The sequence below is a fragment of the Ochlerotatus camptorhynchus genome, unplaced genomic scaffold (assembly GCF_037179485.1).
Source record: "Ochlerotatus camptorhynchus isolate MF236.1 unplaced genomic scaffold, CSIRO-AGI_Acam_v1.1 ptg000084l, whole genome shotgun sequence".
NCBI lineage: Eukaryota > Metazoa > Arthropoda > Insecta > Diptera > Culicidae > Ochlerotatus > Ochlerotatus camptorhynchus.
The window spans coordinates 161,575-233,663 of NW_027040574.1; positions in this window are offsets into that span (position 1 = coordinate 161,575).

Genomic DNA, 72,089 nt, shown 5'->3' on the forward strand with positions numbered 1-72,089 from the left:
GTCGATAATTTAAATTATAAGACTGTGGTCTTAACAAGGCATTACATAAGAACGAAAAACAACAAATTACCTACAGCTGTTTGTAGTCCATTAATCTAACCATAGTTCACATATTAACTACCGCAGTTTCAAGCCATCCTTGTGATTCTTCATTAATGACTATAGATTCACATCATCTGCATCCTCCACCTACACCAGTGCTTATGAATTCCAATCATTTCCATCCTCCATTCCATCGTGAAGATTGGAATTTGCTCCACAATTTGTTCTCTCCTCATTTTACAGTTCCGCAAAGAACATGACGCCCACACCCATTGGGCAAACACGATAGACGCGCTAGGTGGGTAGGCCGGAAGGCACCGTGTATCGTCGCCAGTATTCTTTGACCGTATCTTTTTTTATGAGACACCCTCCACGACACGGAAGCGTCGTCGTCGTCGTCGCTTTGCTTCGTGAGCGGAATCCAAAAAGCGCGTCTTTGCCGATTTCGCGACGCCAGTGACACATGTACACACCGCAGCAGCATCAAACATTCACGCGATTTCACGACACTTTGCCTGTGCTCTGCCGCTGCCCGAAAGTGGAACGGAACGAAATAACGGAGAGGGAAAATCCACAGCAAAAAAACAAATTTACCACGTCCACCACCATCACCACCACTACCATCACACATCGGCACCGGTTTTCGGTTATCGGTTCCGGCTCAGCATCAACGGGCTTCAAACATTAAATATCTGCTCTTCAATTACACTCCCCAAACGCCCGCAACATTCGGAGCGTCACCGAAGACGTCGCACTTCATCAAAATGCAATTCCGGTCGCCCGCCCTCCGGGTTGCTTCTTCTCCCCGGGTTTCCGAATCCTTTCGCACATTTTCTGCCATTTCACTGCTCCCCCAAGCCACTGCTTTCTCTTCTTTTTTTTTCTGCACTGGGACTTTATCCTTCAAATTATGCTCTGCTGCGTGCGTTTTCGTCCCATTTCCACCGTTCACTGTCAACTCCCCATCGCTGGGGGAGGGGCACCTGTGCGATTTCAAGTCGCACACTCCCACTCAATCACTCAAACGCACTCACAGCAAAGCACCGGAAGCGGAAAATCCAATTTAAATCCTGACGAATCCCCCCGTGATCGACCCTCGCTGGGAGGAATCACCAGGCTCCAGCAGTAGTACCCTTTCTCTTCCACCGGCCGCTGTGGAATCCACCTTCACCAAAACCCAAAACCCAAAAAATAGTCTCCCAAATTACCGGAAAAGGAAACGCGTAGCAAACCGAACAACCGATAACGCGCGACCGCTCTTTACATTCCTTTCCCTTGAATGAGTGTTTTTTTTTTTTTGTATTCCAAACGGCTGCTATTACGCGGACTAACTTCAAGTAGGTACTACTAATTCCGCACTGCGCGCTCACCACGCTGACTGGGCCCGTAAAAAGTACGTGCACACGACAAGCCCCGAACCGTGACTGAATCGGCGCGGAGACCCCGGGATAAAACTCGCCTCGTCGTCCTGTGTTTTTCTCGAGCATCCTCTCCGCCGCGAACTCAGAGTCAGCAGCAGCTTGTCACCCACCCACTTCCCTGTCAACCGGACCGGACGAAGGCGAATCCCAACCGAAGCAGCAAGGATGATGCTCTTGCTCTCTCTGGAGTGAGAGAGAGATGAGAGATGGGAGAGGGAATTGGGTTTCGTCGGATGATGTCGAGCAGTTTTTCTCAAGAAGCATAAACATGTTTTGGGGTGGATTCGCTTGGGTGGTACATGAGCGCCCCTGGCGGTCGGTTGAAACAGTAGCGAAGCATGCGCAGGGTGCGGTTCGAGCAGTTTCGTTCTCTCCGGCCTCTCTGTCTCTGGGAATGATGATGTTCTCTTCTCTTCGGGGCGAGAGAATGCACACGTGTTTTTGTTTACAATCGGATCAATGCAATGCAGTTTGGGTTGTATCTTGCATCGCTTCAGAGAGAGCAAGTGTGGGAAAGTGAGACAAGTCGAAGGATAGTAGCGATTGATAGATGGTGAATTAGCTTTTCTTTTGAGGGTTCCGTTCAGATAATCGGAATACAGAATCGATTATACGCGCATTTTCAATTCTAAAATGTGCGTTTTTTTTTTAAATTATCAGACTAGTTGGGCCGCAGGGTCTCCGATTTCTATTCACCCATAGGTAGAGTGCATGGATATATAATTAATGTTTTTTTTGTTTTTTTTTTGTTTTTTTTTTTTTTTTGACGTAGAACTACGTCTTTGTCGACTACACTGGGGTGCAAACCAAAAAATATGTGTGGTGAAGGAGTGTTAGGTTTTGAACGCTTGTAACTTTGTCATTTATAGATGAAATTAAAATCCAAATACGCCAATTGATAAAATATTACATTACGAACCTGTTGAAATAAATAGTTTTCCAATTTTTTTGTAATCAAACTTTTGAAACTGTACAAATGATAATTTTATCACTGATTTCATTAAATAAGCCTTTTTCCCAAACCCAGTCATCATAAACGAATACCACTTGTGTTGCCACAGGAGTGAAAATCGCTCGTCGGAGTTTCGGACGTCTATATAGCAAACACCAGATTTGCTTTGGGTTAGCTTTTAGCTAGAAGAGTTTTATTTTTAGTTTATTTTAAGGTACAAACTCGTTATTTAACTTACAGATTTTAGTCCTTTTAACGTGTTCGATTCACTCTGTAGCCTGTATGTTTGTTGTTCGTTTAGGATCTATGTTTAGTTAATTTATAGTAATTAGTGCATAGGTAATTTCACTAGAATCTTAATTTACTTACAATCCAAATGCAATAGAAATAACAATTTTAATTATAACTTCTGGCATTAGGTATTTACTTTATATTTAGAATACTCCTGACTATATTTTGTAGCTATTTTTCACATTTAGCTTTATTGTTCATTGCGTAGATTGACAGGTCAACTTAACGTCACCTTCTGTTCCATTTCGCTACGTTCCGTTTTGAAGCGGCGCTGCAGCGCAAGATGTGTGTTGTCTAGGTGAACATTTTCGCGAACATTCCCCGACCTGTATTGCTTGGAACTTCCATCAGCTATACCTCCTTCTGTTACATCCAACACTGCCAGTTTGGTTACTGGCCGCCGGAACACACCACTGCCAGTCTGCACATCAACGCATCGAACTCTTCCATCCTTCCCTGGATGTGTCTTAAGAACCTTGTCCCGAACCCAGCTGTTCCGTATAGCTTCATCCATGATGATCACTAAATCTCCCGCTCGCACTGGTTTGACTTCGTTGAACCATTTCGTGCGGCGACTGAGGGTAGGGAGATATTCCCTAATCCACCTTGTCCAAAACCTATCCAAACAAGCCTGAACGTGTCCCCAGTTGGTTCGGAGTGTAGCTGCAACGTCCACAAGCTGTTTTGCACTGGAACTTAACATCAGAAAGTGGTTGGGAGTGAGAGCGTCCTCATGTTCTGCGCTTACCGGAACATACGTCAATGGCCTGGAGTTGACCATCGCTTCTACTTCGACCAATACAGTGCCAAAGGATTCCTCGTCCGGTTTTCTGGAGGTGGAGAGAGTGCCTAGACCAACCTTGACGGACCGAACTAAGCGTTCCCACGATCCTCCCATGTGTGTGGCTGACGGTGGATTGAACCGCCACGACGTATTCCGGTTGGTGAATGTGTTGGCCAATGAACTGTTGATTTGGGCTATCTCCCGCTTCAAATCGTTGCTTGCGCCCTGAAAGTTCGTGCCCTGATCGCTATAGATCTCTTGCGGAGCACCTCTTCTAGCGATAAACCGCCTCACCGCCATTTTGCAGGATTCTGTAGACAATGAGTTCGCTACTTCAAGGTAGATGGCACGTACCGTCTGGCAAACAAATAGAGCCACCCATCTCTTGGCACTTGCTCTGCCAATCCGGATAAGGAACGGTCCACAATAATCCATACCCACGAAGGTGAACGGTCGAATGTACGCTGCTAGCCTGCATTCTGGAAGCGATGCCATACGAGGAGGTTGAGGCGTGGCCTTTCGAACGACACACCACTTGCATGTCTTTGCTACTTTGCGGACAGCATTTCGCAAACTGGAGACATGGAACCTCTGTCTTACCTCGTTCACCACAGTCTCAGAGTTCCCATGACCGTATTGTCGATGATACAAGTTCAGGATAAGATCAGTGACGTAGTGGTTTTTTGGGCAGAATAACCGGAAATCTAGCGGCGTACGTTGCGTAATGAGCGGCACCAATACGTCCATCCATCCGCAGTATTCCTGTTTCGTCCAACATCGGTGACAATTTGCAGAGTGGACTGGTTCTCTCGAGTCTCGGCTTGGTCCGGAAATCGTTGATGTTGTTCTCGGATGTGTTGATGTTGTTAAACTCGGGACCCGTAAACCACCGAGAACCGTTTTTGAAGCATGGTCCTTCTCCCCGTTTTGTTGCCTCGTCAGCCACGTTCAGCCTTCCCGGAACTTTCCGCCATTCGTCTACACTGGTTTCGCTCAGGATTTCACCGACTCTCACTGCGACAAACTGTCGATATCTACGTTGATCCGACTGGATCCATGACAAGACCGTGCTTGAATCACTCCAGATCATTCGACGTCGAATAGGTAATGTGTGGCTCTCTTGAACAGACTTCATCAGGCGACTGCCAAGAACTGCCGCTTGCAATTCCAGTCGTGGAATAGACAGTGGTTTTCAACGGGGCTACCTTGGACTTTGCTGCCTTCAATGCGCAGCGTACTTGTCCTTGATCGATGATACGGAAGTATGCCACGCAAGAAAACGCTACTAGACTTGCATCCACAAATACATGTAGTTCTATGTTGTCCAAGCCGGCACTGCTGTATCCTGGAAAGTAGCATCGCGGGACCGTTTCTCGATCCAGTCTTTTAATTGCTTGCACCCACTGACGCCATCGACTGCAGATTTCCTCCAGAATTCGTTGATCCCATCCTATCTTGCTTCTCCATATGTCTTGCACTAAACATTTCCCGTGAACAACGTATGCTGCTACTAGTCCCAGTGGATCAAAGACGCTCATGACGACTCGAAGAACTTCTCGCTTGGTCGGAATCGTATCGCCATCCAACAACTGCGCAACGTCTTCCCGCAAGCAAAGTTTGAAGGTGAATTCGTCTTTGATGGGCTGCCATCGCATGCCGAGGACTCTTTCGATCCCTGTAGACTTGTCCGTCGCGAAGCTTTTGCATTCGCTTGCAGAGCTTTCCCCGACCCGTCGAACAACTTCTTCCGAATTCGACAACCAGTTACGGAGCTCGAACCCAGCCTTTGCATGAACTTGCTTAACCTCTGACGCTATTCGGATTGCCTCTTCTTCGGTGTCCCTACTGTCGAGGTAGTCATCGACGTAGTGGTTGTTGATTATTGCTTCGACGGCTTCTGGAAATTCTGTTCTGTACTCCTCTGCATTCCGGTTCTTTACGTACTGCGCCGAGCATGGTGAGCACGTTGAACCAAAAGTGGCAACATCGATCACGTAGACTTCGACTGGTAGTGATGGGTCATCATGCCATACGAAGCAATGTGATTGACGATCCCAGGCACGAATGAGAAGTTGGAAAAACATTTCCCTAACATCCCCTACCACAGCTATCTGTCGCTGTCGGAAACGGTGTAGAACTGACTTGAGGGATGTTAGAAGATCGGGTCCTTTCAGAAGCATGGAGTTGAATGACACGCCTTCCACCTTCGCTGCCGCATCCCACACGATACGGATCTTTCCTGGTTTGTTTGGGTTGATAACCAATCCCAACGGAAGAAACCAGGTTCTGTGCGGATCAAAGTCTTCCAGTTCCTCCTGTGTCGCCTTATGTATGTACCCTTTGGCCTCCAGGTCAGCGATGTGTAACTTCACTTTGTTAAAACAGCAAAAGGGTTTATCTTCCATTTAATTCCACTTAATTAATTTTGGTATCCATGACAGATACGTATTTCGACTACAATGTACAGTCTTCATCAGTGTCATTCCCACTAAAGAACTTATCAAAATCTAACCCCCTTAAGTACTCATCCCCTAGGTAAAAAAAGTCAAGATCATAGGTATAAAAATGAAACTACAATGTGTTGAATCGGAACCTACCTAACTAATAAAAACCAAAGATTTAAGTAAGCTAAAGGAGAAAAATCTATACAAATCTCTAATAAGGAAAATCCCCAAAGGCTTGGTAGCCATCATAATGAAGTAATGAAATTGGGTTGTTAGCGGAATGCTAAATAAAACAGCACAGGACAAGAGTTAGTGCTCAGGAACCAACCGCTAGAAGAAAATGGTAGCGAGCAAGGGCGCTATAACCTAGGCGAATACAGCATTCCCTCCGTATAGGTTACGTCCGCACACCGCTCTCTGTTGTCCTTCGACTGAGGTCGGCTGGATCGATTGAGGGATGGCAGTGGGTTGGCGGTGCCGTCCACGCTTGTACGGAGGGAGGACTGTACGCTCGAACACAAGGGGTAAATACCTGTGTTCCATCCCAGGAGATCGGACAACCAAGGAGTGTACATTAACTTTCTTAGCTCTGTCACTCCCAACGATTTATAAAGCCTATTTTCAAATCCTGCATACGGAGCGGTTGGTACGGTATGTCCCCGCTCTTTGATAACCTGTGGATTAAATGTTAACCACTGTCTATACTTATTAAGTAGACATGGTAAACATTCACTTCCACAAAAATTAACTAAACGCTACACAGTAGGCCTGGCCGCTTTATTGTTTGTTTCACATCCTTGATGTGCAGCAGGCATTAATAATGACAAGAAAAATGATAGATGTATCATTTTCAAGGATTCTTTCAAGTACTGGCTGTGTATGTGTAGACTAGACTAGACTTGACTAGACCTGTGTACGCTACAATCAGCATTAGTTTACCAAAGCGATCCATGCTGCAAACCTTTCCCCACATTAAATATCCCAGTAATTTCTCGTGGAAGCGCAGAGGACTTCTAGGTTTCCTTCACAGCGAGTGTCATGTCAACACATTCCTTCCCATTCCCTATTTGACCTGCATTCGGACACGACCAGGTATTAGATCTGCTGTTTTTACACATTGCGGATGAATGTTAGTCCCAAACATCATCTGTTGGTTCTTTGTGTAAATGCAGCTGCTCATGCAAGTAGTCGCTTACCCAGTGCTTCCAAATCAGGTTGGCTTGGATTAGAGATAATCGCCATTATTGCCACAGCACGGTGACGCCATTATCGTGGGTGCAGAGTGGATTGACACTATTGAATGACCCCAGGAAGAAGTGATTCTGACCCACGTGAAGAGCATATTCCGAATTGACTTAATAATAGTGACAAGAATCGGGTAGTGACCACCGCCGTTATGAAATTCTATATTGTATATTTCAAAATTCACATGATCCTTTCCCCTCTGTCCTTCTCCTTTCCTTTCCCTTTTCTCTTTTCAGAAAGCGAGTAATGGCGCTAAAGCCATCTAAGTCATGAAAGGCTAGGACAAAAGTTAGTGGTCATGCCCCAACCGTCAGAAGAAAATGGAGCATCACTTAACCTTTCTAGCTTTGATGCTTCCATCGACCAACCAATCATATAATTACCAAAATTGGAACGTACGGTACGAGATGTCCACGTTTCATCCATTTATTGGATTCTGAAGCATCGTGTTTAAATCTTCAATTTAAACAGGCTCGATGTTTTCTGAATCATGTTGCCCCTTAAACACGGCACAGTAGGCCTGGCCGTTTTGATATGTGTGACGCATCTTCGATGTGGAACGTATATCAAATAGACAAGAAAATGATGTAGGTATATATATCATTTTCCAGGATGCTTTCAAGAACTGGCTGTGTTGGTGTTAGATTAGATTAGATTAGATTAGATTAGATTAGATTAGATTAGATTAGATTAGATTAGATTAGATTAGATTAGATTAGATTAGATTAGATTAGATTAGATTGATAGTGACAGGACTCGGCTTTGTCCACCGAGGATGATCTTGAAACAAGGAAAAAATGAGTTAATTAGTCTTCAACTATGTGATTCCTTGTTCCCTAGGTTTAAGTGGTTAAGACTAGGGTTCTGATGCATGGTCCTTATCGGTGTCATTCCTTAATTTTGTTGCTAAGGAATCCCATTTTGACTGACAAAGGGGCGCGCCTTTGGAGGGTGTTTCAACACTCCGAAGGGTATAAATAGCGAAACTTTTCAAATAGAGTCGGATCCTTTTATAAATGGAAGAATGACAACTGTAAAAAATCGAATACTTCATCATTTCTCAATAGTGATGGAGTAATACGACATGCACTAAACTAAGGACCCGGGATAAACTACAATAGATCAAATTACTGGTCGCAGTGGTGTTGGGTCCCGAACAAAGGAAAAACAAAAAATCAAACTTACAAAGGCGTAGGTCACTCGTAGAATGAGTAAATTTTTATCATATATGAGTAAATGTCATTCATATAGTATTTGAGTAAAAAATTACTTATCCTATGAGTAAACAACGTTTTTGCTAATTTGGGTGAACGCGATTCAAATATGAATTAGATTAGCTTACCGTGTAAGCCCTTCCAAAAACTAAAGGGTGTCCACGATGAAATTGCCACACACAAAATTGATTCGCAAAATTCGAGTTTTCATCCGATTGCCATCAAATTTTCAGGGATTGAGAAATAACTATTAAACTTCATTTTACCATTTTACTCGTATTTTATTTACAGTCCATACGCAAATGCCCGCACCTTGGCCTTAATCCCGGCCATAAGATTCTGCACAACCTGTGAATCAACCGTTTTTTGCATGTAAACCCATACTTTCTTCAGTTCCTCGACTGTCTTCACTACCTTAGGTCGTTTAAGAATGTGCTGCTTCATAATCGCCCAGTACTTCTCGATGGGGCGGAGCTCCGGAGTGTTGGGAGGGTTGAACATTTTCGGCACGATATTGACCTTATTGTCGGCATACCACTTCAGCACGTCCTTGGAGTAGTGGCATGAGGCCAAATCCGGCCAGAAGATTGTTGGGACGTTGTGGGCCTTCAGGAGAGGAAGCAGCCGCTTCTGTTGGCACTCTTTTATGTACACCTGTCCGTTCATCGTGTCCTGGGTCACGAAAGGTGCACTCCGCTTCCCGCACGTGCAGATGGCTTGCCAAACCAGGAATTTCTTGGCAAATTTGGACATCTTCTGAGTGCGGACATGCTCCGGAACGCTGAACTTATCCTTGGCCGTGAAAAACAGGTTGCCGGGGATCTGTTTGAAGTCGGCCTTCACATATGTTTCGTCGTCCATGATGCAGCATTCAACTTTCGTCAGCATGTTGAGGTACAACTTCCTGGCACGGGTTTTGGCGGACTTGTTCTGCTTCTCGTCGCGATTAGGGGCCTTTTGTACCTTGAACGTTCGAAGCCCAGCCTTAGTTTTGGCCTTCTGGACAAAACTTCGGCTTAGGTGCAGCTTCTTAGCCACATCCCTAACGGAGGCGTTCGGATTTCGGTTGAAGGCCCCAACTACGCGGTTGTGATTTTTGGTGTTGTACGGAATACTTTTTCCTTCACTTCTGGGCTTCCGATCGGTGGTCAACCGTTCCTCGAACCGCTTAATCACTCGCTACACCGTGGAATTCGCGATTCCCAACGTTTTAGCGATGGAACGATGCGAGAGATCCTTGTTCTCGTGATGAATGCGCAAGATTTTATCACGCACGAGCTGTTCTTTCGACTCCATTTCCGCGAGTTTTGATCACAGGACTTTAAAACTTGCAGGATGTAAATAATGCACTATGAACTAAATCCACCCAAATTTTCATTAAATTCTACCCAACGGTTAAAAAGTTAGAGCAATTTCATAGTGTGGCAATTTCATCGTGGACACCCTTTATCAAGCTGAACAATGCAACATTGATCGATTCTCTTCGTCGACTTTCACTTTTGTTAATAACTTGGCTACAAAACCGTTTCTAGTCGTATTTGCCGTATTAGATGCTAGATAATTGCATCTTATATCGAACTTTGCGTTGAAAATAGCTGGAAGTGCCTATACATTAGACTGATGCAACATTTAAAACTTTCGCTCCACAGTGCTCAAACGGTTCCAAATTAGGCCCTGATTAGCCTCCCGAAATTTGAACTCATTTAGTGAGAAAATTGCTTGGCACAAACCATTTGAAGTTTATATGGGAATTACTATGGAAAAACCATAATTTCAGTTCATACCATCTCAAAATTCACCAGTGCACTCTGCTTTAAAAAATGATAACTGAACTTGTTGAAAATTTTCTCAGCTACAACTTTGTTAAAGACCACTTTTTGATCAAATGTAAGGAACAAAAATTATTAATGATTCAAGTCACTGATGTCTTATGATTATGCTCAATCAACAGTTCAGCAGGCAGCATTGGTGTTTCTGGCGTGAAGAATAGAGGACAAAAATCATGGCTACTATGTCATACTGCAGAATACAGTGTTGCCCACAATACAGTTGCTTAATCTTGCCATAAGATTATCAATCTCTTAAACAATTAATAACTATTTGATTTGACGTTTGGCTGAAAAACGATTTTCTGCAAAGTTGTAGCTGATAAAAAATCCCATAAGAATAGCAATAGAATTTGATAACAGTACAATATGTAAAAAGGCAAGAAGACAATGAACAAAAAGTTTTGTTTTCCCATAGTACTTTCCATATAAACTTCAAATGGTTTGTGCCAAGTCAGTTTCTCACTAAATGAGTTCAAGTTTTGGGAGGCTAATCAGGTTACAATTTGGAATCGTTTGAGCACTGTGGAGCGAAAATTTAAAATTTTTAATCAGTCTACTATACATGCAAAGAGAAAATCTACAAAGAGAATCGGTCAATGTTACTTAGGAGCTTGTACGCGATGAACGCTTCCAGTAGGAAAATGAACGACGTCATCGAATGGCGCATCCTGATTGGCAGAAAGAGTATAAAAGTAAACAACATTGCAATTCATGTTTCATGATTCTTTGCTCGACTGTCGAGCTGTTCAGTCCGTATTTTCGCTAGAGTTCTCGATTCGATTTTGTTTCGTTTTGTGCTGTCGCGTTGCGCCGTGGAAGTGTCGCCACCTTCTCGCGTTCTGGCAAGTTTAATTGAACTTGCAAACACGAAACAAATGGTGCGTAAATGTGCCAATGAGCCAGCAGCGGGCCCTTCAAAGAAGGTGCTAATCAAGTCCAACGCGTCGCAGGATGACGCCGAAAAACGAATACTGCAAGCCAACCAGTTTGCGGTGCTCCCCGAAGAAAATGGCGATGGTGACGCCGTTCCCATTGCAAGACGAGAGCGGATTCCCCCGCTTTTCACGCCGGAGAAGGATGTTGCCAAGCTGCGTGCCGAACTGGCAAAACACAAGCTGCTGCCTCGCTTCAAGCTTTGCAGCATCGGTACAAAAATCATGTGCTCCAGCTTGGAGGAGTACAAACAAATAGGTTGTTTCCTGAAGAACAACAACGTGGACTACTTCACGCATGATCTGCCATCGAGCAAGCCACTGAAGTTGGTTTTGCGTGGATTACCGTCGTTCGAGGCTGCAGCGGTGAAGTCCGAGCTGGAGCGGCTTGGGCTCCAACCTGAGGTCGTGTTCCAGATGAACCGGCGTCCCAACCAAAACACCAGCTTCCGTGATCAGTTGTTCCTGGTGCATTTCATGAAGGGATCCACCAGTCTTGCGGCTCTGAGATCCAAAATCCGGGACGTGTTTCAGGTCATCATCAGTTGGGAGCATTACAAATCCCAACATCGTGATGTAACGCAGTGTATGAACTGCCTCTCATATGGCCATGGCACCAAAAACTGCCACATGAAGACAAACTGCGGCAAGTGTGGTGAAACTCACTCAACTGCGTCCTGTGAGCAAGTCGATGACATCGAGCCAACGTGTGTCAACTGCGGTGGAAACCACCAAGCCTCCAATCGCGGATGTCCCAAGCGAGTGGAGTTCATTAATATCCGTCGGAAGGCCACAATCAACAACCAGCTCGGTCGCCTTCGTAATCATCGTTCGCCTCCTGTACTAACGGAAGTCCAGTACCCAGCTCTCCAGCCCCGTCGACATGTTCCGAACCTAGCCCCGCTTCCGCTCAACAACCAACAAGCCAATCCCGCGAGTATCCAAATGGTTCCCAACAGTCGGACAGTTCAGCATCGTCTCGCTGCTGCTGCGGCCCAGCCAATTCCAGGTTCATCCACCGCCCCTGGTTTATGGTGCTGTATAGATTTTTCTCCTTTAGCTTACTTAAATCTTTGGTTTTTATTAGTTAGGTAGGTTCCGATTCAACACATTGTAGTTTCATTTTTATACCTATGATCTTGACTTTTTTACCTAGGGGATGAGTACTTAAGGGGGTTAGATTTTGATAAGTTCTTTAGTGGGAATGACACTGATGAAGACTGCACATTGTAGTCGAAATACGTATCTGTCATGGATACCAAAATTAATTAAGTGGAATTAAATGGAAGATAAACCCTTTTGCTGTTTTATTTAGCATTCCGCTAACAACCCAATTTCATTACTTCATTCACTTTGTTGTAAAGTTTCGGATCCGCAGACAGTTTACGCTCGAGACACTTAAGCCGCCGCTCTGCCATCGGGCGGCTTTCGGGAAACTCGATACAGTCATAACGCCATAACAAACCCGTTTCAAATCTTCCAGATGGTGTACGAATCGTGGTTTTCTCCATCATTTCCCGTGCTCGACGATCATCATCTGCTTCGACTATCGGTGCGACCTTGACACCAGTACTCTCAACAGTGAAGAACTCCTCGACGAGATCATGTAGTTCACGATCGGTTGATCCCGAGCAAACGTGCAGAAGCCGATGTCAAGGCCTTCCACGTTTCCATAGACTGTCCATCCTAACTTCGTTTTCGTCGCAACTGGCTCCAGAGGCTTGCCGATCCGCTTCTTCAGAGTCACGATCAAGTCGGTATTGTCTAATCCAATTAGGATACGAGGTACCGCTCCGCTGTAGCTGTTCACTGGTTGCCCCCGAAGATAAGGAAATTGTTGTTCCATCTGTTCGAAACGAAGAGATTGTGGAGGTAACCCGAGACTTTCAACCGTTCTTACTCGCTCCAACATATATCGCTTGCCACCGGTAATGCCGGAGATTCCCAATTGTACTGCCTTGGATTCCGACTCCGTGCGCGTAACATTGTTTGTCCACTGAAGGCAAAGTGATTCAATCACACCGTCGATTCCAAGCTGATCGGCGACTCCTTGCTCCATTAAAGTAAACGACGACCCGTCATCCAGGAAAGCCAATATGTCGATTGATGAGTCCTTACCGTACAACCGCACTGGCACGATTCGGAAGAGAGTAGACCGTGAACCTTGACGGTGGACATTCACCTTCGCAGTTGATTGAGAAGAGTTTGCGTTGGTTGCTGGAGTATCGGTCTTTTCCGTATGCAACAGACTATGGTGCTTTAATTCGCATCCATTCTGTCCACATAACGGTGCCTTGCAGGGCCATTTTCCATGGGATGCCAAACAGCGTCGACACAGGTGTAGCTGTTGGACCAATTTCCAACGCTCATCGATGCTGCTCTTCTAGAACTTGTAGCACTCTTTCAGCTTATGGCCATTCTTCTGGCACACTGGACATGGTTTTCTGGACCCTTTTCCACAGTGTTGACGTTGCGCTTCCATTCACCTTGCACCTTTACTCTATCGCCATCATCCGCATGAGTATTGAGGAAACCCTTTTCTTTCCCTTTCGGTTTCTCCTGCTTCGTAGCAACTCCCCGAAAGCACGCAGATCTACAACAGGAATTCGATGTTGATGGAGAGCCCAATCCAGTTTAATTCCCGCCGGAAGCTTGTTCACCAGCTCTTGCAACAGAGCCGGGTTCGAAAGGTGGTTCTCTATACCCAACGAGCACAGATGACCACAAAGATTCTGTACTACGAGACCGAAGCTAATAATGCTTTCCAATTTGTCAGCCCTTGGTGCGGGAGTAGATCGAACCTTAGTGAGAAGACTGTTCACGATCAACTCAGGTCGACCGTACAACGTTCGCAAAGTTTCCAACACTTGCGGGACGGAAGATGGATGCAGATGTTGATAGCTCACCCTGTTTACATCATGCTAGTGAGCTTTTTTTGCTAGCAGCTAGCTCATTAACGCTAGTGAAATAGCATAAGTGTAAACACCCCATAAGTGTAGGATTGCAAATGGGAAACCCTGTGTTTTGCATAAAAAACTTTTCCGCGTTTCGTTGACAGTTTTTAGAGATCCTTGGCACCCCTCCTCCCCCACAATTGTCCATACATTTTATTTAAATTAGTACGGACCGTGGATAATTTCCAATCCCCCCCCCCCTCTAAACTGTCTACGTAGTTAAAGAACAGCCTCTTAGTTGAACGGGACCCAACGACCCAAGTTTTATATCTTTTCAGGTTCAAGCAGAACGATTTGCAACCAAGTGGTACTCGATAATGACGACTGGGTTTGGAAAAAACGTTTATTTCATGAAAACAGTGATAAAATTATCATTTGTACATTTCTAAAAAGTTTTTGAATAGTAAATTGGAAATAGATTTATTTCAACAGATCTGTAATGTAATATCCTATCGATTGGCGTATGTGGATTTTAATTTCATCTATAACTGACAAAGTTACAAACGTTCAAAACCTAACACTATTTCACAGCACATATTTTTTGATTTGCACCCCAGTATAGTCGACAAAGACGTAGTTCTACGTCAAAAAAGCCCAGTTCAAGTCACTTTCAATCTGGTGGTCAATTGACTAGAAAGCGATTAAAAAGTGGTAGACGACGAGTGAGTTGAATACCGAATCAACCGTCTAACCCGGGCTTCAGGGTTGAATGCTAACAGCTATGCCGACCAATTAAATGGGATTGTCGTTCCACCAGTTCATAACATCTAGAGGTGTAACTATTGCAATATTTCGCCACACATGCCTCGGTCGCGTCCGTTTAAAGAGTTCAGTACAAATTCCATCGACCTCGAGTTCATTCACCCCCCTCAGGTGAAACTCTTTTCTCCACTAACTCAATCAAAACCCCCGTTCCGCGAATTCGCGGTCCTGAATTCAAAGTGAAAATAATCCGAACGCAGATGAAGTGTCTAGGGTGGAGGCAACCGTTCCCGTCTCCCATCTGCCCAGGGTGAATGCACAAGAGAAACCCCATCCGTTTGTTCGATTTGCTCCCGCTGTTAGTCGCATTCGTTGGTTAGGATGATGGGGTTTACGGATCAATGACGTCCAGACGAGAAACATAATTGGAAGGGATTCGATCGCAAAAGCTGGAAACGTCAATTTCGCAACAGATGGACGGGCACTCTAATTACGTTGGATTCGGTTTCTTTTCTCAACAATCAATCCATTGACGCCGTTCGTGGGTACCTCAAATTCCCTAATCCCGCTCATCCGAGACGAAGCAAGCACGTAACAAATTTTGACTTTCGACAGATCCCTCCGGTTCAGTTGAGATGAATGATGATACAACTAGTAGTTTACATTTCCCAGGATACGATAATATATATTAGAGCTCATGTTTTTGTGCGGCGTCGTACCCTTCCCAATCTGCTTTCTGTCGATCTTCTTCGGTAGTCGGACCGGAGGGATCCAGCAGCACTAAATACCGTCCATCATGCTGCTGCCAGGGAAGGGGAGATGACACCGAAAGAGATCGTAAATATTTGGTGATTACTCAAAAAGTGTCAGGGCTTTCTTTGTTTCGGAAACAAGTCAAGGGTGGATCTGTTGAAAGTGATATCTTTCGACACCGGACTGTCTGGTTTGGGAAGGGCTTCAGAGCTACAAGTGAAATGGAAGGTCGTAATTTAGGGACGCTGGAATGGAGTGCATGACACGTGTTCTGTGGGAGATTTCTATGAAGTTGAAAAATACTTGTTGACATAATTGAATGAATGGGGTGAATGTCATGGTGTTGTCGTATCTTTTGTGGTTTATCGTTTCTGAAAATGGAAGAAAGGATTTTGAGGAATCTTGCTTCGTCAGACAATTCGTTTCAAACAACTTCCCCGAAAAAGAAAAAAGATGCCCCATCACTCTTCCGGTAGAAAAACGACCCCAAAACTAACTATCAATAACACTTATTCTCGTTGCCTTCGAAGTTTCCGGACGCAGACACACAAACATACACACATCCTTTAATGGCAAACTTGCCACCGACTGCTGCACGCTGTCAAGACAAATGTCTTTGTTTTTCAGAGCCTCGGCAAAGGGTTTTCATTACTCTCATTAGGATCTGATTTCAAGTTAGCTGCTGCAGCTCTCCATTGCAACCCTCCCCATCCCCAGAAGAAGCTTGGAAGGAGACTGGTTCGTTTTCCTATTTCGTTATAAATGTTCAAACTCGATGTCGTCGTTGCTGCCGCTAATGCTTCTGCTGCTGCACACTTGTGTTTGGGAGAGATAGATCTACCAGCTAGAGGCACCAGCACCAGTGTGACAGTGACAAATGCCCTCGGGGAGGATGCTTCCCAATCTATAAGCTCTCCTGCTCCTCATCAGTGTGCGCTTGAGACAATCGTCGTCGATTTTGTGCGGGGGAAATGTGAGTGGTTCATACAAAATGATGTCCCTGGATTCCGGTGAAGTAACTAATCCGCATAGAGCTGGTCCAACCATAGTTGACGAATTTGGAAAGAATGTGAATTTGGCAGAAACGAAGAATTTAGAGTAAAACATTGAAACTTCTACAAAGTTACTAGCAGCTAAGCCTTCATTTTGGTGGCAATTAATACTAGGGTGGTTTACATTTTTTATGTATCTCTCGAATTGACATATTTGGAGCAATTTTTCTCAATTTACTTAGGATGTCTATAAAAAAACAGGAAGGCACAGGGGTAAAACGAAAATCTAAAATTGCGACCGTCACAAAAAAGTGTTAGGTTTTGAACCTTATATCCAGCTTTCCATCCAACAACTTCAGAGAGCCAGATTGCGGGACTTGTTACTGAGTGTCTCGACTTAACCAATGTGCAACCAAAGGTGGTGAAACTGGTTTCAAAGGGAAAGGACCTCAATTCGCTTGGGTTCGTGTCCTTTAAAGTAGGCTTAAGTGACCAGCTGAAAGAAAAAGCACTGTCCTGCGAATCCTGGTCAGAAAACATCAGTTTTCGAGAATTTGAGGATCGAGCAAAAAACGTGCCGAGAGTAATCAGTCTATCTTCGAGGGATGCAATGGATTCGTCAACGTCGGACGCATAGGAACCAATGAATCTATTTGTTCAACACCGGGACGCACATCACAAAGCGCTGTTGAAGCCTCTTCTAGCACCGTAACAGTCGAGCCATCAATTGCTATTATAGACGTCATCAATTCAGCTAACTGCCATCGCAGTCGTCCTAGTACTGTTTACGAGTGTGTGGAAGGGGTCTCCCAGCCTGCACTCCCAGGCAAGTATACGTGTATTATCAAACCTTCTGTCCCTGATTATTTGCATAGTTTCAGCCCAAACTCTGACCCAATCCTGCCTACTAATGATGTGTGCTCACGAGGTCAAAGTCACCTTGCTCTTGTGGACGATGGTAGGACAGGAGCCGTCCAAGGTGATGCTCTTAGCAACATAAATCGTACTACGAATCTGCATACCGTCGTCCGAGAATATCATCTCTCCGTTGGTGCCATTGCTGCTTCAACTCAACACTCTGCAAGTACTACTCAAACTACAGGACGCAACGAGGTTAGCTCTAAGGAAGCCCCTAATCCTTCCACCACAGTCGAGCACACTCCGTCTTCGGCCAACAGTCGTCCTGGCCCTGTGTGTGGTTATGGAGAAGAAGTCTTCCAACCTGTCATTCAAGGCGAGTACGATGCAATTCTAAGCAGTATTTTGTCTGATCCACCTTCCGATTCTAGCGCAACGACTGGTCGTCATTCCAGTGGTGCTAACCAAACTTTGGAACGTACTGACATCCCTACATTGGCCGAGCCGAACCCGCAGAGACGAACGCAGGACCGCTCCATGAATGCACCCGAGATTGCTTCGGTACGAGTTAATGATAGTGAGATGGAGAACCTCTCGGATTCAGTTTTCTCTATCTACTATCAAAATGTTAGGGGTTTAAGTACGAAGATCCAAGAACTTCGTTTGAGACTGACGCGCAGTGATTACGATGCAGTGGTCTTAACAGTGGTCGATGGACTACCAAATATTACGCTGTGATCGCAATGAATCTTCCAGTCAATATCCAGGGGAGGTGGTAAACTCATAGCAGTCAAATCTGTGCACCCTTGCTCCTTGGTTTCGTTGGAAAACTGTGACCAGCTCGAGAAGGTCATTGTCCGAATTAGTTTGGAGAACCGCTCACTGTTCATCTCCGGAATATACGTTCGCCCTTTGTCAGGTCCTAAGCTCTACAAGTTACATGCCGTAGCTATACGGAATATTACAGAGACGTCCTTGAGCGATGATATCATCATGGTGCTGGGTGATTATAATCTCCCTCATTTACTCTGGAATTTCGACGAGGACATGAACGGGTGTCTGCCGGAATTTCGATGAGGACATGACATGGTGCGCCGGAATTTCGACGAGGACATGAACGGGTGTCTGCCTTCAAACTCATCGACGGAGCAGGAAGTGGCTCTTACCGAAGAAATGCTTGCTAATGGTCTAATTCAGGTTAACCCACTTCTAAACACAAATGGAAAGCTGCTTGATTTGGCATTCACTACCAATCCAGATGTTTTTGATCTCCTTGAAATAGCGGTTCCACTGCTTAATGTTAACATCCATCACAGGCCATTGATTCTGAACCTCGATGCACACTTCAATCCACCTGATCGTCATGATGCCCCAGCAGTATTTGATCTTAAAAACTGTGACCTAACCGCCCTAGATCACATAATTACAGCAGTTAATTGGTCCCTGGTTCTGAACGGTGATTCAGTTGACGTCATTACAAACCAGTTCTACGAAAAACTGCACGCAATTTTCCACGAGTGTGTTCCTCTTCGTAGACCTTTCTCCGGCTACTCTGCGTGGAAATGGTGGAATACAGAGCTGCGTAACCTCCGCAACAAACTCCGCAAGGCATCTCTAAATCCGAGGACAACCGAAATACTCTTCGTTCAATTGAAACTCAATACAACGAACTACTTGCCACTAGCTACGAAGAACATGTTCAACGAACACAGTCAAACCTGAGACAAAACCCATCGAATTTCTGGAAATTCGTGAAGTCGCAAAGGATGTGCAATCGCCTACCCAACACAGTTGTTCTAGACGGCGTAACCGCAACATCGCCGGAATAGATCGAAAATTTGTTCGCTACGTTCTTTCAAGCAGGCTTCCGGAAATCTCACGCGTACACAAATGTGACAGCGAGCTGTGAGACGGAGCGTTGCATGACTCTCAAATCCATGGTGTGCTACATTATTGTACAAAAGAGAGACCAGAACGATGCGCGCGACAAGCTACACGCTCTCAACAAATTCGAGCGTTTCAATTTTTGTTTGTCTCATCGCATTGCTCTCTCAATGCGACGCATGTATTCAATCACATGCGACTGTTTCATTGAAACATCTCAATGCGCTCTCTCAGGGCGCCATCGCCGTGCGCTGTTTCGCATGCTTTGACTCTCGCGGTCCCATCATAAGTGATGTTGTCGGGTGACGAGATAAGGGACTGCAAGGGTTTGTTCACAGAAGACTTGTGTGCCCTTTTCGTATGTATCTTTTGAAATGGGGTGAAGTTTTTAGATGGTTCCAGAAATATCTTCTAGTATAGATTCAAGCAGACTCAACACATGGTTCCAGAGATATACTGGAATCACCGTAAGATCATCACTCATGATCCTAGGAAGACGCAATGGCTTGTCGAAAGGATGCTAAAAGAAGGTAAAGGAAGGCTACGTGAGCGGTGGATGGCAACCTTACGGTAGTTGAGATACCGTTAACATGTTAGCACCCAAATAATACCGGAATATCTGTGGAACTATGTGTCCTTCAACAAGTCCTTATGCGGAAATCTTCTAAAATACATTTTTTTGGAAGCCTCTGAAGCTTTCAGCCCATTTGGTACGAAATGCTGGATTAAGGTTAAAGTAATAAATTTAGGAACAATTTGTGTCATATCTGTATTACGGATTGTTGCTAAGCTTCTTGCTTCAGGAATTGTATTGAATACCTGTCAATCAACAAAACTTATTATGGCAGCAACTGAATTCTTCAGATGTGTTAGCGCTCACAGGATAGTTCATATCAGCCACCATGATGCTGAATTGAAACAATCGATTTGCGACGACAGATTTCTAAATAGTCCTAGTGTTTGTACCGTGGACTCTCGGTGAAATTAAAAAAAAAGCATATTAACGAGCAAATAAACCACAACTTGATTGTACATTTCGCTTACCAAAGCCACATCTCTAACTTCGTTCGTTATGAATGGGCTATTTTTCAAGTTAATCCTTTAATCAACGAAAATTGTCGCTAGGAAAACTTTGTTGGTCATAACCATCCGACACCTCTTCTCCATCTTCGATAAGAGTGTAGTAGCTAGGTCGCTTTTAATCGTTTCCAAAACAAAACAACACTTTCCCCACATCAAGAGCACGAGTTGGTCTTCCAGTTGAGTTTGTTATTTCGATGTCGCATTGAAACGTCGCTTAGCGACGTCTCATTGCGAAAAGCGCATGAGCTTCGGCTCACGCGACGTTGCATGATACTCGTTCTCATGAAACGCATACATCCGGAAATGTGCTGTGCTTACAAAACAGTGCGACACACAGACATTATGAGAATCTGAGATGCGACAAAACTGAAGAGAGAGAAACAGAGTGCTACAAATCTATTGCGCATGAGACTGCTATGATTATGAGACTATTCGTATTGCGTCTCGCATACGGTAGCGCGCGCACTGGAAGCCTGCTTTCAAGGTGCTTATGGTGCAAGGCAAGCTCGCCTCCCGCTTACAGCGTCAACGATCGACATGAATATGACTTAAATTTCCCCTTACTACGCTTCACGCCAGATGATGTCCATACAGTTTTGACCAATCTTAATGCATCAAAATGCCCCGGATTTGACGGAATCCCTCCGAATTTCCTGAAATACTGCGCTCGCTCGCTGGCTTTACCGATTTGCTGTATATTCAACCGTTCGCTGTCCGAAAGGACGTTCCCCAACTGCTGCTATCGTACCAATACACAAATCCGGTAACCGTAATCACGTTGACAATTATCGTGATTTTTCGCTTCTATGCTGCATTAGCAAGGCTTTCAAAACCCTAGTGCACGGAGCACATTACAGTTTTGTTGAGCCTTTAATATCGGAGTATCAACATGGGTTTGTTCAACATCGTTCTACATCCACGAATCTGATGTGCTATACCAACACACTGTTCCGCGAGGTCGAACTTCGCAATCAGGTTGACATTGATTTTTCAAAAGCGTTTGACACGGTACCACACGCGCGTGCTTGTGAAAAACTGAAAGCTATAGGACTCTCCGATCGGATGGTTGACTGGATTCGGTCTTACCTGACGAATCGTAATGCTTTCGTGTCGTTAAACTCTACTCGTTCGGAATCGTCACTTCCGGTGTACCACAGTGCAGTGTGCTGGGACCATTAATTTTCGTATTGTATGTAAATGATTTGTGTCCACGTATCTCATCATTCAAGCAGATGTTTGCCGATGACTTGAAAATCTACAGAATCGTCGTTTCCATCCTCGACTGTATTGTACTTCAGCGTAATATTGACAATTTGTTGCAATGGTGCAGTGAAAACGGAATGGAAGTCAATGTAAAAAATGCAAAACAATTTCATTTTTTCGTCGCTGCACCCCTATCACTCAACATTACACGCTGGAAGCTGTACTATTGGAACGATTGTCATCAATTCTTGATCTAGGGGTTACGATTGACTCAAAGTTGAGGTTTAACAATCACGTAGCGATGGTTACTTCGAAGGAATATGCTGTTCTCGGTTTCATTCGGCGGTACACTTGGCAGTTCACGGATATCTACGCCCATAATACGCTGTACTGTACTGTAGTAAGAAGCCTCCTAGAATATGCAGCTCCCATGTGGGCTCCGTTCCATACCTCACTCGTTTTAAAAGTTGAACGAATACAGAGACTGTTCATCAGATTCACACTACGAAATCTGCAATGGCGTGATCCCATGCACCTACCTGACTACACCGCTCGTTGTACATTGATAATAAGTTTATCAACGTTAAATGAAAGGCGTTAAATTATTCAGCAACTATTCATTTTCGACCTACTTGGCGAAAACATCGATTGTCCTCAATTGCAATTTCTAAGAATGTTTTTAAAAATAGAATTAAGAATATGTAGAGTAATCTGTAAGATTCAATCGAAGACGAAACAACGATAAAGGGTGTCCACGATGAAATTGCCACACACAAAATTGATTCGCAAAATTCGAGTTTTCATCCGATTGCCATCAAATTTTCAGGGATTGAGAAATAACTATTAAACTTCATTTTACCATTTCACTCGTATTTTATTTACAGTCCATACGCAAATGCCCGCACCTTGGCCTTAACCCCGGCCATAAGATTCTGCACAACCTGTGAATCAAACGTTTTTTGCATGTAAACCCATACTTTCTTCAGTTCCTCGACTGTCTTCACTACCTTAGGTCGTTTAAGAAGGTGCTGCTTCATAATCGCCCAGTACTTCTCGATGGGGCGGAGCTCCGGAGTGTTGGGAGGGTTGAACATTTTCGGCACGAAATTGACCTTATTGTCCGCATACCACTTCAGCACGTCCTTGGAGTAGTGGCATGAGGCCAAATCCGGCCAGAAGATTGTTGGGACGTTGTGGGCCTTCAGGAGAGGAAGCAGCCGCTTCTGGAGGCACTCTTTTATGTACACCTGTCCGTTCATCGTGTCCTGGGGCACGAAAGGTGCACTCCGCTTCCCGCACGTGCAGATGGCTTGCCAAACCAGGAATTTCTTCGCAAATTTGGACATCTTCTGAGTGCGCGGACATGCTCCGGAACGCTGAACTTATGCTTGGCCGTGAAAAACAGGTTGCCGGGGATCTGTTTGAAGTCGGCCTTCACATATGTTTCGTCGTCCATGATGCAGCATTCAACTTTCGTCAGCATGTTGAGGTACAACTTCCTGGCACGGGTTTTGGCGGACTTGTTCTGCTTCTCGTCGCGATTAGGGGCCTTTTGTACCTTGAACGTTCGAAGCCCAGCCTTAGTTTTGGCCTTCTGGACAAAACTTCGGCTTAGGTGCAGCTTCTTAGCCACATCCCTAACGGAGGCGTTCGGATTTCGGTTGAAGGCCCCAACTACGCGGTTGTGATTTTTGGTGTTGTACGGAATACTTTTTCCTTCACTTCTGGGCTTCCGATCGGTGGTCAACCGTTCCTCGAACCGCTTAATCACTCGCTACACCGTGGAATTCGCGATTCCCAACGTTTTAGCGATGGAACGATGCGAGAGATCCTTGTTCTCGTGATGAATGCGCAAGATTTTATCACGCACGAGCTGTTCTTTCGACTCCATTTCCGCGAGTTTTGATCACAGGACTTTAAAACTTGCAGGATGTAAATAATGCACTATGAACTAAATCCACCCAAATTTTCATTAAATTCTACCCAACGGTTAAAAAGTTAGAGCAATTTCATAGTGTGGCAATTTCATCGTGGACACCCTTTAAATAAATAACTTTGACATTTAAAGATGAAATTAAAATTCAAATACACCAATCGGTAGGAAATAACTCTACGATTCTGTTGAAATAAATACTTTTCCAACTTTTAATAACATACTTTTGAATCATATACAAATAAAAAGCGATAATTGAAGCTGACTTGCGATGAGCAGCAGTTAATCTCAGACCTAATTCCTTATTTTTTATGATCTCTAAAGTAACTGGCGTCACTGCGCTATTTCTGCTCCTGTGCAGTGCGGATGTAATTTGATTGTTGACACAAACATTGTTTGGTATCCGCAACAGATAATTTCGCCGGAGCCTCCAACTCACCCTTACTTTTGCAACCGGAGCAACGGAAGATGCCGACATCACGACGATGACCGGGTGGTTCGTTTCAACGCCTCTAACGGTTATTTTTGCTCGGCCACCAACGCAATTGCTGCTACTGGACGGATCATGCTGAAAGGTTCCTTCCGGTCGTTCCATCCCCCGGTCAACAGCAGCACCATCTGCTGTATCACAGTTGTCTTCTAGTAATAATAAAGCTCCTGTTGTTGATTGTTGGCCAACCCAATTGCCATCAACCAGACTGATGCACGTTCCGTCCGGTTCCCTCAGATACAACCTGGTGAGACCGGTGGAAAGAATATTCATCTCTCTGCCTGAGATATCGTCATACCAATCTCATCATTGTACGACAGAGAACAAATATCGTCGTCCAGCATCTCGTCGGGATCCATGAACGAATCATCATGCTGGACATACTCATCGTCATCTTCACCATCGAAAGGCTGTGCGGCGACGTGGATAGTTTTTTTTATACCGGGGGGAATCTGCTCACAGACACCTGAGAAGGAACTCAGGGTGTGGGGATGGGAGAATTTCACTCCCAACCCACTAAACCTTACCCTGTGCGCTTGGCCCTTGACCTCCCCGGAACCGCCCGAAGGCATTACTTCGTGGGAGGGGCCGCTGTAGCGCTATGGCGCTTCTCTAGCAATACTCTATCGATCTAGCCGGGCAGTAGGCAACTGCTGCTCGGCACGCCACTGTCGTTGTAATTCCGAAACTATGTGGGTGATCGCAGTCACCACCGCGCTCCAGTTCTCGGTGGTACCACACATCCTATGAACGATGTTATCCAGACTGGTATCCGCTCCGCATATCGGTAGCATAGCGCTCGATACTGGCTCGAAACGTGGACAGGCAAACACGACGTGTTCGGCGGTCTCCTCGACACTAGCACATGTGGGGCAGATGGGAGTACTTGCATGTCCGAACCTATTCAGGTAGCTCCTAAAGCAGCCATGGCCTGACAGGAACTGTGTCAGGTGGAAGTTTACTTTCCCATGGCGCCTGTTGACCCAGCTTGATACGGAAGGTATCAAGCGGTAAGTCCACCTCCCCTTTGTGGAGTTTTCCCACTCCGATTGCCATCTCGCGGTCGACACAACTCGCGCGTTGTTGCGCACCCCTCGAACGGTCCTCGCGTCATAGCACACCACATCCTCCTTAATGATAAGGCTGATTGGCATTATCCCTGCTATGACACAGACGGCCTCTCTCGAGATAGTGCGGTATGCACTGGCCACCCTCAAGCACATTAGCCTGTGTGTACTCTCTAGTTTCTGCCTGTGGCAGTCAATATCCAGTATCGCAGCCCACGCAGGGCCGCCGTATCTGAGGATAGATACTACGACCCCAGCGAGGAGCCTGCGCTTACTGGCATTCACTGCCGAGCTGTTTGACATCATGCGGGATAATGCCCCCACAGCCATAGACGCTCTCTTGCAGGCGTACTCGACGTGGCAGCCGAAGCTGAGCTTATCGTCGAGCATAACCCCCTAGAGTTTTAGAGAGCGCACAGACCTAATTGTGCTTCCGCCGACTGTCAACGTCGCATGCTGTACTGACATGCGATTGTTGACTACGACCACTTCCGTCTTGTGATGGGCGAGCTCCAGTTTCCTGGTTCTCATCCATTCCTCCACAAGCCTGACGCAGTGAGCCGCTGTCAGCTCTACCTCCTCGAGGGATTCCCCGCAGACTACCAGCGTGACATCTTCGGCAAAACCTACAATTTTCACGCCTACCGGGAATTTTATCCTCAACAGTCCATCGTACATGACGTTCCATAACACCGGGCCCAGGATGGAGCTTTGTGGCACACCTGCGGTGACTCTAACGCATTTTTCGCCATCTTCTGTGTCGTACGTCAACACACGATTCTGGAAGTAGCTTTCCAGAATCTTATACAGCCCTCCGGGAATTTGGAGCTGGTGTAGCGAGCGGGCTATCGCCCCCCAGCACGCGCTGTTGAACGCGTTCTTCACGTCTAAGGTTAGCACCGCGCAGTAGCGAATGCCCCTTCGTTTCCGATGGACCACCTCTGCCGTCTGGATGACGTCGCGGATGGCGTCCACCGTGAATCTGCCCTTTCGGAACCCGTACTGGCTGCTTGACAGGCCGTCTACATTTTCGGTGTAGGCCGACAGCCTGTTGAGGATGACCCTCTCTAGCAGTTTCCCAGTGATGTCCAGCAAACAGATGGGTCTGCATGCTGACGGGTCCCCAGGGGGTTTTCCTGGCTTTGGAAGCAGCACCAGCTTCTGCCGCTTCCACGCATCTGGGAAGACGCCTACGTCCAGACAAGTCTGAAAAACAGAACGGAACATGTCTGGATTTTCCGCAACGGCCGCCCTCAGAGCCACAACCGGGATCCCATCTGGGCCCGGGGCCTTGCCCACCACCAGCGAGTTCACTGTTCGTCACTCTAGACACTTCTCCCTGATCCGCGCCTGGGATCCGCGGCCAGGAGTCTACGTCCCTACGCGGGAACAGGAACCCAACGATCGGAGCCAGTAACGCTGGTGATCTCTCCGGGGGTGCCGTCACCACTTTGTAAGCATCCCCCCATGGGTTCGTGTTGGCGCTTTGGCATAGGCTGTCAAAGCACGCGCGCTTGCGTCTGGCGATCTCTTTATTGAAGTCTGCCTTAGCCGCTCGAAGAGCGACACGGCGTTCCTCTCGAGATTCAGTCGTACGAGCTCGTTGCATCCTCCTTCTCGCCTGGAGGCAAGACGCCCTGAGGATAGCAATCGACTCGCTCCACCAGTACACCGGTCTGTGGCCATGCCTGGGATAGGCTCTCCTAGGCATGGTTGTATCGCACGCCCTTGTCAGTGCTGCTACCAGTTCTTCCCCCGTCAGATCCGGGGTTATTCGCTCCCGCCTCAGTGCTTCGCCGAAGACCTCCTCCTCGAAGAACGACGTCCGCCAGCTTCGAGCGCAGGAGGAATTTCCTCCTGCCACTCGCCTCTCACCTGGCCCCACACTGTACCGAATCGCCTGATGGTCACTATGAGTGTAACCCTCATCGACCCTTCAGTGTAGGTTGCCCTCCAAACTCGGGCTGCAGTACGTCACATCAATGACGGATTCTGCACCGCTCCTTCTGTAGGTACTGACCGAACCGGTGTTAGCTGGCTAGTACAACGTCCAGTTTGGCCATTGCCTCCAGTAGGATGCATCCTCTCTGGTTGGTGTGGTGGCTACCCCACTCTACCACCCATGCGTTAAAGTCGCCCGCAATGACCACCGGTCTTAGGCCGACAAGTACCGCAGTGAGTCTGTCCACCATCTGCGAGAATTGCTCGATAGACCACCTGAGCGGAGCATAGCAGCTACTTAAGTATACTCCATTAACCCTGGCGATCACGAATCCCTCGCTCGAGTTGGACACGACTACCTCCTGAATGGGGAAGCTCTCCATCGTGCATATCTCCGCCATCCCCGACGCGTCCGTGACCCGGTTGGGACGCGGTACGGGTCAGAGATGATTGCGACATCCGCTCTCCCATTCCGCTGCCAATTGCCACAGCAGTTGCTGGGCAGCCGAACAGTGGTTCAGGTTCAACTGCGCTACCTCGAACATGGCTGAGCATTGCTCTTGGCCCCTGGGCAGCGTGGGCCACCTGCCATGTGGTTGGTAGGGGTATTCCCCTTCTCCGCGCATATAGTGCACCTCGGCGGCTTTTGGCAACCTCGTGCCTTATGGCCCTCCGAGCCGCACCATCTGCAAAGGTTGCTCCTGTCGGTGTTCTTACAGTCACGCACAGCAAAAAAATAATTTTGATATCACGTCAAAGTGGATGCACTACAATCATGTCGAAAATATGGTGTAATATTACTTACTAAAAAGGACAAAATTATGATTAATACAATGCATGAACTGACATTACGCTGCTTTTACTGCATTTGTTTATTTATGTGGTCATAAAAATTACATGAAATTTTCGACATGATTGTAGTGCATCCACTTTGATGTGATATCAAAATTATTTTTTTGCTGTGCGGGCCACATGGCCCTGACCGAAGCACCTAAAGCAAGCCGTAACCGGTCGGGAAATACTGACGGGGCAGACCGACCAGCCCACTCGCACCCTCCCTGCGGCTACCGCCTTTCTGGCCTCAGCTGCAGAGAGCCTGATGGTAGACACTTGGGTGGAAAACAGTCCCTTCCTCAAGGTAATCGCTGATTGCGGTACCTCGACTTGACACTGTTCGCGGAGCGCCGTGACTATCTCGGTCGCCTCCGTCACTTCGTTCAGGTCCTTGACCTGGATGGTGATAGTCGAGCCTAGCGACTTCACCTGCACCCCAGTACCAACGACCTCCTTTGCCAGTTTCTGGTAGGTTGGTCCCTGGTCTTTAGCACCACGTTTGAGCACCAGGAGCATCTCGCCTGTACGAGTGTGCCTGATGCTCCTCACGTTACAAGGCGCTCGTCCGTTCTCATTTTCTTCAAGACTTCCGCGTATTTCGACGCGTCCGTCTTGAAGATGAGAGCTTCGCCCTTGTTCCTGGTCCGGGCAACACTGCTCTTGGGGGCAGTTTTGTCCGGGGTTTCGGGGGTTTCGGGGGTTTTGGGGGGGCGCCCTTCTTACTGCCCTGCTTCCCGCCCTTGGAGCCACTACTGTTCTCAACTGTTCTACTGGCTATTCCAGCCCTCTTTTTCGGTACGTCCACTGATGTAGTGGACTGATGGGCCACCGCCACACACTCCACCTGCGCAGAGACTTTCCGTCTCTTAGGGCGTGCTGCGCCCTTTACTGGCGAAGGTGAGGGCCGATCGTGCTTCTGTCCCTGCGTAAAGGCAGAGTGGAGGGCCTCGCTGGCCATCGTGTTGTTGCCCGCGAAGTTGAAGACGTCCGTCTGGGTAGACTTCGGCTCCTTCTGTTCTGCCCTCTCTGCGACCTCTAGTCGCTTCCTAAGCCGCTCGTGGTGGTCCTGGGCCTCGTTCACGGTTGCACGGAGCTGTCGCAAGGCCTGCTTTAGGTCCTTCGCGATGTTGCTCTTCGTGCTCGTGAACTCTATGATGGCGTCGAGCTGTCCCGCGATTGCAAGCAGCCTAGGGAGGGGCCCAAAGCTATTCATGGTTCTGATTAGCCCGGGCCAGTCTTTCGGCTGCTCCTCCGGCTGTCCACCGATCTCGGCCGTTGTCTCTGCATCGCGCGGAGATTTCGGCCATTTGTTCGGCTCACTGTGTTCGGGAGATCTGGGTAGACCACCCTTCGCGAACGGATTCGCGGACTTGTTCACCTGGGGTTTGGGGTTTTTGACTTTTTTGATGATTTTTTGAAATCATCCCGACTGTTGGGTCCCCCTTAGACCGGTATCCTACCGTGCAAATGGAATAGTCGCTGATTGATCCCCATGGGTGCCTATGCGAGCAGTGAGGTCCATGACGAGAGTTGACATAGGCCTTCATGGGGCGTTAAGTTCAGAGCCGGATCGCGTAAGACGGGAATAACTCAACCGAACCTATTCCCACCGCAGCCCCAACTGGGTGGCACGGGAGGAACGTATTCTAAGGTCTGCCAGGGTTTTATGGGACGGAGATGAACAAGGCATTAGCTCAAACGTCGTTTCGGTCGGTTCCACCCGACTCTACTAAGAGAATGAAATACCTTGAGCGCCAGCCCGTAGCGTGGTTTATGATAAGTTTCCACTCTGTATCCTACATAATGCCAGTGTGTCAGTATACATACTTGCGATCTTACTGACATCGATCGCAAGGCGCCGTCCGGCGCGTCCCCTCGTTTGTTGTTCGATTAGCCGACTGGATCAGTACCGCAGCACTGGTGGTCCATCGTTTCCAGGGTGCACCACGAGGAGGCGAACAACTTCGCACCCCTGGATAGTCCCGTCTGGCTGGAGCAGATAGTCGCATCTATAAATTTCGTGTCCGGATTGGTTTCGGACGGTTCGTAGGGGACGATTTTGGAAAAATTGAACTGTGATGGATTGGTTTCCTGCGTCATCCATTCCGTCTCCAGTAGCTCATGGATGGTGATTCGAGTTTTGGGATTCTTGTCAAACAGCGATTGCAGGATTTCCTCGCCGTCCACGAATGGGTTCTCGGAGAACATCAACACGTACAGTGTCACGCCGAGAGCCCACATGTTCAGTTCCAGGTCGGAGTAGCGGTTGCCTGCCAACACTACCGGACTGCAGTACTCGGTCGAGCCGTAGAAGGTTGAAAAAAGTTGCCCTTTCTGTACGAAAGTCGTCAATCAGCTGGATATGGAAATCGCGTCTTTGATGTCCCGTTGCAGACTGTTCAACGAGTGCAGGCAGGTGACCGCATTATCACGGGTCTTCGATTGATAAACTCGAACGATTTCCATCTCAATCTGCAAGAACTTGTCGTTATCGAACCATTCGAGCATGTTGACAATGTTCGGATGCTTCACGTGCGTCAATAGGTACACTTCCATCGGAATTTCCCGCTTCTCCTCGGTCTTAATGATAAACTGCGGCACGAGCTTCTTCTTCAGTATGAACTTCGATATCACCAGCAACCTATCCGAGTTTCGGTAGCTCATCTTCACATACCCGTGAGCAACAGCTGTATTCTTGATGGCCTGCCCAAACGAATTATCCACCGTACGGGTCACGCTGTTGAACGTCAACGTCAGATTATGATGCTTATCCTCAACCTCTAGGTACGATGAATCCGGATCCCGGCTTACCCAGATGCAGTAGATTTTCCTCTCGCAGGGAAGCGTCTGATTTGAAATGGTTTACAGTAAATCGATCACGTTGCCACCGTAGTGAATCGCTTCCCGGCGGTACTTTCTATCCGAATAGATCGACCTGCGTGGTCTATACGGAATCGGAAGTGTTCCAACGGCCGAATGTCGTTTCTGTTAATCTGGCGTTGATGGGACCATTGTCTTCGACGGTTTGACACTCCAGCAAGTTGCAGCATTATTTGAATTAAGGGTACTAATGGGGTCTGAATAACTGCCTCTTTCTCTTGAGCCCACTCTAGAACCTAAATTTCGCATTTAGATCTATAAGTAAACTGCTGGTCTTAATTACTCTGGTATATTCAATTAGAGCTTGTTCTTGAATATACAGTCATACAGCACGTAATGTTGTGAACAACTTCAATTTTTTTTTACAACAATCCAATGCCTACGAGATTGTGCCGAATGTGTACCGAAGGTATGCCGAAGATGTTCCGATGGATGTGCCCAAGCTGTCCCGAACCTAATTTCGGCACAATGTGTTGAGTTGACTTATCCCTTGATTTTCTCCCATACCGAGCCCATGTTGAAAGTTTCATTCAGATCGGAGAAGGCCATGCAAGATTTTGGCATTCTGGCAGGATTTCAACTGACAATGCTCGATGAACATTTCAAAAGGTCCTATCTGCTTTGATCGATTCTCTTAATCGACTTTCTCTTTTCATAACCACTGCTATGCAAACAGATTTCGCGTTAATTCTACCACATAGTTTGATAAAGGAGGTTCTTATCTAGCGTCTAAAACGTCAAATACAACAGGGAAAGGTTTTGCAGCTGAGTTATTGACGAAAGAGAAAGTTGATGAAGAGAATCGATCAAAGCAGATAGGACCATTTGAAATGTTCATCGAGAATGGCTCCTAAGAATTTTCGACTTTCCACGAACAAATCATCCAATCACCTCTCTGTTGTCGCCGTCGTCGCCGTCGGCGTCGTTGTCGTCGTCATCGAGCTGGAAGTAGACGACTGTCATCGGTGAAGCGCAAGATTGATGGGCCAGTAATTTATGAACCAATGCGACAAATAGATATATGAATGTATCCGAATTAAAGGGGTTAAATCAGCTCCGTCGTCGTTCGTTCGTTCGTAAGGGGGGGGGGAAGCTGCGAGGCTGAGTAACGAATTTCGTCGCATCCAATTCTAGCAAATCCATTTCCGTATAATCAAGATGTTCCTATAGAGAGAGGGAATCGTAAACATGGAGGCTTTTTTTTTCTTAGATGGCACGAGATTCAGCTTATCAGTGAGTCCTAGCCGGGTAACCTTTTCCGCGTTGTAATATTTAAATATTCGCCGGCCGGTCACACACATCCATCTTTTGGGCACCTTTTCCCGAAAATGGAAGGAACTACATAAGCTGCCGGACCGTGGGATTGCCGCATTAGCAGCCTGTTCTCGACGTTTCAATTTTCAATTAAAATGCAAATGAATCGTCTGGGAGGCCAACGTGCGTCCCCTGGCGGTAGATTCCGTTCAGCCATGTCGGGAAAAGTCAGATATGAGGTGATGGTTGCGGGACGTGTGGTGTGTGGGTGTGCACCGGAATGAGATTCTGGAAAATGTGATGCTAATTTGGAAGGAAAATAATCTTGAAGAATGGCAAATATATTCGAAAGCGAGCGGGGACCCGCGAAGGACTTTACCTACGACAACGACGGAGAATGTGATACGTTTTTGCTACGGAGAAAGGTCACGTCACGAAGGTCAGTTGGGATGGGAACGGACGTGACTGATAAGTTATTTTCTTATAAACTCTATTATGGACGTGTTATGCCCAGGGGTCTTCTGCTTCTAACATGTTTTTCCATCCCTCTCGGCCCATGATGTTGCCTACTGTTGATAGGATTGATATAGGCTTACCGGCCCCCCTTGGTTACGCCAGACGGATGAAATAATTTAAATAATAAAAAAGATAATCATAATTCCAGTTCAAAGCCTTGACAAAATGTCAATAGTTTTCTTTTTCCACGGTGTGCCGAATGCAACTGACAGTCCCCGGAATATGATTCAATTTACTAAATAGCAAATCCAAAATAGCCCCGAAATTAGAAAGCAGCTCGCAGCACATCCATAATGGAGTGCGGCAAATCGGATTTCCCACGCCACGGCTGGCCACCGACCCCGAAACGAATGATTTTTTCATGAACAATCTCTCGGCCCAATCCGAACCAAACAGATACACAAAACCATTCTTCGGGAGTGAGACGCAAAAAAGCAGCAAACAGCAATAGCACACATCACATCCATGGAAGTGTTGAGTGTATTAAAACTGTTTAATAATTTAAGCATGTTTTCCTAAAGCGCCAAGCCAACGAAAAATCGCTTCAATCTCACCAAGGAATCTGTCGATTCGGACACATTCCGAGCGACAGACGGCCGCACGCACGGACGCAATATTCGCTCGAGCTGGATATCTCATCTCGAAATCAAATCGAAGCCTAGCGCGTCATTTTGCTAAATCAAGGCCTGCTAAGTCTGGGAATAACCGCAGGCAAATCGGCAACGCCTTCTGTGATGCTGCTGCTGCTGCTGCTGCCACACTGCTTATGCTGATTGAATAAATTCGGTCCTCAAGGATTCTCACGTTTTCCGGGAGCGAGGCCGGCGGTAGATGGGAGCCGGAACTTTCATCTCGAATCTGGCGTGACGCTTTGGGCAGGCGAAAATTGACACTTGTCCCGTTCCGTCGTTGCCGTCGTCGTCGTCGTCGTCGTCGTCATCGTCGTCTACTTATGAGCACGTTCCGGCGATATGTTTGCTTTCTGATTTCACACTCGCCTAAATTCGGTTCCTTTGCGAAAACACATTTTGCCTGATGACGGACGGAGTGAGTGCGTTTCGGGTTGTCACTAGTCGTCGGCAGCGGTGGCAGTGGTGTTGGTAGTTTTCGAAAACTAACGAATACCCCGGAGTTTTGACCCCTTGAGGCGCCTACAGTTGGGGAAATTCTGAAATTGTAGCATCCAAGAATAAGACAAGAATATTGGTTGGCATAGAAAGCTCTCAATGAATCATTGTGGAAGTCAAGGGGTAAGTCACTCAGCACATTGTGTCGAAATTATATTCGGCACAGCTTGGGCACAGCCATCAGCACATTTTCATGATACCTTCGGCACAATCTCGTAGACATTAGATTGTTTTAAATAAAATGGGAGCACTGGTGGACAACTGTCATTGAAGTTGTTCAGAACATTACGTGCTGTTTGACTGTATGTTCAGGAACATCTTCTAATTGAATATATCAGAGGAACTCAGACCAGGAGTTCACTTATAGATCCAAATATGAAATGTAGGTTCTAGAGTGGACTCAAGAGAAAGAGGCAGTTAATCAGACCTCATTAGTTCCCCTAATTCAAATAATGCTGTTGTTACCGGCGGGTGGCATTGCTGACTTAAACATTAAATAACACGGAATAGAAAGAATGTTTATATTAGGGAATTGATTTATTTCGATTTGTAACGGAAAGTTTGAATGTGCGGGCGGCTGAGGTCGGACGAGTGACCGAACAGCTAATGTGTGAGTGCTAATGGTGGGTGGATGGAATCCACTGAACCTGAATAAAGTTGGGGCGGAAACTCCCTCAGGGGAGAGCCAGTGAGCGCATGATCGGGAGCAGAGAACGACAACGGTGCGAAGGCAGTCGGGATCGAGCTACAGAAAGGAGATCACGGAGTGAACCTTGTTCGTGTAGTTTACGTCCGATTTATCCTTGCGATTTCAAACCAAAACATTAAAGATGTCAGAAATACCGTGCCGATTCAAATTTCGGACACTTAAACTCGAATTTCGGACACTTTTAAAAGTTGATTATCTCGGTCGAATATGATCCACATGTCTTGTAAATTTTAAATTTTTTTGACTAGTGCCCTCCACGATCATCTAACATTATTACTTTGTTTCTAACTGGATGTAATATTTAATTAAAAATGAAAGTGTCCGAAATTTGAATCGTCCGAAATTTGAATCGGAACGGTACCGGGTTGCCGGGATGGGTATTTTACAAACAATTGCAGCTTGCTCTATGACCAGCACAATCGTCATACTTGCGGCACACTGACAAAAAAGATGACCCAAGATTGGTGTGCGGAGTGACCTACCCCTTGGTGGAAGTACTTAAAATAACACAATTTATGGTAAATTATTGATTTCACGATAGTTGTAGAAATCCGTCTTTCAGATTTAGATTCAAAATCAAATCATATAATTAAATAATGAAGTTTGAAATTTACTTAATTTCAGTAAGTCGAAGATTTCAAAATATTCAACCCAAATAACAATTTTGGTTTAGTGAGGACTCTGTAGATCATGATTAAGTCTTGTAGCATGCTTAAAAACTTCTATAAAACTTGCAATGTTACTTGGGAATGTCTTGAAGTTTCGTATTTCAAGTACAAGTACAAGATATTGAAAATTTTAGAAGCGCTATAATTTAAAAAAAAACATTTATGTAAAGTTTGCATTTAGCTTTATGAAAGATGTTTGGTGAAGTCACATCAATTTTTTCGGAACTATGCAGAAGAACTGGGCAATGAGGAGATCTGAGGAAATTTCAGTGAAGCTTAATAAACAAACTGTGAGAACTTAAGAAAATTTCATCTGGAAAATATGCAAAACTTCATGGAAGCCTTAAGAATTTCAAAGCGGTTCCATTGGCTCGAAAAAGCTTTAGCAACTTTTAAGAAGATCTTGGAATTTCATAAATAATCAGAAAACTTAATGTCAGTCAAAAGAAATTCAGAGACGTGGAGAGAATTTTAGAGAAAAACTGTGGAAACTTTTAAGACGTTCCAAGCACAGCAGAAAACCTAGACCTAGAGATCTTTGGAGAATTTTAGAGCTCTTAAAGCCAGTTCCCGTAACTGCAGGAAAGTCCAGACTTTTAAAGGAGTTTACAAATTTACAAATGTGAGGGTAAATAATGACAGCTCCATGTTTTCAGGAACAAATTACGAAAAACCTTAAGATTGTTCGCGCACGAAGCGAACATGTCCAGCAGCGTCGATCGAACGAGCAGTAATCGGATTGGCTCCCGTAACGGAGGAGGTGCAACGGCAGAAAAGAAGAAGTTTAAATGTATTTAATCAGTCGTTTTCCCGTGAAGGAAGAGGTTCATAATTCGTTGCTAGACCGTCTAGCAGTATAGTTCGTTTGTTCGTTCGCTTCGCTATCGAGTTTTTTCTAGTTCGTTTTATTGCTACGTTCGCGTCGTGGAAGTGCCGTCATCGACAGGCGCATTGGCAAGTCTAATTGCTCTTGCCAATAAACAAAGCATGGTACGCAAGCGTACTACTGCTCCTGCATCGGAGGGCCCTAGCAAGAAGGCCCAAACGGATCCCAGCGCTGCTTCGAATAACGCAGCAAATCGGCTGCTATAGAGCAACCAATTCTTGGTGCTCGGAGTAGAAAATGGCGGTGGTGACGCCACTGAAATTGTGAAAAATGAGCGCATTCCCCCGCTGTTTACCCCGATGAAGGACGTCGCCCAGCTTAGGGAAGAGCTGGCAAAACGCAAATTAACTGATGGAAATACAAATTTTTCTAAGAGATGGCGCTGTATCCTTGGTAGTCGTCATTGTAAATCAGTATGGGAGAAAAGATAAAACTAATTATTTTTATTAAATATAAAAAGTAATCAATGATTGCAATGTTCGTGTGCATAGAGAAAATAAATATGCACCTGCTAGAACATTTTTTATTTTTTAATAATGACGCATTTAATGTAGAATTATTTAAAACATTTCTTCCCCATACATTTAATTGATGCCTGACTACCAAGAGAGTAAATTAATTTGCCTCTCTCAGCTCTCTCACACACGCGCTAAAGAGCGAACTGTCACCCACTGTTTGTTTATTTTTTGATTCAATGAAACGGGTCAGGTTTCCGGATAAGTTTGTTTGTGTGAATTTTCGTTCCGTATAAAATGTCTGCGAAGACAAGTGGAGTTAGAGCAAAAGGAACCGCTCAAAGGTGTGGCTCAGCGGAGCCAACGCCAAGGCCAATACGAAGGTATGCCATGTTTTCTTAAACTTCCTGTGTGTACAGCGGTTAACATGTAGTTAAACCATTTATCTTCCGTAGGAAAACACCGTCTGCCAAAACTGGAAAATCGACCGGTGCTGAAGAATCAACGGTTACGTCGGATTTAAAAGCAGATGCATACGTTTTTCAGTCAGCTCCTTGCTTTAAGGTTTCGGTAGATGTCACATAACTATTGCGTTCAGTAGATATCCTCATGACTAATGCAGGACGGTCCAATAGAACAGATATTATTCGATGTGACGATGACCAATAATCACGATCATAAACCGGGATTGTAACTCTTCGAAGAATTCCCGATTTCCGATACGGAATGTTTGCATAAGCTGAAAATATTAATAAACTTATTGACGAACCTGAGGAGGAATTAGTCTGAAACCACTGAAAAGGAGAACGCTTTGATTATCTTCCGCTCTGCATCACACACTCACGGGCTGTCAAAATCTACTACCGAAGGCGAATGGTAATGATACATATACTGGACAGTTGTTGTAATTCTCAATTACTTTAATACGATTTTGACTGTGAAGCTATTGCTTATTTATAAGAAAACAAATAGAACTCAATCATATTTAGTGTTTCCTTTAAGTTTGTGCTATTTTATAGCATAAATGAATGTATTATTGCATTAGTAATGAAATAGTGTGATAGACCATAATACAGTCATGTACAATAGTGCATCTAGCGATATCTGTTGCAAACAAGTTCGAACTGAGTTTAAATTTTATTCCAACAGGTGGAGCTAGCGTACCAACACTAGCGCTCTGGGTGGCAAAGAAGTGCAGGAACGACTTCCAGCGTTCAATTGTTCCCGCGATTCAAAATCTGTAGCGTTGGAACAAAGATCATGGGCTCCAGCCTACAGCAGTACAAGTCGGTCGGTGACCTGCTGAAGAACAACACAGTGGAGTTTTACACTCACGATGTGCCTTCGATGAAACCATTGAAGGTTGTTTTACGGCTACCGTAAAAGATGAACCAACTGTTTCTGGTGCACCTCACAAGGGCTCCACCACCCTTGGTGCACTCAAGAGCAACATACGTGACCTGTTTCAGGTCATTATCGACTGGGAATACTACAAGCCACAACACCGTGATGTGACCCATTGCACAAGTTGCCTCTCCTTCGGCCATGGCACGAAGAACTGTCATATGAAACCACGCTGCGACAAGTGTGCTATGGCCCACTCGACGGCGACCTGTGCTCAAGCTGATGACACCGACCCGAAGTGCGTGAATTGCGGCGAAACTCACCATGCCACTACTCAGGACTGCCCTAAGCGAACGAAATTCATCACCATCAGGAAGAAGGTGGCTACTAGCAACCAGTCAGGCCGGCATCGAAATAAACGTGCACCACCAGCCATCACGGACAAACAATACCCGGCAATCCATCCTCGTCGTCTGGTCCCAAATCTTCCACCGCTAGCTCTCAACAACAGTCAACGAGCCGCCCCCTCAGCTCAGCATCGCCTCACTGCTGCTGCAGCTCTGCCAAATCAAGCTTCTGCCTCGGCACCAGGACTATCGTATGCCTATGTTGCCTCAGGTGACTCAGTTGACGAATCTCCTTTAACATCAGAGGAACTAGTAACGCTGGTTGCAGATGTGATCGTCATTCTGCGCACCTGCAAGACTCGATCTGAACAGCTTCATGCTGCCTTGCCACTCGTCACCAACTATGAACCGTGAGAGCTACTCGATTTCCTCAAATCCAAAGAATGTCGACATTGCTATCATCACCGAGACGCACTTGAAGCCTGAACTGAACGTATTCGTTCCCGACTTCCGGCTCGTCAGACTTGATAGCACCTGCTCTGGAGGTGGCGGAGTGGCCATCATTGTAAGACGGAACATCAGTTGCCGGCTGCTACCAAACTTCCAGCTGAAAAGAATTGAAGCCATCGAAGTGGAGGTGAGCACATCACTTGGCCCAATCACCATCATACCGGTCTACTGCCCCAAGCAAACCAACATCAGGGACGGGTCGTCAGTGGCCCTCCGGAAAGACATCATCAAACTCACCCGGAGGAGCGGGAACTTTGGGGCAACGGTAAGAGCAATCGAAACGGCACCATCCTGAATGAAGACCTGCAAGAGGGTCACTATACCATCTTGGCCCCGGACTCTCCCACCCGGTTGACTCAGTCTGGGGTCCATGCGACCATCGACATATTCGTAAGCAACATGGGACACAACATCTCGCAACATGTGGCACTCCAGGAGCTGAGCTCGGACCACTACCCGGTGGTGGCTGAAGTTGGATCCTCGGTAAACCGATTCGAAGCTTCCCGGCGCAACTGCCATCGAGTCTACTCGGCGCAATATCAACACTGCGTCGACACAACCATCGATTACGATGTCCAACCGGGGACGTCGGAAGATGTTGACCGGTGTCTACAAACCATCGAGGAGGCGATTTCCCGGGCCAGGGAACAACACGTGCCAGTATCCAGACAGGTAAGTAACACTCTGAACCTTGACAGCCCTACCAAAGATCTCATCAGACTCCGTAACACCATTCGTAGGCAGTACCAGCGTACTGGCCTGCCTAACTTGAAGACCAATTGTAATAGATTAACAAAGATCATTCAGGCTAGGATGGTGGATCTCAGAAATAACGATTTTGGACAGTAAGATCAGCTCTCTCCCAGATTGTGCTAAGCCCTTCTGGAAACTTACAAAAATTCTTAAAAACAAGCCTAGGCCCATTCCACCACTGACCCCACTGGATCGTCCCGGCGACCCAGTGGTTTATCTGATAACTCCTGAAGAGAAGGCTGCCGCGATAGGTCAACACTTCGTAAGCGCCCATAATCTCGGACAAAACATCGTCAGCCCTCATGAATCTGAGGTTGCTGAAAATGCAACCAATCTTCTTCAGATTCCTAACATTTTTCCAGAGGAACCCGAGATTACGGCTGACGAACTGTTGGCCTATATCAAATCATCTAAAAACATGAAGGCCCCAGATTTCGACAACATCCTGAATCTGGAACTCAAACACTTGAGTTTTAGATTCTACAACCATCTGACTTGGCTACTTCCCCTCGTGTTGGAAGTCAGCTGGGAAGGATCCGTCCTCTCCTTCAAGTTATCGGCCAATCAGCCTTCTCTCAGGGTTATCAAAACTGTTCGAAAGAGCAGGGTACCACCGGCTCGTAACATCTGCCGATGAAAACTACTTGTTACTCGAGGAACAGTTTGGTTTTCGGAAAGGTCGTTCGACCGTCCACCAGCTAACTCGAGCAACAAACATTCTCAGACGGAACAAGTCTGTTTCGAAAACATCTGCCATGGCGTTGTTGGACGTTGAAAAAGCGTTCGACAATGTCTGGCATGATGGCCTGGTGTTCAAATTGCAGCAGTACGGTCTTCCAATCTTCCTAGTGAAGATCATAAACAACTATCTATCAGACAGGACGTTCCGAGTCTCTCTGAATGGCATCACATCGGATGCTTTCAACATCGGTGCCGGGGTTCCACAAGGAAGCATCCTTGGCCCCATCCTATTCAACCTGTTCACCTCCGATATGCCGGCTCTCCCTGATGGATTGTTGTCTCTGTTCGCAGATGATACATCCATCGTCTACAAAAGTAAGGTCATCGGAGCTCTGACTGCCAAATTTCAGAGAGGCCTGGACGTCCTGTCTGAATATTTCAACAGCTGGAAGATCCGTATCAACGCGGCAAAGACCCAGGTCATTATCTTTCCACACTCTAAATCTCCCAGACTTGTTCCGTCGGAGAATAACAAGATCTGCCTGAACGGCACAGTGGTGGAATGGTGCAAAGAGGTCGTGTACCTCGGACTAACACTAGACAGCAAGCTTCTTTTCAGGGAGAACGTTGACAAAACGAAAACCAAGTGCAACATCTTGATAAGATCGTTGTATCCACTCATGAACAGGAAGTCTACCCAGTCCCTGAAAAATAAGCTTGCTGTCTACAAACAAATCATCCTTCCTGTAATCGAGTATGGTATGCCAATCTGGGAGAGTTGCGCAAAATTCCGTCACCTTAAACTCCAAAGGATCCAGAACAAGATCCTTAGGATGGAAACAGTCCCCCGCGGATTAGAAATTCTGAGATCCACTTCCTGGCTGGAATTCAAACATTAGAAGAACGGAGAGTATTCATCCTGGAAAGGTTCAGAGACACCTGTCTGAGATCAAATCATCAGATCATACGTGATCTAGCACGTTAGGTTAAGTTATACTCGTAGTTAGGTAGGTTATCACTTTTTTTTCCAATTCAAACAAAACACATCCTTCAAGGGGTATGCTGTAAACTAGTTGCAAAACAAAAATATTAAATTAGAATAACAAATTAAACAAAGATGAAGAGCCGGCTAGGCTAATCAATTAAAATGTAAAATCAATGTCCAATCATAAACAAACAAAATAAACAAAATTTTAGTAGTAGTAGTGTAGAGGTTCATTCTTGTACCAACCATTATACAGTCCACATCGAAATACAATTAGTTATAGTTAACTCTCGTTCCTTCTTCTGTGACAGCCGAAATACGAACAGCCTTTTTCAAGGCTAACCATGCAGAGTTCATCCGTTTGAACAAGTCAACCCAAGTAACAATTGTGGTTTTATGAAGGTTCTGTAGACCATGATTTAGACTTGTAAAATGCTTTAAAACCTCGATAAAACCTGCAATGTTGCTTGGGAAGCTATCGTTCCCGGATCGAGGCATTTCTCCTGAGGGAGGAATTGACCAATCTGCTGGGATCGTGCCATGCCAACGATCACCACACTCTTCGAAGTGTCTGTGAGCGGACAAAGATGTGCCAAGAATTGCAGGGAAGTATAAACGAGACCTCCAGAGAAATTATGAAAACTCCAGAAATATTTCGGTATTTTCACAGAGGTCCAGAAAACTTCAGGAAAATTTAAAAATTTCATTTATTTCAGAGCAGTCATCCGACTGGGAGAACTGAACTAAAAAAAAAATGGGTTGAAAGTGTGAGTTAATTTGGTGAAGGCGTCCGAGGATTCCGGCCTAACCAGGCGGATTGGCCTCCTTCCAAAGCTAGTGAAAACCGATCTGATGAGCTGTTCATCAATGTCCGAGTATGTAAATCGAGTGATTTCCACGGCTTACTAGCTCAACGGAATCGGATTCAACATTTCGGATGGATGGATTGGTGCCCTGCTGCTTTGTGGTCTCGCGGAAGAATGCAGTCCGATTATTAAATTCTAGGATCAAAATCAACGGCAACGCCATAAAGACGAAGCTGCTGCAGAAGTGAAAATTCCATCGAAGGATGCGGCGTTACTATCGAAAGGTAAACGCAACCATGGCAACAAGTATCAAGGTAACCAGCAAAACGGGAACCAATCGAAGCAAGTTCCGAAAGGACCGATGTGTAGGAAGTGTCACAACTATGGGCACATTGTAAGGGGTGTTCAACTCTGCACATCCCAATCTGTGCCGCGTACTTCATCTGTGCCGAAAGCTAGGTCAAGCGTTGTGCCGAACGTGCCGAAGTGTGGCTATCAGTCTCAGTAACCCATGAGTTTGGCAACCCTGCACTTATGACTTTTGAGATTGTGTGTTTACATTTTCAAGCCAAGGACGGAAAAAAGACGTGAAACTTAATTTCAACATCATATTCAACGAGCTGGTTGCCGGTCATCCGCTTCAAGAAAATGGCACTCGAAGATTAGCCTCTTCGCGAGAAGAAGAAGGGTGACTGATGGCAGAAGACAGTTCTCTACCGTGCGTCATTGTGACAGACGTTTGCCGAAACCAAGTACCCAAACGGCAAGCGGAAGATGAATCTTTTCTGCAATATCATCATGCTCATCGGGCATTGCTACAATCTGAAAAATAGGAAGGACTCGACTTAAAATGCCCACCGGCGATAGTAGTAGCAGCAATAGACCTGCAGTAGCTTTCCAGTGTCAGCAGTCGTGGTTAGGTACTAAATTCGTCTGACTGCTCCCTATCCAAATGTCGGTGCAGAATCTCGATACTGGTTGCAGTCGTTTGATGACTGCCTCCTCCTTGTTGTTCCTTCATATTTTTTTTATCCTTGGTCATGCCAGAATAGCTTATTAATCTCTCTGAAACTGCTGCCGGTTCCGATTGCGTTTATTAAGACCGCGATTCAGATTGGCTCTGTTACCTATGTTACATGTCGGTGATACGAATAGTTGCGAAAGAGCGTAGAGAGACCTCTCCAGCTGACTGATTGGTGAACCATCGATCGTACCGGGGTGTTCTGCGGGAGAAACAGCTGCGATTGCAGATACATCTGAAGAATGGTAGGATATTTCGTCATCCGGGTGTTGTTTACACCGTACATTATCGCTGCAATGCTCCTTACCCATACAATTGACTCTCGGTCCGGATGCTATGGCCATCTAGTTAATACTTAATGCTAGGTAGTTCTGGCATATTCTGTGGGGCGTGGTAACTCTGACTAGTTCGTTTGGACTTCCCTGAAACTATGGACATCTCTCAAAAACCGTGTGGACTTTCTGTAGAGGTTCATCCCCCAGAAGGCATAAGAACAAAGAGCGTCTCGTCAATTATATAATCTCTTATTGTGATTAGGGACAATTTCGCTGGAAAATGGCACAGACAAAAAATCCCTTTCACCTTACTTTGAAGTAAACGAAAAAGTAAACCATAGCAACGATGGGCAAAATTTCAACACAAAACAGTGATGCCATTTTATATTATATTTTGTGTCATACTTGTCATCGTGTGCCATGACCCGCCGATCAGTGTGCCACGATGTGTTTCGGCACAATGTGTAGAGTTGTTTACCCCTTGGCATATTGGGATAGACTGCGAGTCTTCCAGTAATGCTGACTGGTACTTCGACTGGTTGTGGTGGAACCCTAGCCTGCGTACGTCCGCGCATTTTGAGGATGCTTATGATGTCGCTGATATTGAATTCTGTGCAAACACATTCGCCCGCATGAGGATGAGGAGGAGGAGGATGATGTTTGGTTCATTAGCATACTGTTTTCATTGAGAAATGCCACTGCGGTTGGAATTAAGCGAAAGGATATAGTGTGTCCTGCGTTCCAGTATGTATCGACCAACCACCCAACACTGCCAGCCCGCCAGAAGTGTCTAAATCTAAATCTTTCCAAGCACATAAACGCATGACACACACAAGTGTGCAAGCGTGGTGAATTACGAGCAAACTTGTATAGCAAGATAATGTGCACCCAAGTGGATGCACAACCTTCAGGGCCGCAACCTGTGATACCACCACTATTCTAGTTCAAGTCCAGCTAGTTTAAGATTGCAGCAAAGTTGCATCCTCATGGACTATTAATCTTCTGCGGCAGACGGTCGGTGTTTGGAAGTAAACACGCTGTAAGGAATTTGTTATCACTTGTGTTCTGTACGTCGACTGTCGAGTTGTTCGAGTTGGTCCTTGTTGGTCCATAAGTCACATCTCCGCAGCCCGAAACATCCGAAATTTCCCTATTCAAAGATGATTCACCCAACGCCTAACCCCCCAATCAATCATCCGATCCGAAAACCGACAACACTTGAATTTGCAAAAACCTCATACCCCGCGGCGTCGTTCCGGATCCCATCGGCCAACCCTCAATGAAATTTGATTGCTTTTCGATCACTTTAGCCCATAAAAATGCCACTCTCTCTCTCTCTTTCGAATAGCCGAACGGTAATTTATGACATCAACCAAACCGCACCACCATAAAACCGAAGATGACGAAGAAGAAGAAGCATCCCAATAAACTTCAAAGACAAGTGCTACGTCCGAACCTAGCGAACGGACGGACGGACGAACTCACGCACTCACTTTCAGTCACATCTTCCGGATTCGATCCGGACGTCGTCGTCGTCGTCGCATCACGGCTTTGAATGATAGCGTGTCAAGATTCACGTTCCCGCAGAGCTCGTTCTTTCCACCTTCTCTGTTCGGGATGGAGTGGATCAAGGATCAAGGTAGGGAGAACGGGGAGTTACTGATTTATCGTTCGGTACCGTACCGCATCTACTCTGCTAAACGTGCTACACGCACATCACTTTCACTTGATTTCTGTTTCGATTTCGCGCTAGGAGAGCTAATGAATGCGATGCGATCCGAAGCCCGGCCGTGTCGGATGGATGGATGCGCTTATGCCCCTCCGGTTCACATCACGGAATGATGTGGTTTCGGGGAACTATCGGCAAGGGTGAGGAAGGACACTACGCAAGATGACTTGTCTCGTGCCTGCAGGAAGGACGATAGTGACAAGGTATCGAAGTACGCTTGAGTGATGTGGCTTTTTGCCAGTTTCGGCGGTGGCAGTTGCAATATGTGATAAGCACTCTTCCCGTGGCAGAACTTATCTGAGGACTTACGTTCAACGGGAAGCTTTTTAAATCATACTCAAAAAGTTCTGTGTGTGATTTCGCTTTTACAGAATTTCATAACTGTCCCGAAGTGACGAGAATGTCACCAGTCAGTCCCGGAAAACCCTGCTTCAACACCTAACTTTTCCCATTTTCAGCACACCACGGTTTAAACTTTTTCCCTCGTCTCAGGAAAAAAAATCCCTCGTTCTGGTTTGTTTTACCATGGCTCTCCATGTAATTCTGACCGAAAAAAAAAAACAATAACCGAAAAAATCCCTGTCCCAAAAACCTTTATATATGCGGCGACGACGACGGCCAACGTTGGCAGTCGTGAAATTATTAACGAGCCCCATTTGGGTTGTGTTTTCCCCCTCCGTCAGACAAAACTTTATGCATAGTGATAGTACATGATGTTACTGGACTGGACAACAACCCACAGATAATCCTGCTGCCAGACGTCCTTTTGTAGAAAGCAGTGGGTTCAATTACCCGCGTCGATCAACTTGAAATGGACTGGAGCGCTCCAACCTGCCACATGTTTGTTGGTCAAAGGGGTCAAATCGAACGCGGCTGACAATCGGCTTATTGGGCAAACATTACATCGCATTCGGTGGAAGATGCAATAAGCTAAACGGGAATCACATGGCGGTTGGTGTTTCGCTCGTTGTGGTCGGCTGTCGTCGCCGGAGGTTCGGACAGAGGGATAAACAAGCTAATATTGCGGGTTTTGCTTCATTTACAGTGCCGGACATTGATCCCGGAGTGCATTTAACCGAACGAAGGCCGCCATAGTGAGATGTCATAATCGGTTGGTGTCGTCGGTTGTGCGATTATTGACTAGGTTAGGAAGTGGGTGCTATCAATTGTCCGTGACCGTGACTGGTGAAGAGAGGTTGGGTGGTTGTGAATTTAAGGTGAAGTAACATAGTATTACTTCTGCTGGACGGCTTTCACCCAGTCTGTCATGGTAAGTTGAGAACCGGTTACCAAATGAATTTTGATATGTGCGCACAACTACCAACTACCTTAGATTCATGCGCCCGCTTTGACGAGAATCCAACATTTTAAGGTACGAGCGTATAAAACTAGCGTTTAGAATCATAAGGGGCGAACTGTGATTTTCACTTCGTATTACCACAGTTCAGGGAAGAGCAAATCGATGAGGAGAATCGATCATCGTATTCTGAACGCTAGAAATACATGTAAGCACAATTTAGTTCCCTCTAATAGACATTGAGGTATGGATATTAGAGTGATGCAAAATTTGAAATTTTCGCTCCACAATACTTAAACGATTCCAAATCGGATCCTGACTAACATCTCAAAATTTGAACCCATTTGGTGAGAAACTGAGATGGCACAAACCATTTGAAGTTTATATGGGAATTGCTATGGTAAAACCAAGATTTTTGTTCATGTCTATCTTATAATTCACCATATCGGTCTGCTTCAAAAACTTTCAACTGTACTTGTAAGAAATTTTCCCAGCTACAACTTTGCTCAAGACCACTTTTTGATTAAATGCAAGGATCGAAAGTTATCAATGGTTCAATGCGCTGATTTCTCATGATCATGCTCAATCAACTGCTCAGCAGGCAACATTGGTGTTTCTGGGGCGTTGAATAGGACACAAAATTCATGGCTACTATGTCACACTGCAAAATACAGTGTTGCCTACAGAGCAGCTGCTTGATCATGTCATAAGTTTACCAATCTCTTAAATAATTAATAACTTTTTCCTGTCTCGTTTAACATAGAAATAATCTTCAGCAAAGTTGTAGCTGAGAAAATTTTCTATAAGAATGGCTATTGAACTGTTTCGCAGCTCTATAAGGAAAAGACTAGAAGGCAATGAACAAAAAGTTGAGATTTACATGTAAACTTCAAATGGTTTGTGCGAAGTCTGTTTCTTACCAAATGAGTTGTAACTTTGGGAGGCTAATCAGGACCTGGTTTGAAACCATTTAAGCACTGTGGAGCGAAAAAGTCAAATTTTGCATCAGTCTAATGGATATAGTTTGTTTGAAATCAACTCGCCATAAAACTTAAAAATTGTTACAGTCAAGATTCTTATAGTACGGTTAATAGGAACCGCGCAATAGGATCCGGCATCAGAGAACAAACTCTTATTGTAATTTTAAGAGATAACTTCCTGATGTCTTCTGAAAAGTTATTAACAAGATAGATGACCCCCTTTTGCTGAAAACTTTCATCCGTAAAGTCACAATCTGGTACTTCGGAAGACCCGAAACATCCGTAAAAGTGGTCAATTCATGCAGCTGATTCTATTTAGAGCTCCGTGTTATTTTCGAAACCACTCATTGACGTCTTATCAGAATTAATTCGACATGAATTTAGACCCAGGGGACTACGTAATAGTTCACTGGAAGATCAGGGTGGCAAGTGAATTTCCATTTTGGAATTCCTGGTTTTTCCTGGTTTTCCTGGTCAATGATTTAAAAATTTCCTGGTTTTAAAAACCATGTATTTAAAGAAACAATTTTTAATAAAAAAAGTAGAAGGGTCTGTGCCTAGGGGCACGAACGAAAGCTTGTCTTAGGACCGCTAGTGGTCGGAACAAATGTGAACATTTAGTTCCTTTACTTGATCAATCATCAATTATCTTAACTCTTTCCGTTTTTTATTTGTGAGCGTATCAAATTTGTAGTATTTATTTCAAAGAGAAAGTTGATGAAGAGAATCCAAGGGACTGTCAACTTGAGTATTTTCGATTCATCTACCCGACTTTTAAAGGTGCATTTTGAATTTTTTGTTATTTATGAATTTTTAAGTATTTTGCATTTTGGTATTAAAGTGTATTTAATTCACCTCTCACCGGATTTCCTTCCGAATTATATAAATGGGGCAGGGCGGAAAGTATCGTTTGTGCAGAATATGTAAAAAAGAGGGACGTGAAAGCTAATTTTCTCACAAATTTGATTTTATTGGCTTTCTGGGGATTGAATATACACCCACAGCGAATTATTCCCACTTCTCTCAAATTCTATATGGATTTTTAACACTTCCTACCAGCGTGTTCTGGAAAATGGTCGGACGATGATTAATCTCATAAATACATTCGGGCCTACAATACCACACCTTCTATAGAGACCAGGTTGAGCCTTGATAGCTAGCTGCTTGCGGGAACTGATGACCTTGACAAATGTCCAAATAATACTCTTAACAAATTTATGGTGGTCCTGAAAAGGACCGTTTTGTAGTGATGGTTGGGTAATGCTGGGCTGAGCACGACGAGCTACTGATTCCGATCCTAGCCTAGCGGTGGGACTTCTTCCACCTTCTCTATGGTTGCTCATATGAGCTCTGCAGCTCGCTGCTTGCAGGCAGCCTTTCGTTGTTGTTGTTGTTGAAAGCACTCCTGCTGCTGGACTGGACACCACCACTTACGGTGATTGAATGAGCACCGTTCAGTGGGACCGCATCGAATTCGATTTTTAAGTCTGTGTTAGGGAATGCGCTGTTTTCAGACATTCGGTGATAATTTTGATCACCATTGCAACAGTTGGAAATTTGGTATTTTTCAATAGTGACCTATTGAAAATTAACTAAGTGTTCATTTTAGCAGATTGGTAGATAAATTTACAATCTTTTGGCTTGTTTAGAATTAAAATCTATATGCTATTGGTCGAAACCTGACCTCTTTTCGGAATGCTGTACATTTTGGTTTTTTTTAAATTGCGTGGATTCTATAGATCCTGTGGAGATCTATCTAGCCCTGATGTATGTGTTGGTAGAGGGAAAAATGTAAACTTTGCGGGAGACGATGTCTTAAACGAAAGAAACGAATCGTGCGGAATGAAAGCCGAGGAAAAAAGTAGAAGGGTCTGTGCCTAGGGGCACGAACGGAAACTTGACGTAGGACCGGTAGTGGGCGGAATAAATGTGAAGAGCATTTAGTTCTTAAGGTTAGCATTTATCTCAACTCTTTCCGTTTTGAATTGTAGGCGTACCAAATTTGTAGTATTTTTTTCAAAGAGAAAGTTGATTAAGATAATCAATCAAAATCACTTGCACCCCTGCTTCCAAGTTTGGTTACAAGATTACAACTCTGGAGAGCATTGTGTGGTCGTTGGGGGCTTGTGGTTCTGAATATGGACAAACAGGCACAGATAAATTCTATTCCAATTCTTTACTGATGTAAGCTTGATGGTCCTGAAAAGGGCCGTTTTATTGAAGAGGACATCCATGGCCACTTACGCTTGACGTGTTTAGTGTAGGTGACAGCATCACGGACCTCATTTTCCAGGAACACCTTCAGCACACCTTGTAGATCAGACCGGAGATACGTTTGACACCGCCTTGGCGAGCCAGTCGACGGATGGCGGTTATCGAAGAACTTTGCGCTGATGCTTGGCGTCTCCTTTACCAGACCTTTTCCTCCTTTGCCACGACCAGTCAATTGTTGCTTGTTAGGTGTGAAGGAGTGGACTAGCCACCACCTTCCTACTGCTGCTATTGCTGTTCACCACGCCGTCCGAAGCGAAAATGAGCTAATGCCCTACAGCAGCGCTCTTTTATATCTTTTCAGGTTAAAGCAGAATGATGTGCAACCAAGTGGTATAAAAACTACAAAGACTCCTCCAATTATGAGTAGTTTGCTATCAACTAGCGACACTGGCTATTTTCTTTTTGCGTACACGGCGAGTGTGCAAAATATTACGCAATTCCATCCTCCCTATTCGCACGCGCCCGAGGATCGGAGGCGAATGCCACTTCGACTTGTTTCGTCTATTTACTACTCTCTGACGACTGTGCTGGGGAAGCAGCATATGCATGTAGGTAATTGGTGGATTTGTTAGTTAATTCGACGCTTTTGGACAATGCTGGACATTTACCAGTTTTTCAATAGTTTCTTTTGAAAATCAACATTCGAAAGCATTGTTATCGATGCGTAGCCATATTTCTCATCGATTGGTGATAAAATTATTGAAATTGGACCAGGGGCAGCTGATTTATTAACGTTCAAAATCTTTCTTAATTTATTACATGTTCCATTTTTGGTTTTCACAAAGTGTACCCCCATATAGAAATCAAATACATAGTCCTACGTCAAAAAAGTAAATTGAATCCTTGTACCATCATTCTCCGCGCAATGCGAAATTTCACAAACCAAAATAGGTATTAAGGTTTTTGTGAATGCCCGTGAAACTTCGTCGTATCATGGCGCCTATTTCCGTTCCATGTGCTAAAACTATAATAGCAAAGCGTTTTCACTTATGTTTTTGCATAAACATCGTTGCTTACAAGATTAATTACGATTGACACTGAAACATTTGTTTTTTTTTTTTTTTTCCTTTGGTTTGTTTTTTCCGTCGATCTTGTTTTCCGTGCTGAGCACCAATGCTACCGACGTGCCAGGAAGGCAGCTCCCACACCTGGACCCTACCTATCGACCCATCAACTCATGAACCGGGGACCAACGGCTTTACTTCCCATCCGAAGGAAGGCGTGATCAGAGATATTATGCCTCAGAACATCCCGGCGGCGCCGACTGGGATTGAACCCAGGCCTGCTGGGGTGAGAGGTAATCACGCTTACTACTACACCACCGGCGCCGTTTGAAACATTTGTGATAACCCGTAAAATGGGCGATTTTAGGGGTGTATGACGAAGAAAAGCTGAGATACGACGAACTAGCGCGGAGTCCTGTCTAATGTATAAAATTTAGAGATCTATAAGCCCCTAAATTTTGAGATTTCTGTTTTTGAAACTGCGATTTTTTTAACTTTTTAATTGAGATTTTTAGCCAACGGGATAGTTTATCTCAAGGTGAAATTGCGAAGTATGATATGAATGAGGACTCTTTAAACAAACCTTTGCTTCTAACCATTTTACGGATTTCCAGTTTGTTTAAATTTCCCGCAAATTGTCAACGATTAAGGATCTTATTTAGCGGAATTTCGATTACAACATGATTTCAGAATCATATGATTAAAAGATTTCATAAACAACGCTGGTTTAATAACTCTTATTATTAAAAAGACTTACTGCTGAAGCTCATAGAAACTCCCTAAAGTTCGTAGAACTTCGCTGAAGCGTTAAGGTCATTGAAGTTTGTATTGCCTGAATTTTATGGGACTTCCCCGAAGTTCGAAGGACTTTTTTAAAGACCTTAGAACTTCCCTGAAGTTCGGAGTTTTTTTAAAATCATAGTAATTTCTTAAATATCGTAGAAGTACCACGAAGTTCGTATAAATTCTCAGAAGTTTGTAAGACTTCCTTCAAGTTCGAAGAACTTTCTCGAAGATCTGAGGACTTCCCTGAAGTTTGAAGGACTTAACTGAATATATGAAGACCCTAAATTTAGAAGAGCTTCACTGAAGTTCATAAGGCTTTAAATATGGAAGGGTTTTCCAAAAGTTTGTGGGTCTTTCCTTAATTTCTTGGAAATTCCCTGAAGTTTGGAGAGCTCCCATGAATTTCGAAGGACTACCTGTAGTTCAATCGACTTCTCGGAAGTTCTAGGAACTTTTTTGAGCTTGTTAAGTTCAGAGGACTTCCCAAGAGTATTGAAGACTTCTCTGAAGCTCGGAAAAATTCCATAAGTGTCATAGAATTATCCTTAAGTCAGGGATCGACTAAAAACTCAGAGTGGTGCAAAAAACACTGGTGCTACTCTAAACGAAGGGAGTGCGTCCTTTATATTTGGAAGGAGAAAGAGACTAATACCTCGGACAGACTATGGCTTATATCATGTAATATAGGCTGTCTTGCAATGAGCACTCATACTGAAAACTAGATGTATGAGTGCTCATTGCAAGGCAGCCTATATTACATGATATAAGCCATAGTCTGTTCGGGGTATAAGGAGCAGGGCTCTACAATTTCGAAGCTCTAAAATGAACTCGTGTTTTGTTTCTCTCATACATACGTGTTCGACGCTTCATTTCTATAACGCCTAGCTAGACTATCAGCAAGAAACGAAGATAAAAAAGCAGGACGCTTAGAAGGAAAGGCTGGCTGTGGAACTTCTCGTCGTTGCTTTGCTCATCGCTTTCAATGTAACTAACGTCGATTTTCTAGTTAAACGAACCTCATTATGGCTTTCAATCCCCTTTCACGAACACTCTATCACCGCTCTTTCAATTTGTTTAAAATGCGTTATGTCCCGTTTTCGATCATATTTTTTAGAAAAATATATGGATGGAAGATAAATTAGAAATATGACGTGTAATCTTCAAGTGTTTTGACGTGAGAAATGCTTTAAATGTGTTATTTCATTTTCCGTCATAAACGTCATGAAACCTCTGTTGATGTGTTTCATGAAAGAGAAAACTATCAAAGTCGAGCGCTCTTTCGCTCATCCGTTTCGACGAAGCTTGAAAGGAAGACCAATGGAGCGACGGGAGAAAGAGAGACAAGCGATTGAACATTTGTTTGTGCACGCCGACTGAGGTTCTAGAATGCTGCGAAGCTGTTCGACTTTAACAGAAAAATAAAGCCAGCAGTCTCTTCGTCGCATCGATTTGGTCGATTGAAGCTGATATTGTGATAAGGAGAGAGAGATTTAATATTTAGGAGAGAGTAGTTGGACAGCTCAGGTGCTACTTGCGTATAGCACAATCGAGTAGTGCACGGTGTTATGAAGGGGGTAGCACTTTTCAATCGGGAGAGACGTTGCTTAGAGATATTCAAGAATGGCTGCATATGTTAGGCTGGGTGCAGAATATTTTTACACTCATATAAAGTATGTTGCAGTGACAGTATGGTTTTATCTGTGGTATGGTATTCAAAAGCGTAGGAAAATGCAAATTTTGATGCTTTTCCTAAAGAGATTTTTTTAAGATCGATGCGTAATTTCACAAGGGGGTTAGCTCTGGTCGACATTCCGGCGAAAAATCTAAGTCAACCCGACACCAACCTGACTTCTATCAAACCCCAACCCGATGTTGACCCGACATCTGTATAAAATTCTGTAAAATTCGTAGTTATTCCCCAAAGATTAAAGGACTTCCCTGAAGTTCGTAAGACTTCTCTGAAATTTGAAGAACTTCTCTGAATGTTCGGAGAGATTTCCTGACCGTCGTAAGTCATCACAGTAGTTCACAGGATTTTTCTGAAACTTGTAAGACTTTCCCGAATTTTGTAGAACTTGCATGAAGTTCGAAGGCCTTATCTGAAGTTTTTAGAAATAGTACTTTATTTATTGAACATGTTGAACAGGTAATTCAAAGTAGTTACGTGTTGGCACTGCTCAAGTCTGCTATCAATTAAGCACAAATCATACATGCAATTGATTCGAGAAAAACATTAAATTAACAATAATTACAAAATACATTTACTTAATTCTCAGGGTAAATTTTGTTCATCAATGTTTAGTTGTGTGAAATGGTTAGTTTTGACCTGATTATATGAATAAACTTTGACATGCATAAAATTTAAAACCTATTTAAATTTTATAAACAAGACTATTTTCCTGGTGGACTTATGAAATTCCTGGTTTTCCCGGTTTTTCCTGGTTTTCCTGGTTCACTTGCCACCCTGAGATCAGACACAATTTACGAAACTGATCCTAGTACTCCACGTTTTTTGACGTAGGACTACGTCTGTGATTTCTATATGGGGGTACACTTTGTGAAAACCGAAAATGGAACATGTATCAAAATTATGAAAGATTTTGAACGTTAATAACTCAGCTGCCCCTGGACCAATTTCAGTAATTTTATCAGCAATGGATCAGAAATATTTCTACGCATCTGTAAAGTTTAAGGTTTTATCATTTTTCAAAATGGCTGATTAATTAAAATTATCACCGATTGCCTGCGAAAAGCGATTTCTTTAACACAGATTTAAAAGTTGAATTTCATCCAGTCTCACCAAACGGTGTTTATTCAATCACCGCGTGGTGAGTGGTGGTGTTCTCCAGTACACAACGAAAGGCTCCCCGCAAGCAGCTAGCTATCAAGGCTGCTTTCAACCGCTGATTGGATTCAGTTCCGATCACTGTGTGTGGTAGTGTCCGTTCGTCGGCATCAGGAGCAGCAGTAGCAGTACTTCCGGCGCGTGGCGTTGAACATTGTTCTCCAGTACACAACGAAAGACTGACTGCAAGCAGTGAGCTGCTACCCACATGAACATCCATAGCAGGAGGAAGAAGCCGCACCGCTATTTATCGGAATCAGTAGCTTTTCATGAGTCGCTGTGGGCCATATATGTCAAGCGCGGCATACTGAAGAGTATAAACAGAGAGAACCTCGCTCAAATTCCTATTCCTACACAAAACACAAGCTCCTGCTGCAGTTAACAAATAAAAAAATGCAGTGATATAAGACCACGTAGTCCTACGTCACCATTGCGTACAACCCCTCAGGGCTGTCCCTTGTAGTTTTTTTTAACGTCTTAAAGACGTCTTAACAGAATGGATTTGGTGTTGTGACCGGAATACGAACTACGAACATCCACCTATTTTTCGAAAAAAAATGCACACGCTAAAATCGCTTGTTTAATTGTTCAAAAAAGTGCACATGATGAGTTTTTTTTTCCTCTGTTCGGGACCTAACACTACTGCGACCAGTAAATTGATCTATTGTAGTATATCCCGTGTTCTTAGTTTAGTGCATGTCGTATTACTCCATCAGTATTGAGAAATGATGAAGTATTCGATTTTTTTACAGTTGCCACTCTTGCATTTCTCTAATTGAAAGGTCCCGCTATTTATACCTTTCGGAGTGTTGAAACACCCTCCAAAGGCGCGCCCCTTTGTCAGTCAAAATTGGATTCCTTAACAACAAAAACAAGCTATGAAACCGATAATGACCATGCATCAGAACCCTAGTCTAAACCACTTCAAACTAGGAAACAACGAATAGAAGATTAGGAATCACATAAATGAAGACAACTAACTCATTTTTTCCTTGTTTCAAGATCATCCTCGGTAGACAAAGCCGAGTCTTGTCACTATCAACAAGGCACAAAAAGTAACACTAATATGTGTTCCTTGGATTACTGAAAAATTATGCTCCCCTAGTTTGAAGTAGTCAGGACTAGGAATCGGTGGTCGATCTTACATCCCGTAACGTACCACGGAAAGGTGATCTACCCACGTTACGGGGCACACATGATGGGTTATATTTATAACCGTAGTACCGAAAAATTCCGCTTTTTGTAGAAATAAGTATCCATTACTCCAAAAAGTACACGTACTCAATCGATGGGTAACGGTTTCAACGCTCAAAGGAGCTAACGTTACTCACAAACACAAACATATTCGAGTAACTTAAAAATACGTTACACGAGGAAACGCTTATGAATGTGAGTAACAGATTAAAAAATACCCATCCGTTGAGCATGAGCACTTTTTGAAAGGATGGGTACATCTCCATACAAAATTCAAAATTGGGTGCTTCGATTTTAGCGTGCACAGCAAATCTGATTTTAGTATGGGTCGTACCAATCCCTCTAAAAAGTACCCATTACTCAATTTATGGGTAAATTATTTACCCAATTGGGTTATTTGTTTTTTGCATGTAAAAAAGTAACCATGTTTAACCACCGAAAAACCGACATGACACTTAATTCTGACTTTAACACTGGCGCGCACAGGGTGGGGCAAGATTTTTATTATCACATGTTCAAAAGTTAGCCGGCGCCGGTGGTGTAGTGGTAAGCGTGATTGCTTTCTAACACCCCGATGGGTCTGGGTTCAATCCCAGCCAAGGTCGGTGGGATTTTTCTGAGGCCTAAAAATCTCTGGTCACGTCTTCCTTCGGAAGGGAAGTAAAGCCGTTGGTCCCGGCCCATTTGTGTTGAATGGGTGCGATATCCTACGCAGGTGTGGAAGCTGCCTTCCTGCACATTCGATTGCCGTCAATGGATGGCAATCGATGTCCGTCGGTGATTGGCATTAGATTGCGGAACAGAGACCGACGTTAAATAAAGGAAAAGAAGATTTTCAAAAGTATGATATAAAATAACTTGATTTCTTGATAACTTGATTTGAAGGTGAAATAACTTAGGTTCATAATATAAAGGCACCGAAAATCTTTTATTACGTCAATTCCTTTGAGATGGTGCCTGAAAATTGCACCACAAAGGTGCATGAATGGACAAACTTCAATCAATATTTTTGGCCAAAAAATTACACCAGAGTGGTGCATACAAAAAAATTTCTGGTTTAATTTTTTTTTTCAAGGTGAGGGTTAAAAGAAGAGAATAAATTTAAGATTGAAAAAATTCACCTTCGTGGTGGTAAATTGAATGGAAAGCTTTCCATTGAATATTTCTTGTGTAAAAATATCATCAAGGTGGTGCATGGAGGGGCTAATCAAAATGAATAACTCTGGTGGAAAAATTGAACCACGCTTAAAATTTGGAGGTGCACATTCAATTCAACTGAAAATTTCTGGTGGAAAGTTTGGTGAATGTAGAAGCAAGGTTTATTAATTTTTCTGGTGCATAATTTGCATCGTTCTGGTGAATGCAAGCTTCATTGAAAATTTATGGTGGCAAACAGTGTTGGGAAAAAATCAAAAAATCAAATCTCACCAACGCCCAAGATCACGCTTGATTTTCGTAGACAAAAATCAACAAGCAAACTACTGTGGTTGATTTTACAAGCTGTGATATCGCAGCTCGGAATATCAAGCTAACAAAACTCACCAACTGCAAATCTCACCAAACTGTGGTGAGATTGAGTTTAATGATTTTTGCTTTACACCCGAATGCAACCGAAACTTCCATAACGACTTGGAGCAGTCCCTTCGCGTCTGCCATCGGTGAAGATTAAAAAGAGATAGTTTGCTTTCTCTTTCTAAAAAAAAACGATGTGCAATGGAATCGATGTGCAATGTGTCGAGTCAACTCTCAGCTTGATTTTTGTACGTTGTGAATAGTCTCGCAATATCAAAGGAGCTTGTAAAATAAATATCAAGCATGATATTTTCTTCCAACATCACGCGTGATATTGCGAGCGCATGAGAGCGGAAAAATATCAATTGATTTCTGATTTTGCCAACACTGGTGGCAAAACCTGAAAATTTCACCACAAAGGTGCATGGTGAAAATAACTTCACTGACAATTTTTGGTGCACCGTTCTGGTGAATGGAGGAGCAGGCTTTATTGAAAATTTCTGGTGGAAAATTTGCATCGCTCTGATAAATGAAAAGATGGATAACTTGCACTGGTCTGGTAAATGAAGGCACAAGGTTTGTTAAAAATTAAGCTGTATTGAAAATTTCTGGTAGAAAATAGGCACCGTTCTGGTGAACGGATGGGTAAGCTTTTCGGAAAAAATATTGGTTTTAAATTTGCATCCTTCTGCTGAATAGAGAAACAAACTTTAATTATAATTTATGGTGTAAAATTTGCACCACTCTGATGATTGGGGGGAAGCTGGTTTACTGAAAATTTATAATAAAAAATCTGAAAATAGGGGCAAGCTTTATTTGGTGGAAAATCTGCAACATTCTGATGAAAGGAGAAGTAAGCTATATTGAAAATGTCTGGTGGAAAATGGAAAAAGGAAATCTGCATCAATCAGAAGAATCTGCTGCATGGAGAGGCTAACTGAATTGAAAATTCCTGATGTAAAAATTGCACAGTTCTGGTGAATGGGAGGGGGGGGGGGGAAGTTTTATTGAACATTTCTGGTAGCAAAAACTACAACCTTTTGGTGAATGGGCGAACAACTTAAACCTCCGAGATATTTAATTCTGAGGACAGTTCTAAAAGAAAAGATTTTCGGGGATGATTCCATGAAATAATTTCTAGTGAATCCTGCAGATAGTTCCAAGACACTTTCGAAAAAAAAACAAGAGAAACAAATTTTGAATGAAATTCCAAAGGAATGTTGACAAAATTTTCAATAGGATTCCGAGGATAATTTTAAGCTCATTCTGGGAAGAATTTCTGTAGAATTATTTCAGAAATATCAGAAATTATTCTGAAACTGTAGGAGAATTTCAGTTCCCAGGTGTTCTGAAAAAAAAAGTTCTAAAATATTCCGAGAAGAACCTGAAGGATATTGAATTCTTATGACTGTTCCAAAATATTTCTGGGGATTTAATTCTAGTGCATCTTGCAGATAGTTTCAAGATAATTTCGAAAAGAATACCGAGAACATCAAATTTTGAGTTAAATGCCAAAGGGATTTTAAGCGAAATTTCAAGCAAATTCCGAGGATAATTTCAAGCTCATTCAGTTCCAAAGTGTTCTGAGAAAAAATCACGAAGAGTTCTAATTATAATTCCAGTGGACTTCTGAGAAGAATTTCAAAATAACTCTTAGGAGCGTTCTTAAAAAAAATCCGAGAAGAACCTCACGGATATTGACTTCTGAGGACATTCCAAAGGATTTCTGGGGAGTATTCCAACAAAAAATCTTCGTATAAATTCTAGTGAATCCTGCAGATAGTTCCAAGATAGTTCCGAAATGACTACAGAGAAAATTAAAAAGTGAAATCCAAAGGGATTTTAAAGAAAATTTCAAGGAAGTACTGTTAATTTCTAGCTCATTCCGGGAATATTTTTTTTTTTTTGAGGGAATTCTTCTGAAACTCTAGGGGAATTTCAGTTCCAAGGTGTTTTGAGTAAAAGTCAAGAAGAGTTCTAAAAATAATTCCAGAGGACTTCTGAGAAGAATTTCAAAAGAGCACATAGAGTTCTAAAAATTTCTAAAAGAACTTCAAGGAATTCTAAGGATGGAATTTTTCGCAACTGTCAAAGCTTAAAGACTTTTGGATTCCCTAATTGAAAAGTGGGTATTAGTTTGACAGTGAACCTAGGTCTATTGTTGTCTTACTAAAAATTCGTCTAAGAATCTTCTCTGAAAATTTCAAGTCATTTGTTACCGTGGTTAAAAAGTTACAGCTGTTACAGTTTGTGCGTTGTAATAAATTCGGGTGTGTCCTTTATATCATCTTTAAAACATGTTGAATGTTCGGCATCATTTTCTGTCACCCCGACTTGCGATACTTTGGGAAGGTTCATCATCGACATCGTCGATGGGATTAAATTGCCTATTTCCATTGGCTGTCAGAAAGCAGTTTGCATTAAAGAAGATGAACAACCACCGTTAAATCAAATTAGCTAAATTAAACAGTAGGTAAACAATTGTGGGTGGACAGCCATCTCCCACGCACTTTGGAGTTCTCCCCATTCCCAGATTAAATACACCATAGAAAAAAATACCCCCCCTTAACAAGATTCCTGTGCACGCTAGTGTTGCCAGAGCCAGTGTTGGCTGAGAAAAATCTGAACATTTCTTCAAAGTTTGGAATCTTGAAAAATTGTTGCTTTCAGTTTGCTCTCTAAAGAATAAATCTATTTGAAAAATCTCGAAATCATACAATCTTGATTTTTTTTTAAAGTTTTGTATATCTTCTACAAGTCTGATCACACAAAAACAGATCCAATAATGTAGACCAATCTGTTTCGGTCTGAAAATTTCCTTAATGAAGTAACAATCACATTTCACTAAAACTATTTTTCATGGCTGAGATTACGCTGTTTATCTGGTCATTGTTTTTTTCATTCTGTAATTTTTCATAAGTTTTAACACAGAACTTTTTCTGGACATTTTATAAAATTGATTTTCCAGTTTTATTAAACTTAACCACTGTGACGAGTTCAAAAGGGCAATTGAATACGGTTATTGAAGTTCTAAAGATAAGCCTAGAAAATATCAATCCTTATCGTTTCGTTATCTCTTAAGTCATTTTAAGATCATCCTACGGGTAAAGTTTCGCAGAGGAGAAACATTTTACGCTATCGGTTGATTTGCTGCGTGAATTTAAAAATGTCAGTCCGATTTTCACACTTCATCTCTTTTCGAACCTCTTCACCATTTATGTTTTCGACCAACCCACAGTTGGCCGTTCAGAATAAAGGCGGTCAAAACCGATTTCTCACCTATTTGGTGAGACTATTTGAAAATATAGCAACTTCTCGGAAGACACCTAACCTCTAAAACATCAAAACATAGGTGAGCGAAACGGCCCCACTGTGCAACCGTGCGTCCCACCCTACTAGAACCAAAAAGTCCTGAAACGAGAACGGAAATATCCAAACACCCAACAGAGTCGCATGGTCGCCACAAACTTTTTCTTCTTATCTATGTTATCCATACTGGGAATGGAAGCCTGCCCTCAACTTGGTCAGCTCTTCCACAGCATGGGACCGAAAATCGAACCCACAGCCTCCGGAATGGCATGGCCGAGCATTTACTGGCAAGACTATCGGGAGACTCCTTCCACAAATATTCAAATTAAGAAACCTGAAACTGAAGAGCTTTTCCCGAGCAGGAACGAATATCTCGATACCTTAAATTGGTGTGGCCTGACATGCGAAGTAAAATACCAAAATAATGTTCGCACATTGAAATACCAAAATTCTGGTTTCAAACATCGGTTTCTGTTATTTACAAATCAATTGTGTTAATATGGTGTTCATAAGTTATGTTCTTCTGCTCGGGTTACTCTGAAAACCTCTTCCTCAGTAAACGAAACAAATGCTCAATTACTCACCCATTCCCACGTGGCACAGATCGAACGTTGCACATCACCCAGCGTCAAATGAATCAAGACCATCGAAGCAAATTTAATTTATCTCTGCTATCTGTAATTCCCCTTCCTTTCATGTGTGTGTGTGTGTGTGTGTGTGTGTGTGTTTTTGTGTGTGTTAGTCTTCCCAGAGAGCCATAGAAAAAGAAAGAAAGTAGAAAACACTCTGATCTAGGTGATATCCACACGACTAACTGAATGAATCTCCCCGATTCAAACGTCAATCTACCGGAGATCCGATCCGGTTTTACCGCGTGATTGGACTTTTCTCAAGCTGTAGGTGAAATTGGTAATGATTCTTCTGGAAATTGAATGGAACGAACGAACTAACGAACTCCCATTTTCACCAGCAGCAGCAGCAGCAGCAGCAGCGTGAAGACGTCGAGATTTGGTGAATCGTTGAAATTAAGACTCGAGTGAAGCTGTCATCCCCCATCCAGTCAACCCAGGTTGATTGTACTAATTCATGCCCGGTGCACTATCGCTCCCCGGGGGCATCGCCTGTCAACGAAAAAACACAATCCGCTGCAGCCGTTTCCCGTAGATTATGCAAATCTTGCACTTTTCCGTGAGCCGTCACCGTCGTCGGTCGAGCCGAGCCTGGGTGCAGTTTGTTTTTCCGGTTTTCTATTTTTGCACAGCCCCTCAACCGGGACGATTATATTTTAATGAGGCAGAAAAGCGTTTTCCCAGAATCGGCGAGAGGCGCGCGAAAGCAGCTTGGGTGGTTGTCTTTCCCGGAGCCGTACTTAGGATATTTTTTTGAGTGGCGAACTGCAAGGGCAAGGGCAGTGCCAAAAGCTGTGCCAAGCGTTGTGCCGATCATTCAGAAGTAGGCTGAAGTGTGTCAATCAAGGTGTCAACATCCCATGAGTTTGGCAACCCTGAAGTTAGACTTTTGTGTTTGTGTTAACATTTTCAATTTATCTAATAATGGTTCATGGCAAATATTGAGCTTCATTCTCATTAGAATGAGAGCGTATTGGGCAGTGGAAGAGGAACTGGAAGGAATACAACCTATACGACCCGTCCACAAGAAACGGACGTTGGATAAAATTTTCACCAGCTGCCAGTAAAATGCTCCCCGACAAAATCAAACCCAGAACTCGAACGGACGAAAGTTCACTCCCACCCTAGAAACAACATCCTGTAGCCAGCCCGACTATCCGACTTAAAACGTGTGGCTTAAGCGCCACTCCACAAGGGAGACCACACGCCCAATGAAAATTTGCCCGGTTGAGACTCTCCTAAGGGCGAGTCCATGGAATTTCATAGAAAGGATTTACGGATCACCCGTTCAAACGGGAAAACCCTATTATCTCCGTAAAATCACAAACAGGATAATCACTCAGAGAGTCGGTGAGAGCTCACCCATACCAAGAAGACCTCTACGAAAGAGAATCTATCCTCATCGGCAGTCTCGTCACTTGCCACTAGACGTCGCCCCGATCTGTAAGTGGACTACCCTCCCGGTAGGTTGACGAACCGACGGGTGGACTGTTTCCACGTGGAGATCCCCTGAGTCTCCTCGGACAGATTTATTTAACGGATCCGTCCGCTTCCAGCCGCTGCGCTCGGGTTCGGTGAATTATGCTGCGAACGATTAAAAGATGGCTTCACCAAAACAGTGAGCACAAGTACGGGCACGGACATGGACAGCACATATTGAGCACATCTAATCACCTGCAGTTTTATAGTCTGCCTCCTGATCGCACACAAATTCTTCACGCACATCCTAGCTTCTACTAGCTATGGAAACGAACAATAATATTTAATTAATTTAAACACTTGGCATCACTTTAAAAAACATACTTGAATTAAAAAAACAACAACCACGAACAAATGCGCACACTTCAAGTTCGTTGGCTAGTCACGGACGAAATGATCGAGACCGTGAATCCTCAGATTAAAAAACTACAAGGTACAGCCCTTTGGGGTTGTACGCAATGGTGACGTAGGACTACGTGGTCTTATATAATACATCTTATTTGTTAACTGCATCAGGAGCTTGTGATTTGTGTAGGAATAGGAATTTTAGCGGGGTTCTCTCTGTTTATACTCTTTAGTATGACGCGCTTGACATAGATGGCCCACAGCGACTCACGAAGAGCTACCGATTCCGATCAATAGCGGTGCGGCTTCTTCCTCCTTGTTCTATGGATGCTCATGTGGGCTGCAGCTCGCTGCTTGTAGGCAGCCTTTCGTTTTGTACTGGAGAACAATGCCAACGCCACGTGCCGAAAGCACTACTGCTACTGATGCCGACGACCGGACAACACCACACACGGTGATTGGAACTGAATTCGATCAGTGGTTGTTGGCAGCCTTGATTGCTAACTGCTTGCGTGGAGCCTTTCGTTCGGTACTGAAGAACACGGTGATTGAATAAACACCGTATGGTGAGACCGGATGGAATTCAACGTTGAAATCTGTGTCAGGGAAATCGCTTTTCGCAGGCAATCGATGACAATTTTGATTAACATAGCAACAGTTGCACCAATTTTCAATAGTGACATTTGAAACATGACAAAGTTTTAAATTGGATGCGTAGAAATATTTCTGATCGATTTGTGTTAAAATTATTGAAATTGGTCCAGGGACAGCTGAGTTACTACCGGTCAAAATCTTTCATAATTTTGTTACATGTTCCATTTTCGGTTTTCACAAAGTGTACCCCCATATAGAAATCACAGACGTAGTCCCACGTCAAAAGTGAAGCTCGCGCGAAGCGGAAGTCCATCATTTCCCGAAACCCTTCGTGTCCTATCGTGAATCTAAAGACACGAAAAATAACTTGACTCATTTAATCGTGCGGTTTTCCCTTTCCCACCTTATCCATAAATTAAATGGACCCCTCTTAGGAAAGATTTCAGCAAAAATGCTTGTGTCTTCCTTCTGCCTACAGTAAGGAATTTAATTCAAACAATTTAAACATGTTAAGTTATATTTAAATTTATACAAAATTTCTGAAGTAACGATCCACGAAACAGTTCTGATCGACTCAGATCTACGCAACCTCGAAGATATCACCCAAGCCTATCGTATCGAAGATTTTGATGTCTTCTACCATCACCCAATTACACACGTTCAAGCCTATCAAGTTCACGACCCTTGGCAGATGTGATACCTTCCACAAGGTACCACCAATGGTCAATGTACCACCAGTGAAAACCATTAAATGTCCCCCCACTGCATATCTGTCATACCTCGGAAATGGTGCACGATCCAGATAAACTTCGCATCTGGAGTTCAACTGTACCCTGTGGTTGTTGTTGTTGTTGTTCATCTGCACGTCCATGATATCTTGCCGAACAGCAAATTACTTAGTGTCGTCATGCGTCATGCAGTTTCGAGATTGTGCAAGGTCTTATAATTGATTGATTGGTAGACCACCCATCGCACCGGATCCTTTTGAGACGAACTAGTGCAACTCTGTGTAACTGAAGAGTAGATATTGAATCGATGGTGATGGGGTAGGGCGAGTAAGAGAGGTGACACAGTCGGAAGAAGCGTTAGTTTGTTTACTAAAATGATCTATGTCCATTTTGTTATGGCAAGTTTTGCTATAAGAAATCCTCCTCGTGTTTATTAGCGAAATTCACATCAAATGTTGATTGATTGCGTAGGAAATCAGTTTGGCACGGCATTTGTGACCAGCGTACACCTTCCGGTCATATGAAACAGGTCAAAAACCGTCCAAATTCGTCTAAAAAAATGTTTGTTTTGAATTTCTGTATGGCAAAATAGTGAACTTTTCGTGAACATTAACGGAAAAGAACTCACCAAAACTGGGAGACCGTGAGTTCCTGGCGACCCCGGCGTAGTGGTTAACATCCATACCTCTCACGTCAAAGTCACGAGTTCAAATCTCACCCCTGGACAAGTCACAAATGACCCAAGAGTGTTAAAGTGACAATAATAATAAAAAAAAAGGCCTCAAGGAGAGGCAGAAGAAAAATAAAAAGTGTAAAACGATGATAGTGCCCCGGATCCATGATGAACAATTGGAGCACTTGCAAGGGAGAGGTACTCCGAAGCAAATGTGGGATTCGCTAGCAAAAATATTCGAGCGCAAGAGTGTTGCAAAGCGGCTGCATTTGAACCGGCAGCTACACGAGCTGCGGTACACGGGTGGCAGCCTGCAAGAACACTTTGTGAAGTTTGATCGCTTGATTCGATTTTTCCGTGGTGCCGGTGGTTTGATGGACAATATTGATGTGGTGTGTCGGTTGCTCCTCTCGTTGGGGACGGAATACGATGCAGTGGTGACATCTATCGAGTCGCAGCCGGAAGAACAACTCACCATGGATTTTGTGAAGTGTAGGCTCCTCGATGAGGAGATTAAAAGAAGAAGTTCAGTGTCGGATGATAGTAGTGTGAAAACTGAGTCGGCCACGTTTTATGGTGCCGGCAAGAAGCTAGTGAAGAAAAAGAAAATCTTTAAGTGCTTCGGTTGTCAAAAGGAAGGGCACAAACTGATGGACTGCCCTGATAAGAAGAACAAGAGTGAAGTGAGGCCGTTCCCCAAATCGTCTGCGCACGTCGCGAGTGAGCGAAAAGATGGAGTGATTTTCTTGAGCGATGGCGAAAGGCGAAACGAATTTGGGCGAACGAAGCAAAATTCGGTGGTACATTGACTCGGGTGCAACCGAGCATATATGCAACGATAAACGACATGGATGGACATTGCTGTGGCCAAAAGTGGTTAATGGGTGACTGCAAAGCTGGCCGGCGATATAACAGTGATTTCAGTGCTAGAAGATAAATCCTTGGAGGCGAAAGTGTCAGATGTAGTGTACATCCCTGAGGCAAGGGCCAACCTGTTCTCCATCAGCAAGGTGGAATCTGCTGGAATGCGGGTGGTGTTTGAAGGTGGTCATGTTGAGATTCTGCGAGACTCGGTGGTGGTGGCCACTGGAACTCGGCGAGATAAGTTATATGAGCTCAACTTCTACACCCCAAAAGGTATGTTCGATTCCCTATTATTTTCTGGTCAAATAAATAAAGCGAATGAACTCTGGCATCGGCGTTTTGGCCAGCGAAATCTGACCAGCCTGCTGAATGGGGAGATGGTCGACGGGATGGAAGCGGTGCAGGGTGACAAACATCTGGCGATCTGTGAACCATGCGTAGCGGCGAATCAGACGCGAAATCCTTTTGCGTTGCGGCAGGACCGGCGATCGAGTCGAGTGTTGGAGCTGATGCACTCCGACGTTTGCGGACCGGTGACACCGGCAAGTTGGAGTGAGGAGAAATACTTCGTCACTTTCATTGACGATTGGTCGAGGTTCACGGTGGTGTATTTGATCAAGTCAAAAAACGAGGTTGCCAGCTGCTTTAAGGACTACGAGGCGCAAGCAACTGCCAAGTTTGGTTCCAAGATTTCCCACCTGCGTTCAGACAACGGTGGGGAGTATGTTGACAAACAGATGCGTTCGTTCTGCCAGCAGCAGGGAATCAAAATGGAGTTCACAGTTCCTTACTCCCCCGAACAAAACGGAGTGAGCGAACGGATGAATCGAACGCTCGTGGAGAAGGCCCGTTCGATGCTGTTCGACTCCGGCATAAGCAAAACGTTCTGGGGAGAAGCGATTGAAACGGCGGCGTTTCTAGCGAACAGGAGCCCTGCTTGTGCGATTGGGCAGAAAGTGACACCAGCGGAGATGTGGAATGGTAAGCGACCGGACGTTTCGAAATTGAAAGTTTTCGGCTCTCCGCCTTACTGCCACATTCCGAAGGAAACCCGTAGGAAGCTGGACGAGAAAAGCTGGAAGGGAATTTTCGTGGGCTACGGTGCAAACGAGTATCGTGTATGGAATGCCAAACAACGACGGATTGTCACAGTTCGCGATGTTATCATTGACGAGAATGCCAAAGCGGAGTGGATCGAGAAGGAGAAATCGATAACAACGATGATTCGTGTATCGAGTGAATCGATTACGAATGAGAGTTCCCAGGAGGAGTTGCAGAGCGAAGGTGGCGATCATAGCGAGTCGGATCATGAAGATGGCTCCGAAGAAGAGGGTTTCGATAGCTGTGATGACACCACGCGCGAAGAGGACAACGATGAAGCAACTCGGATTGATGGTGGTGATGCAAGTGGTGAACCAACAACTGGAACCCGGAACAGGAAGCCTCCTGCATGGCAGCAGGATTATGACATGACGTTCGCGGGATTCGCTTTTGGAGCAATGGAGTACGTCGACAACTTGCCGAGTACCATAGCAGAGCTGAAGAAGAGGGATGACTGGCCAAGATGGCAGGTGGCCATCCAGGCGGAGCTGGATGTTCTGAAGCGAAACAGCACATGGGATCTAGTAAAACTCCCAAGGGGCGGAACGAGGTGTCTTGCAAATGGGTGTTTAGGATTAAACCCGGGAATGGAGATGAGCCAGATGAGTGGCGAACAAAGAACGGATGCATATCCATCAAATGGATGTTCAATCGGCTTTCCTCAATGGAGATCTTGCAGAGGAAATCTATATGTCGCAACCCGAAGGCTACGAAGTAGGAGGAGGATTAGTATGCCGTTTGAGGAAGACGCTTTATGGCCTCAAACAGGCCTCAAAGGTCTGGAATGACAAGTTTGACAGTTTCATCACCAAACTCGGTTTCCAACGTAGCAAGAATGATTCGTGTCTCTACTACAGAAGCCAAGGTAGCAAGATGGTGTTTTTGCTATTATATGTAGACGACTTATTGATTATCGGTCACGACTTGAAGCAGATCAAGGTCATCAAGAGCTGTTTGTCGAAGGAGTTTCGAATGACGGATTCGAAGGAGGTATCCTGTTTTCTCGGAATGAAAATTGAGAGGGACATCGATCAGAGAATCATGCGAATCAGCCAGCGCAGATATTTGGAGACCCTGTTAGCAAGATTCAACATGTCTGAGTGCAAACCGATTTCTGTTCCGATGGAGTGCCGTCTTCGACTGCAGAAAGGTGATGAATTGAAGCGTACTTTTGCAGCCAATTTCAAAGCTGTCCAACCGATGAGCATTGGGGTCATTTGAAACGCATACTGCGGTATGTTAAGGGCTCGTTGGATATAGGGCTGAAGTTTGAAGCTGATAATGCGGCGCCTGTGCTTGCAGTATTCTGCGATGCTGACTGGGCAAACAACGTAGTAGATCGACGATCAGTTACCGGATATGTTCTTAAGGTGTTTGGGTGTACGGTTGTTTGGGGCACGCGAAAGCAGCAATCAGTATCATTGTCGTCGACTGAAGCAGAACTGGTTGCCTTGTGTGCAGCTGTATGCGAAGGATTGAGGCTTAAGCGGTTGATGGAGGAGCTGGGGTACAAAATAACCACTGCTGTTCCATACTATGAGGATAACCAAAGCACAATAAGGATTGTTTGTGAGCCGAAGGCTAGAAGTCGGCTTAAGCACATCGATGTTAAACATCAGTTCGTCTGCGATTTGGTTCAGCAGGGGCAGATTGAGTTACGGTACGTGTCAACGGAGCAACAGGAAGCCGACATAATGACCAAGGGGCTACCTGCGGGTCAGTTTCGTCGACTAAGAGAAAAACTGAATCTATTAGACATAAATTGAGCAGGGGTAATGAGAGTGCAATTTACGTTTAGTGTGGGTAATTTTTACAACTCACTTATCCCTCGGCGCGTGAACACTGCTGACAACCTAACTGTCAGATACTACTTCCTCTTCCTTTTTATAGTTCATTGTATAAACAAGTCTGAACAATAAACACGCGTTTCTTTGTCAAACTCTAAAACCGAACCGGTCTTTTTCCGATCCGAAATCTCTTTCCGCCCATACTCACAGCATTATTCCTTGGGATCCAAACCCAATGTGAAGGAGTAAACAAAGAAGTCAACCTTAGCAACGATTGGCAAAACGTCAACTCTCGACAGCGATGCCGTTTTATATTATGTTGATTGTGTCCTACTTGTCAACGTTTGTCCTAAAAAGCCGAATAGTGTGCCATGCTGTGTTTCGGCACGGTGAGCAGAGTTGATTACCCCTTAGCGAATTGCCATTTTTGAGCCCCCCTGTGCTTTTTGATGTTTACCTGGATGATGCAGAGAGCGCTGAAATAATCGATTCATCACTAGCAAGCGACTCGTCGATTGTTTGTTTACATTGGTAAATTATTGAAAGGGAGAATAATTATGAATCAGTTTTTGATGTTTTCGAGAAAAAAAATAGCAGTTTAAAATCAAAATTTAAACATTACTGTAGTATCAATCAAACGATTTTCGGGCAGAAATTGGTCATGGTTGCCACAATTTATTTTCGATCTCACCGATAAGTGAAAAATATCTCTATTTAGTTTTGGTAAAATCAGAGCAATTTTGCCGCCCCGCAGGAATTTGTTTGGTGGCAACCTTCGCCCCCCGCTGAGTACGGCACTGATCTTTCTATCCAGCGCTTGAAATAATCGTATTGTTAGTTTGTGATGGTGCTTTTAAGTGAATTTGGGGCGGTGATAGTAGTTGTTTGGGGTGAAAATGGAAATCAAGAATATGCACCTGCTGAACTGATTTGCAGGCCGTGCAGACTTGAAATATTCAGTAGGAAAGGTCGAGGAGTTTCTGCATTGAAAGCATTCCTTCGATCGAACCAGATTGCGGTGGCGTTGAGTTTGCAGAATGATTTTGAAGGCTTCATCGGATGTGAATCATTGTGTAACCGTACTGGAAAATTCAATACGGACGCTGTTTGTGAGAGCAAACTGCAATAGAGTATCTAAACTTTTCTGCAGTCTGCTGCAACTAGCACGAAGACTTCTTCCTTTAACGGAAATGCCTGTGTCATCGGCGAACAAAGATTTGTGGCAACCCTGAGGTAAATCAGGGAGGTCCGAAGTGAAAATGTAAAACAATATAGGCCCAAGAATGCTACCCTGAGGAACTCCAACTCTAACAGGTAGTCGATCAGATTTGGAATTTTGATAATTTACCTGCAGTTTTGACCTGCGGCTTTTGTTTTGTGTGAATAGGAAATGTAATCGTAACAACAATTATTCCCATTTTTATCATCGCACATGCAGTTTGAACAAGTAGCATCGACGAAGCTAATCCCAAATACAACACAAGCGAATCGATCCCATTTACAAACACGCAAGTGCACTCCAGATGTTCCCGCCGTCGGTCGGCAGTGTCAAAATTTGCCGTTTGAAGCGTGTAACATAATTCTTCCACTCTGAATGCTGCTACAAGCTAGCTGATGAAATGCATTATTGTGCCCTGGAAAAAAAAACGACCGCCCCCATCGCATTCCTGTCGCCGGAAGAGCACAGTTAAAACCAAGCTGAGCATAACTTAATAACTTCCAGTCTGATCCCTTGCTCCTCCCCATCAAGCCTTTCATACATGTTGCCGCGGCTCAAGAGTCAGAGCCCGTTGATTAAGATGCGACATGGAAAACCCTTTGAAACTCAATCCCATTTATGGAAAAATGTGTATAAATATGCGCTAATGATGGCACCCCGCAGCCGTCGGTCGTCGCAGCCTGCTGCCATCAAACTGTTGCATGGTCCCATTGGGAAGGGGTTATGTGACACATTGTCACACTCACAGCGACTGTCATCGTCAGAAAACTGGAAAGGAAACTCATTTTTTTTTTAGTTTTGTCTTCCCAGGGAATTCGATTCGTTATTGCTTTCGACTGTGAAAATATTGGGTTTACAATTATTTTTATGGAGTTTTGAAACATAACAAAAAAGTACCAACGAGTTACTCATTCGTTACGAATTGAATGACACCGGACCCCGTGGAGGAAAGGGAAGCTGATTGCATTTCGTCTCGGAATCGACTATCTGGAGAAATTTTTCCGAAATTTCCAACATTAAAGTGCGCACTTCTGCGTTTGAAGCAAAAGTTTAAATTGAAATCCGAAAACTCACGTTTCATAGAGAAAAACAGAGAGAGAGAGAGAGAGTGAGAATTCGCGCGGTGCCACTGTCCCCGCGGTCGTTGTTGCCGTCGCCGTTGCCAATGGTGACAGCCGACTGTGTTCGCTGATTGCACATCAAATTTATTGCTTCATATTTCGATCGAATATTCATTTCGTTCTGTTTTCTGCTTCAATGGGACCAATGAAAGCGAGGCGAAAAATAAAAATGGAGAATTTGCAGAAGATACACAATTTATATGGCAACTTGTTAGCACCCCCGCGTTGTATTTCGATGAAAGCAGTGCTGAAACAGATGTAATTTAAACTTTTTTTTTATTCTCGCTCGCATTCCGTTGGTTTCTGGAAGTGTGACACGATTGGGAAATGAACGGAAAATAGAAGCTCTTTGAGTTGGTAACGGTGCTTCATTAAACAAACGATGCGTCCAATAGCCGCAATTCCAGAAAATTCCAATCATTTGGCTCAACAACTAGCCTGAACCTAAAACTTTTGATTCACCTGATGGGGTAGAGCAGTACGTTGGCATATGTGCCTATTTCCGTCATGTCGAGCAGATGCATAACAAATATCAATGATTTCGATTTTAGCATAACTGGCAACCTAAGATTTAATTTTTTTTGTTCAAAATCCGTTCTAAATCTAGAAGTAATGCGCGGGATGTGCTCAAATAGTATGATGGAAATTAGATCTTAACCCTACCGAGCTATAATTTTCGAACACGAAATCATCTCTCTGCGGCTGTCTGTCACCTCGCAGCACTACGCATTGGAAACAATGGATGAAAGTCAATCTCCATGCCGGACTTCTACACAAACCGTGTCCAACAACCGTGCAGGTGAGTAGATACGAGCAGCCTTGTTGACCCGGACCTAAATCAATTTCCGTTGGTCGGAATTTGGGAAACTGCGTCCTTTGTGGAAGGTTCTCGCTTGGATTCTGCTAAACGTATCGGTAACCGCATCAAACTTGCACCAAAAAACCGACCGTGTGCAGGAAATTTGTTCCGAAGCAATAAAGCTGAGACTCTCCATACTTGCTTTGGAACGGTTGGTTGGTTGGTTTGAGGTATATTCAAGTGACATGTAACGGAGGACGATCCTTCAGTGTACCAACAGGCTAATGAGGGGTTTAAACAGTGCGTTTGTTTTCTAGTGATTCAGAGATGCCTGAACGCAAAATAAATATAATTGGTGATACCAATTATATTTATTTTGCGTGCAGCCATCGCTGAATCACTAGAAATCAGACGCACTGTTTATACCAGTGTCTGGTTTTATCATTTACACTGATTTGTTAAACTATTCTCATTTTTCTTAAAATTTAACAGTGTGTCGAAAGTTGAATCAGCATAGCTTGGGCACATACATCGGCACACCTTCGGCACAATAGGCATTGGATTGTTCATTTTAAAAAATGGGAGCACTGCTGGACAGCTGTCATTGAAGTTGTTCACAAAATTTCGTACTGTTTGATTGCGTATTTCAGAAAAAAAAATACTCTAACTGTACCGTATGCGTGATAATGTTTGCACCATCGTTAAAAAAGGTTCCTGTTTCACCTGTGCATACAATGCCTTGGTTTTCTTTGCAT